Below are 72,089 nucleotides of genomic sequence, written 5' to 3' on the forward strand. Positions count from 1 at the left end.
CTTTATCCAGGGAAGAGTTCTCTGCAACTATGCTAGATTTCATGGGCCGGCTTACAAATATGATTGCTGACTCTGAATGCAGAGGCAGTAAGCTGCAGTTCTACAGACTTTCTGGTGTTTCTGCAGCTATATCAGCAACTGAGCCTTCTGCTGCAAACTTATTGTCTTAGAGAAAGTCTCACCAATCATTAATGTATCATTTTTTTTCTTGAGGAGCCTGATATACAGTACGTAGCTCCCTGGCAGAAGATATCACACCAAGTCTTGTTGAGGCAGTGCAAGTGCCTTTAAAAGTGGAGCAGCTTGTAGCTTTTATTAGTCCTTTAAAAAGTCTAGGTTCCCTGAAAGGGCCCAAAAACTACCAAAACTTTCCTAGTATACTGCTTACTTCAACTTGTTTTGTACACAGACTGGGACACTCCTGACAAAATATTTACTCCTTCCAAAAGGCAACACTTTTTTTTAGTTTTGTTTAAGATAAAGTGGAGAGGGATTAGAACACCTGTCACACTTAATTGCGGTCTGTGTTCCCATTAGAGAGATTCACCCTATTTGTCCTGGTTATTATTGTCATTGACAGTGAAAGTAAAAGAAAATCCCAAATTTAGGGGTGTCCCCAGAAAAGTAATAGGGGTCAAATCTCCCAATGGGGACATCATGGTGTCCCCAAGAGATTCCCTTAATTTTCAGAAATTTCCTCTGACATCCTGTTTTGGCTATGGGACAGAAAGTAAAGTTAATTCTCCCCAATGGGACAAAGATGGCAAAAATAAACCTTACAGTGGTTATAACCCTCCATTACTCTATCCAAAATGAAAAACGTTTTACTTATTTACTCCCTTGTTATATCTCGCCTTGACTATTGTAACTCGCTCCTCAGTGGCCTACCTAATCGCAGGCTATCCCCTCTGCAGTCTATCATGAATGCTGCTACCAGACTCATCCACCTTACTAACCGTTCTGTATCAGCCACCCCTCTCTGCCAATCCCTCCACTGGCTTCCCATTGCCCAAAGGATAAAATTCAAAACATTAGCAATACCATATAAAGCCATTTATAACTCTGCCCCATATTACATCACCGATCTTGTCTCCAAATATCACCCAAACCGTACTCTCTGCTCCTCGCACGACCTCCTGCTCTCTAGCTCCCTTGTCTCCTCCTCCCATGCTCATCTCCAGGACTTCTCCAGAGCCTCCCCCATCCTCTGGAACGCTCTACCCCAATTGATCAGACTATCGCCTACTCTGCTCACTTTTAGGTGGTCTCTGAAAACCTATTTCTTTAGGGAAGCCTATCCTGCCCTCAGCTAATAATGGAATCTTCTACTCATTCTACCAGTCCATCCCCCATAGTTACTACCTTTTGTACCACTAGCCCCTCCCTCCTAGATTGTAGGCTCCGAGGAGCAGGGCCCTCCTATCCCTCTTGTATTGAAGTGTTTTGTTGCTGTATTGTCTCCCTTTATATTGTAAAGCGCTGAGCAAACTGTTGGCGCTATATAAATCCTGTATAATAATAATAATAGTTCTACTTTAACAAAACATTGACTATACCTATTGAGAATGCTGTAGTGTTGAAGCTCCTTATTGATAAACATTTTGAAGCTCTTTTTGAATCTTAATTATCACTAGCAGATCCTGTCATGCAACCTGCCTTAGCCATAATGTCAGTATATGAGACCTTAGGGGAGTGGATTCAGTTGAAGTCAAATGATCTAGCTACAGTTGTTACTAATCCTTTATTTGTAAAGAACTTTGAGTTTTTGCCTTCAGCCCTACATTTGTGTTTACAGTCTCTATTGAAATTATTCATCCTTTTTCATCCTATTCTGTCTGTCAAAATGTAGCTAAAATGCTGGTTTGCAGAGCATCAATGTAAAAAATGGTTGTTGTGCATGCCTTTTGATGGTAAACATGTTTTTGGTGTAGCTACAAGCTAGTTATGTTCCCCATGTGCTTCATGTTATCCAACCTACTCAAGTCTCCGGAAAGGTTAACAGACCTCTATCTTGCTCCCTCAGACTTTTTGAACAGAAGAATTATTTCAATTATGCCAATGCAAAAGAGGTTTCTGGGGTTTTGTTCCATAACTAAAAGGAAGCATTTGCTCTATGCTAGATCTGAAGAACCTAAATGTCTTCATTCCAGTCCAAAAGTTCTGCATAAAATCTGTCATAGCCTCCCTACACCAGGGAGCCTTTCTGGCTTTGGTGGACATCAGCATATTTGCATATCCCCAAATATCTAGCACTACCAGTACCAGAAGCCTTACCATTTGGACTGTCATCCACACCTCGAATGTACACCAAGGTTTTCATCCATGTGCTAGCCTTACTATGCCTCCAGGATATTCCTAGATGACCTCCTATTGAGGAAACACTCAGCTAAAAGTCCAAGCCATAATTTCCTTCTCCGTTAAAAACCTATGACTCTCTGCTGCCAGCCTATGACTCTACAGTCCAGGAACTGTCTAATTCTGCAATTCTGCATGAGCGCTCCGGGCTTAATGTTAGTCCCCTTTGAATCAATTTAATTTGCTCAGTTATGCTGTAGACCCCTACAACACTACATCATATTATTGTGGAACAAAAAGGTCTAGTCTCTAGTGAAATCTATTCACCTAACACACAAGACCAGGTTATTTCTGGCTTGGTGGCTCAGAAGTTATGCTCTGGAGTTAGGAAAATTCTTCATCTTACTACCTTGAAAGATCACTATTATGATTCCAGCCTGAAGGATTTGTTTTTCAGGTGACTTTTTTGACAAAGGAATCTCAGCTCCTGATCAATATTCTGGAGTTCAGAGTGATTTGGTTGTCCATGCAATGCTGGGCTCCCCAACCATAGGGTCTTCTGATTAGGATCCAGTAATGGCCATGGCATATATTATATGTAGATTAAAACACACCATGATATAGCACAGTGTCATGCCTGTCTCGTTGCTTTTTATTAATGACCTAAATTACTTCAATTCACAGTTCACAGTATACAGCTTAATTGGGAAAGAAAAAAAAACTTGTACTTTACATTGGCACTCTTGATGTATATGCTCCAATAATGACCTAATCTCTAAACCTAAAACCCAAAGAGTGTGAGGGCAGAAAGCAGAGGCCCTGTGGAATACAATGTTAGTTGCAACTTTGTATGTCACATGATATTTGCACAACTGTTTATCAAATTTCTATTTTCAAAAATGAATTTTAGTGTACACACACAACATAATATCCACTTTTTTGGTAAAATATAAAACATGAGGTTGCTTCTAAAATAGATACCAAACATGTCCAACCATAAAATTGTATGTGCCTGAAAAATGGTGAGAAACTACAGCACTCAAAAATGTCCATAGAAAAGTTTTTACAGATCATCAGTTTACAGTTGGCTGTGTATGATGACCTTAAAATAAGTGCTCTCACCGAACATATGAGGTGCAATTTCTGTTTACATACAAATGTGCGCCAAATGTACATATTCGCATTTGGATGTGTGTGGGTTTTTTTAAATAATAAAATGCAGAGAAAGGGTGTGCACTGATTTGCATATTAATGTGAATGAAGTGAACAATGGAGTCTGGATGGAAAACAATAAGCTCACAGCACCTTACCAGCCAGTGGTGTAGCTGGATGGTGTGAGAGAGTCATAATGGATTTTGGAAAAACAGAGTTCCTGCTGATGGATCAGGTGCAGTGCTAAACTGCAGTGCCTTCAGTACTGGAGCAGAGAAACTCCTTCGGGTAGTAGGTGGTTAGTAGGCAATAGTTCAGGGTGAACTCCTTTTTACAAGCCTGCATGAACTATGTGCAAATGCCTATACTGTATTGTCAGGAGTGTGTAACAATCATGGAAGCTGCTGGTCCCATTCCAGCATCCTGGTTTTGGCTGAGCTACAGTCTCACTGTCTGTCTGTCTACTTGCAGGATGATTGATGTAGACAAGGCCTCTGGGTGGAGACCAAACCTGTTTTAAGACTGCCAAGCCCTTAGTATCTTGCTTATGATAGTGTTGCAACATATGCTTCAGCTCCCTCTTTGCCTGCCTTGTTGCAATGCCTTGACCTTTGCCTGATTACCACCCTGCCTACTAGCTTGGATTTCCTTGTTAATGACCTTGGTTTGGATTTTGGACTACTCTCTGAACTCTGTCAGCCTTTTGACCACGTCTTTGACCCTGATTACTCTCTGAACATTTCCTGCCTTGAACTTGGGCTGCCATTGGACCACTCTGGAAGTATCTGTTTGCTGTGCTTAGCTCGTGCTTGCCCCAGCTTGGTAGCCAGGCACTATAGCATTATGCATAAGACCTGCAAGAAACCGGGTACCAGTAGACCTGCTTGCCTTATGGGAAAGGGGGCTGCTATGTGTGAAGAACACAGAGCCAGCTATAGTGCCTGACCACCACTACGGGTAGGAGTGACATATATAGAGAGAAATGGAAAGCAACCAGCATCTGACAGGAGTAATAGAGGCTGAGTGGCTATCAAGACCAACATAAAAATTGGACAGGCTTTTGTACTGTCATTTGGGGTTGTAAAAAAGTAGCCACCTGAGACTGACAGGAGATGAAGTTGTCACATGCCTGATGAAGGGTTCCTGCGTGGCTTTGAAACATTGCAGCTTTGTGATGTGATCTTTCTGCAATAAAAGTTTGGGACAACATTGAAGATCTTTGGTGTGCTGGTGAATATGTGCATTGAGGAGATGACGTTGAACAGCTGCTAGCTGCTGGGATTAACTGAGGAGAAAGTGAACAGGATATAGTAGTAAAAAAACATTAAACTTGTGGAATAATGTTAATTTGTCAAATATTTGTGCTGGCATGAAAATTATTTATAAAAAAAGAATAATAAAAAAAATGTATACTTAGATTTTTTTAAATATGCAATGTGTGCAAGTAAATATGCCCTTTTTAACTTTATTAATATAAAATGTGGATGAGAAAAATATTTATAGAAAATATATGTTGAGTTTTTCACTCTCCAAAGATCAAGTATGGCTTGCTCACACCATTCAGATTCACCACTGGCCACTGGGAGCTGTGAGCTTACTGTTTCTTGGCCAGGCTTCTGTCAGATGGCAATCCTGCAGTCATTACTGTCTGTGCCCTCATTCTTTGCTTTTGCTCAAGTCTTTAATTTATTACATGCAAGTTGGTGCGCCTCTTTTCTCTGCATTTACTGTTTAATTAAACTAAGGACTATCCCATTCCTGTTATATATATTTAAAGTGGTTCTATAGGAAGAAGATTTTTTACCTATATGCATTAAGGTAAAAAACCTTCTGGGTGCAGCTCCCCACCCAGCCCCCCTTATACTTAACTGAGCCCCATCTCATCCATCAATGTGCATGAGAACGGCCACTCTCCTGAGTCTCTCTCTCCTCATTTGCTCACAGAGCAGCAGGAGCAATTGGCTTACACAGCAGCAGGAGCAATTGGCTCCTGCTGCTGTCAATCACAGCCAGTGAGTCACGGAGGAGAGAGTAGGGGTGGGGCCGAACCATGCTTGGTGTGTGCATGGACAATGTACATTCACAGGAACACGCTTCAGGAGTGAGCCTGCTCAAGTGCCCCCATAGCAAGAGACTTGCTATTGGGGGCACTCGGCAGGGGTGAAGAGCCAGGTCTGCTGGCTTGGAACCCAAAAAGAAGAGGATCGAGGCTGCTCTATGCAAAACCATTGCACAAAGCAGGTAAGTATAATTTTTGTTATAAAAAAAAACTTTTAAAATCACTATAAGGTTACAAAGCTTATACCTTAGTTTCATGCATCCCAGGTTTTTTTGTGCAAGACTCAACTGCATTTTTTTTTTAAATTGTTTAGCACTTTTTAAATTGTTTTTTAATTTTACCTTATTGCTACCACAAAGAAGCTAGCAAACCCCCTATGTGATAAGATTGGCAGGTGGGAGGGACTCTCTTTGTGGAGACTTTGAGGTCTATTAGACCCCTAATGTTTCCTCTGCCCTTCACTCAAACTAATAAAAGTTGCGCTTAATCAACTGTTTGTCTGGCATTTTATCCAGGGTTTTGATTGCTTTAAACCCGGAACTGCTCTGAGTTGAGAGCTTTCTGGTTCATTAATCACAGAGGAGATTGGGTAACTGATTGGGTGGCACTTCACCATAAAGTGATCACTTTTACATGAAAGCATGTAGCCTGCTGAAAAAACACCAGCAGCCATGAGCTTGTTTTAGCTCCTTGTATAGCAGGGCATTTATAAACATACCTTGGGGTTAAAAAGTAGGTAGTCATCTGGGTTTGAAACTTTAATATACTGCACTATGCAGAGTTAAATGGAATTACAGTATTGTCATACAGTGTATATTCTTTGTTGTCACTATTATTGTGCTGTAATTTTTTTATTATAACCAGAATTTTAACAATGTACATTTATTTTAAAGTATACCTTTATCAATCTTGATTTTGCCTTTGGAATCTGAAATAGATTTGTTGCTGATACTATTTGTTTAACCACTTGCCCGCCTGAGGATTTACCCCCCTTCCTGACCAGGCCATTTTTTGCGTTACGGCACTGAGTTACTTTAACTGACAATTGCACGGTCATGCAACGCTGCACCAAAATTAAATTTATGACCTATTTTTCCCCACAAATTGAGCTTTCTTTTGGTGGAATTTGATCGCCTGTGCGTTTTCTTTTTTTTTGAGAAAAAAACTATACTTTTTACTTTTTGCTACTAAACATGCCAAGTAAAAAAACTTAAAAAATCAAATTCCATCATAAATTTAGGCCAAAATGTATTCTGCTTCATGACTTTTCTAAAAAAAATCCCAATACGTGTAAATTAATTGGTTTATGTGAAAGTTTTAGTGGTTACAAATGGCGGTATAGATATTTGAATTTTTAATAAAAATGTTTTTTTACTAGTAATGGCGGCGATCAGTGACTTATAGCAGGACTGCAGCAGGCATTCTGACACTGGGGGGAACAGACTTGGTGTCACTGATATCCCCAGTGACACCAATACAGTGATCAGTGCTAAGAAAAAGCACTGTCACCATACTAAGGGCACTGGGCAGGAAGGGGTTAACATGAGGGGCGATCAAAGGGTTAACTGTGTGCTGTTTTACTTGTGTCTGTGTGTCTGTGCTTCACTGTAATCACACTGCGTGCACAGCCATCCGAAATAATGTGCACAAACTGACAGGGAGGATAACTGTATTGTTTACATACAGTTCTCCTCCCCATCGGAGATGCTCGATAATCACTGGGCGCCGGCGAGTAATCACCATCCGGGACCCGGTGATTGACAGCCGCAGCCACGAATGGCGGAGCATTTAGGGCGCCCCCTACCCACAATTGCAAATCATGTATAGTATTAGCTTTCCTGTACAAGATATATGAGCAAGCAGATACATTAACAGTCTAAAGGAGACCTGCTGATCGCTGCTGCAATGCTTTACAGGCTCCTAATGCAAAAAAAAATAATAAATGCACTTTTTTTATCTGCAAAAAAAAATGTGCATTTATTACTTTTTGTAGAAAGGTGAACTTATCCTTTAAAGTGCTTGTAAGCCTATGACAATTGCATATGAACAAAGCACATCCTTCTATACTGTGTACTTGTCTCAATCCAAAGCAATGAATGCAATTTCTCTCTGTTGCCTAGTTCCTCTGCTATCTGCATGAACCACTGATGACATATTTTCTTGAATTCAAGAGATAAAAAGGGGGAGGGAGCTCCAGCACACAGCCTGTGTTCCTGGGTGCTGTGTGGAGAGGGGTGTCCCTTTCTTCCAATCAGCTCTCAGAGCTCTCCTCACTCAGTTGTACAGTGTGTGACTTGAGATCCTTGCCCTCTGCTGCCAGAGTTGAGGAAAAAATAATTTGCTCTCTGTTTTTAGAACAATCTACCGACAAATGACAGCAATAAACAGGTACAACCTAAGTAGGAGGATTTTTTTTCATTTCTGTGTTTCACCTGAAGCCAGACATTTCACTGGGTATATGTAAGAGTTTACAACCACTTTATAGCTCTTTCACTGTGGCAATGCTTACCACCCTCTGAAAAGCAATCCACAGTACATTTTTAATTTGCTGAATGACAATTCTACATTGTGGGAAAGTGCCACAAATGTGAGCCAAGCAATTGGCTCGTGGTTGTGGTTTGGCCCAATAGACCTCTATGGTTTGCTATTCTTCACTGCTCTACTTTAACTGACAATTGCACAGCTATGCAACACTGTACGGAAATAAAATGCATATTACGCAAATAGAACTTCCTTTTGGTGGTATTTGATCTTTTGATTATATAAACAAAAATATTAAAAAAAATATATATACTTTCTACTCTGTTATAAAACATATCCAATAAAATTCTTTATAAATTAGGCCAAAATGTCTTTCGTAAAAATCCCAGTAAGGGTATAATAATTGGTTTGTGTAAAACGCTATAACATCTACAAACTATGGTATATATATTTGTATATATTTGAAAATTGATCAAAGACCCCTTTTTGGAAAGAAGATTGAGGAGTCTGAGGTATTTGGTAAGAAGCATCGTGAGTTTTTTTAAGTTGTAATTTTTTGTCACAATTTTTTGGAAAATGAGGAAATCAAATAAAATTATTTTTTTCCACAATTTTTTTATACATGCGGTCACCAGTGCAGTAGAGTTCCATCATATGACTGGTGTGGCGGTGATCAGGATCACTGACTGGTGTCAGTATGTAAAAAAAAAAAAATGTTTTAATTAATTTTTTACATACATTCATCAGAGTAGTTTAGTATTACCATAATAACACTGTACTACTCTCGGGAGTGATCAGGGATTTTTTTTTACACTTTCAATGCTGCTACAGCTAATCACACAATACAGGGTGCTGTGATTTACGCAGGTACCATGCGATAGCTGTGGGCTAATCACAGGCCAATGGTAAAGGAAGCAGAACTGTTATGAATGAGATTCATTCATAACAGCTTTGTTGACATTGTGATCATGCGATCGTGTAACAATCACATGATCCCCGGGCCACTCCAAGTGGCCCAGTATCGGGAGCCGCAATCTGCTGTGTCAGGTAAACACAGTGGTTACAGGGGTGGGAGGAGCTATGTGTCCCTGCAGGCGCACAATCTGCTCCTAAACCTGTGGAGGCTGGATGACGTACATGTACGTGATCTAGCGTGCACATGCCACCTGCCCAAAAGTAAAGGTAAGGTGGAATCTATATTTTAAATTACATTCCCCTATAATTCTTATTCCGGTATGGCATGGTATGAGTCCAGATATGCCAATACTTGTCAACCACAGAAATATGGCACATATACTTCAGCTAAAATTGCACTATATTTCAGTTTTGTATCAAATCAACTATTATTATTATTATACAGTATTTATAAAGCGCCAACAGTTCGCTCAGCGCTGTACATTACAAAGGGGGACAGAACATGTGACAGAACAATAACAATACAATGCAAAACATGAGGGGATCGAGGGCCCTGCTCTTTCGAGCTTACAATCTAGGAGGGAGGGGATAGTGGTACAGGAGGAGATAGCTGTGGGGGATGAAGTGGTAGGAAGAGTGGAGGAGGTCGGCAAATTAGCAGAGGGTGGGGTAGGCTTCCCTGAAGAGATGGGTTTTCAGGGTGCACCTAAAGGAGAGGAGAGTAGGTGATAATCTGATGGGTTGGGGCAGGGAGTTCCAGAGGATGGGTGACACCCTGGAGAAGTCCTGGAGGTGGGCATGGGAGGAGGAGACCAGGGAACTAGAGAGAAGGAGGTCTTGTGAGGAGCGGAGTGTGCGTGTTGGGTGGTACTTGGATATTAGCTCGGTGATGTAGTTCGGGGCAGTATGGTGGACAGCTTTGTACGTCAGTGTTAGGATTTTCAATTTGATCCGTTGCACAATTGGAAGCTAGTGGAGGGAGTGGCAGAGGGGGTGGCAGAAGCGGAGTGGTTGGTAAGGTAAATGAGTCTGGCAGCCGTATTCAGGATCGACTGAAGCGGGGATAGCCTGTGGCAAGGCAGGCCAGTGAGGAGGGAGTTGCAGTAATCAAGTCGTGATATGATGAGGGAGTGGATAAACTGTTTAGTGGTTTCTGCGGTTAGGAACGTGCGTATTTTGGCGATGTTGCGGAGGTGGAGTCTGCATGAGTTAGTTAATGATTGGACTTGGGGCTGGAAGGATAGGTTGGAGTCCAGAATGACACCAAGTACTCTGGCCTGCGGGGCGGGTTTGATGGTGGCGTTGTTGGACGTGATGGAGAAGTCAGTGCCCCCCATTGCTATCTCCGCCAACTTCTCCTTTACCTCAGCATTTGCCATATACATGGAATACTTGCTTAATTTACCTGGAGGTTTTCTTTAATACACTGCTCAAAAAAATTAAAGGAACTCTTTGAAAATACATCAAATCTCAATGGGGAAATATATCATGCTGGATATCTATAATGATATGGACTGGGTAATGCATTATGCACATAAGGATGCCCAATCATTTAATGGAAATAAAATTATCAATCAACAGAGGACTGAATTCAAGGACACCCCAAAAAACAAAGTGAAAAAATGATGCAGCAGGCTAGTCCATTTTGCTGAAATTTCATTGCAGCAACTCAAAATGGTAGTCTGTAGTTTGTATGACCCCACGTGCTTGTATGCATGCCTGAAAACGTTGGGGCATGCTCCTAATGAAACGATGGATGGTGTCCTGGGGTATTCCCTCCCAGATCTGGACCAGGGCATCACTGAGCTCTTGGACAGTCTGAGGTGCAACCTGGCGGTGGCGGACTGGACCGAAACATGATATCCCAGAGTGGTTCTAATGGATTTAGGTCAGGTGAACGTGGGGGCTATTCAGTGGTATCAATTCCTTCATCCTCCAGGAACTGCCTGCATACTCTCGCCACATGAGGTCGGTGCATTGTCGTGCACCAGGAGGAACCCAGGACAAATAATTCCAGTGTAGGGTCTGACAATGGGTCCAAGGATTTCATTCTGATACCTAATGGCAGTCAGGGTTCCACTGTCTAGCCTGTAGAGGTCTATGCGTCGCTCCATAGATATGCTCCCCAGATCATCACTGACCCACCACTAAAACGGTCATGCTGAATGATGTAACAGGCAACATAATGTTCTCCATGGCTTCTCCAGACCTTTTCATATCTGTCTCAGGGTGAACCTGCTCTCGTCTGTGAAAAGCACAGAGCGCCACGGGTGGACCTGCCAATTCTGCTGTTCAATGACAAATGCCAATCGAGCTCTATGGTGCCGGGAAGTTAGCACAGGGTCCACTAGAGGACATTGGGTCCTCAGGCCACCTTCAAGAAGTCTGTTTCTGATTGTTTGGTCAAAGACATTCACACCAGTGTCCTGCTGGAGGTCATTTTGTAGGGTTCTGGCAGTGCTCATTATGTTCCTCCTTGCACAAAGGAGCAGATACCGGTCCTGCTGATGGGTTAAGGCCCTACTACTGCACTGTTCAGCTCTCCTAGAGTAACTGCCTGTCTCCTGGAATCTCCTCCATGCTTTTGAGACTGTGCTGGGAGACACAGCAAACCTTCTGGCAATGGCATGTATTGATATGCCATCCTGGAGGAGTTGGACTGCCTGTTCAACCTCTGTAGAGTCCAGGTATCGTCTCATGCTACCAGTAGTGACACTGAGCCTAGCCAAATGCAAAACTAGTGAAAAACAGTCAGAAAAAATGAGTAGAGGAAAAAAATTTCAGTGGCCTCCACCCGTAAAACCATTCCTGTTTTGGGAGTCGTCTCATTGTTGCCTATCTAGTGCACCTGTTGTAAAAATTCATTAACATCAAAGCAGCTGAAACAGATTTAAAACCTCCTCTGCTGCTTTATTGACCAGATCAATATCCCAGGAGTTTAATTGACAATCCCAATGTCTTTTAAAAGTACTTGACAGTGGAGATTATTATTTATAATATGAAACTAATTTCAGTTATAGTTGTTAAAACTTGAGATATATTGTTCAAGTTAGTGGAATATTGATTTCAGTGAATTTCCAAACCTTAAAGAACTTAACTCAAGACTTGCCTTTGATGTGTCTCTGATGTTTGGCTATCTCCTGCCGAGGACTGTGGCATTTGCATCTGTCTGACTTTGAACTGTTCCTTGATCACAACTTGTTAAGTGTAAAACTGCGAAAAAGGAAACCTGCTCAAATCTCTTCTTGTTTCCACTATCTCTTTCAATTTCCTTTCTATAACCAAGTGTAAAATGTTTGAAGTCATATGTTTGTTCAGGAGTGAAATATGTAAACATTACATTGCAAATGAAATGTTACTCTCAGCAAACATTTCCACCTAATTTTCTTTCTCTTAAAGGGGTTGTTTATACCTTTTTTCAAGTATAGGTGATAATGTTGAAGCGTTAGACTTTCAATTGCTTGTTTTTGGTGAAGATTAGTCTTGGTTATGTTATATAAACCCTGAAATATAAATGCAAATCTTGTGTTCCATTGGTAAGCAGCCAATATAGATCTCTCAACTGGATATAAAAACTGACAAAGATAAATAGAAGCTGACAAAGATCTCCTTAATGAGATACATTTTACCCAGAAATCTATAAATAGCAGCCTTTCAGGACTGAGGAAGACACCACAAAGTGCATTACGTTTTTTTATTTTTATTTGTATTTTTGACAATACTCATTAAAATGTAAAATACTCATTCCATGTGTGTATACTTGTCTCTCCAATTAAAAGCAAAATTCTTTCAATTAAAATCCTGATGAAATGGCTTCACTAAAAATGTCTGATGTTGGAACATCAATCTAGAGCTAGTTCTATACATAACAATTAGTCTAAATCAAACTTGACACCAGGCAGGCAATCTTTGAAATAGTTGGCCAGGTCTGTATGTTCGAATTATGACCCAAGCATTCCAAATTTGGAGTGTGGGAAAAAAAAGGATAAATTAATAGTTGTAGCAATTGACCTATAGTTTCTCTTTCCATGGATTGTTTCCAGGGGCAAATTTCCAAGCAGACCACCACACATTAGATAGATGTGCCAACAAGGGATCCCCTGCAGTCACTGTATGATCTTATATTTTGGCACTTGTTCTCCTATGAGTGCAGCCAATTTAACTATTTAATGTGGTTGTGCCCAATGTGAATGTTACATAGCAAATCACAACATATTACATTACCAAAGTCAGCAGCATTTTCCATAGGCTGGCCATAGATGGCTTTATAAAAGTGAGCAATGCTCCAGAGTTGGGAACTCTAGTGCATGATAACAAGCACCTAAGGCATTCAGAGATGCTTGTAAACACAAATAGAGATTTTTAAACTTGCTGCAAATCTTCTTTTGTGGGTCCTGATCACTTTATTCTTTTATGCCGAAGGCTGAAAAACCATTGGTATCATTCAGTGTCACTGCCAACGTTGCCAGCAAGTTCAAGTACTCATATGAATCATATGATGTTGGACAGATATATCGCCCAACCTGTATTTTTCAGGAAGAGTCAGATGAATGGGTACTTGAGTAAAGTGGGCATAGAGTTAAGCAAAAACATAGTCTCAAATCAAAAGATCAGAGCAGGCAGAGTACATTCAGGGTCAATACTATCAGGGACAGTAGAGAAGATCAACAAACAAGCTAGCCTATATTTACAATAAAGATTCATGTGCCTGTACCAAAAGCTGCAGGCCAAAGGGGACAGCTATATGTCTCAAACCTTAAAAACTGCAATATAATTTTTCTCTTTTTTCACTGCCTAGCTCTGGGCAGCTTGGATAAAATCAGCAAAAGATGCTAAGGGTAAGGGGACATAGAGAATGTTGAGAGGATACTTTCAGGATGCTAGTTGTTCATAGATTTTTTTTAACAATAAACTATTTTTTCTCTTTGTAGTGGTCTGTACAGTTGAAAAGTGGTTCTCAATATAACATTGTTAGCATGCTGTTATACAGACATAAATGCAATAACAATACTTATATATTATATGTGTTCTGACACTAGGTAGTTGTATAATATTCAATAGTTGTATTCAACACAAACAAAAAAGGAAAGAGGTGGTACTATGCCCTACAGCCAAAACCATTGAGTCACTTGCAGTCAACCAAAACTTTTTATCAGAACCCTCCTTATGTGATTACAAGAAAAAAACTTAAAATTATACACTTACAATTAATCCAGCAAAGGCAAACAACGTACTTTACAATCATAGCAAAAGTTATTTTAATAATCAGTAAGAAAAAATGGTTAAAAACTTATAAATCTACTCCACTCTCCACCTGTGAACTAGGTAATATACAGTATATGTCAATCTACAAATGATATAACTGTATATAAGACCCCCTCAAATACATCTCTAAATATTATAACAAAAATTATGTATACTATCAACTCTAGCAAAAAAAATGCTGTATGTCACGTTGTGACTTTAAACCTCAGGGATTGCATAACTAAATGAATCAGTTATATTAACATTTTGCTGTTTTGTATCCAAAAGAGCTTTTTACAGATCAGCACATTCATTAAAGAAACTGCCCTGTGGGAAACACTGAGATTTCCATTACTGTTCTCTCTTGAAGTTGCCTGGCTGTCACGCTGACCCTCTTGCTTCAATACTTTTTGCTTCTGACAAGTGTCTAGATGATCACTTTTTCAATTACTTTTATGATCTGCATTCTTTTTCCAGATCATTCAGTCCAAAAGTACAGATGCCAGTGGGACATAACGGCTGGTAATTAGCATTTTGTATGCAGATGTAAGCAAATTCACCCCCATTTTTTTCTCATGATGATTCTACTCTAAAGCGCAGTTGATGTTTCTTCTTTTCCTCTTCATATTAATGTAAATCCATTATGTAATCTGTTTCCTGCCATTCCACTCAAGAGTTATGTGCTGCCAGAGATGAGTAACAGTCATAACTCTCATGACAGACACCCCCACAAGAGATGAGCCAATTGTACCCAGTTGACAGCTGAATAAATGAATGGAGTTGACTCACTGGTTGTTAGGATGCCAGCAGCAACTGGCTCTCTAACAGCCAGCCTGAATGGGAAGCTGTTAGATTTAGTCATGGTAACTTGGCTATTAACCTATCGCAAAACTCAAACTAAATTCGGGTTCAGATCAAACCCAAAGCTCATCCTTAGTCCTCTCACCCTTGTACTGCAATTCTGCAATATAAGGTAGCTTACTCAGAACATTGACAGTTACATAACATATGATTTCTATCACTTAAAGTGGTTCTAAAGTCATTTTAATGTTTGTTTATCTCTTTTCTTCCCCTAAATACTCACCTGTGTCCTGTATCGATCCAGCGCTGTGCTTATCTGCAGGTCTTCTCTCTTCTCTCCTCTCTTTTCCAGGATTGACTGAGAGAAGCAGGAGTCATTGATTCCTGCTGCTGTCAGTCAAATTCTGTGAGGATGGAGTGGGGGGTGGGGCTGAGTCGAGCTATGTGTGTCAATAGGTGCACACAGCCTAGATTGGAAGCGAGCCCGCACGTGTGCCACCATAGGAGGTGGTTTCCTATGGTGGCACATGCAGAAGAGGAGGAGCCAAGATTGCCGGAAGAGGATTGCAGAATTGGAGGTTTGTGACTGCTGTTAGCAATACCATTGCATAGAACAGGTAAGTATATAGTATTTTTTTATTTTAGGAAAAAATAAATAAACAGAATTAGCATGTTGAAAGATAACAGTTTTTTTCTGTTTACAATGTAAATCATCTTTTAGCTGATAGCTAAGCTTATACTTGATCATCCAAGAGGGTTAAGATTAGAATAAGATGTAGATAGTGCTTTATAAAAATGAAACCAACAACAGCTGTATTAAAAGTAACATATATGTCTTTCTGTGTTTATGGGGTTAATTTATTAAATGCAAATAGGCTTTCACTTTGCAAGGGAATTTGCATCTGCTAACTACCTTCATCCAATTGTGTACAGGCAAAAATACATTTTTTTTTTTTTTAAATCTGCTTTGCACAAAATTGAATATTCTTTGCAAAGTGAATGTTCATCACATTCACTAAGCTAACAAATTCCTTTGGAAACTGAACAGCCTATTTCTCTTTAATAAATCAAACTTAATGCATCATGTAACCTTTTCATGCAATGCATATATCTTCAGGAACAATTTTCTGGTTCATAAAAACGTATTTGTCTTTAAACAAGTTCAGAGAGAAATAAATAAAATAAAATAAATATTGAATCTAATTGCAAGTTGGAAAAAAACACAAGGTTGTTGACCTGGCAAAACAATATCAAGTCACTTATAATAGAAATCTTCAGTATTTGACATTTTAACTACAAGACATATTATGAGGCCTGTATCACAGAACAACACATTTTGACAAACTATTACAGTTATTTATGTAGCAGCAGTGTAAACATTTAGCAAATGAAGCATATTAATACCAGTCAAGTGCATCACGACTGTAATTGTACAGTTCAATTATTTTAATATCAAAATGTAATATAGCTAAAAATAACAAAGCAAATCACATAATCTTATCTCCAGCTGATACAGTTGTGTACATACACTTACCTTCGCTGTTATGATCCTGGACATATAAAAAGATAATGACAAAAAATAATCCAATCCTACAGTTCATTTTGGGTTTCGGGTGCTAAGAATTATTGATGTGTAGGTGAAAATGTCTTCGAGTCTTGCAATTAAAAATGAATGCTGCCTGTCTCTGTAGCCGCATCAAAAAGACGGTGACTAGAAATTTGGTTTGTCATGCCAATTTATGAATTGTTAAAGTATTTGTGGTGGTTCTTCTTTAATTGTTCAGTTGTAATAGCAGCTAGAGTGACAACTTTACAAAATAGCGTGTCTTGCATAATCTATTTATCTACTGCTCAGACATAATCCTCCTTGTGGGACAGCTGGAAGGGTTGTCTGCATCTAATTAACCTGATGCACTGACATGTGTTATTCGTAATCAAAAAACACAAGTTAATGGTTAAAGGCCACACTGAGCTTTCATGTACCTTTTGTCAATTGCTCCATACAGGATGTACAGTTGTCTAAGTGTATGACCATAGCAGAATAACATTCACTAATGACATTATATTAGAATATGATTACAGTCAAGTATTAACTCCATGTCTATTCCCAGAGATGACAGGTTGCCCTAACCAAGAACTTATGTTGCTTAACTACTTAGATTAAATCTAATTTGAGAAAATGTAATCAGGTTTAACAATCCTGTGTTGCTGGTAATAAGGTTTAGGAGTCTTTAGGTAAACAACATTTTATTTAAAAATGAATTTCTGTGAATTGGCTTATGATGCAACACGGCAGGGGTCAATAGGCTAACTTTAACTAATTCAAATACCTACAGGCGTTGTTCATCTGTGCTATGTGGCTTACTTTAGTCATTGCTTCCTCAATGAAAGATTTGTTGTCCACAATGGATCACTTAAAAAAGATGACTAACTATACTTATCATGGATATACTATTTACCACAATGAGGATAGGGATATGTTGTAATAGTCTCTTAATACAAGCAGTATATTGCTGTTAAATTTTGATCCCTGATATGCACCATTATTGATAAAAATTGGTGTGTCTCTGATAACACAATAAAAGGTGGTCTATCCTCTCTTTTATGATATCACTTTTGAAGAAGGAATGGACAATATGTGCTTGATCTCTTTCTTTAGGAAAATTTGAACACAAGATCCCCAGTTCTTGTTTATAAAAATCCTAATGATCAAATTAGGTTAACTCATTAGGTCCCATTGGCTTTGGTGTGTAGGCATGCATATCCCAGTTCATTGAGGAAGCTAGTTTTACGCCAGGAGAGGGAGCCTCATAAATAGTTTGATATAGCAGGCGTAGAAGTGTTTATAGTTACTTTAGTCATTTCAAATCTACAACTGAACTTTAGGTTATTCAAGTGATCAAATAAATTTGTGTTGTTAAGTTTAACATAAATAAAACTATTATAAAATAGTTAACCAAAATCTTAAAAGCGCAAGAAGCCATTTTTTGCTGCTTTTGAGAGTGATGAATTCTTTATGGCTTTTCTTCATATGATGCTAAAATAAGGAAAAATTATAAATTATTATAGCTGCACAAGTTAGAGGCATTTTTATGTCTGGGAAATCAAGGCACGGTCACCACCCTGGATTCTTTGTGAACTATTTTACTTGGCAAAAGATTTGTAATTCTTTAAAATCACTCTTGACATCAAAACGCTCCTGACAAACAACATAGCCAGGGTTCTGACCTCACTTTTTCACACCACAGTTAAAAGCAGAGGAGGAGCAGCACAACAAATAAGTCTCTGCTTTGCTTTCTTACCTGAAAGCTTTATGTGCTGTGTACAGCCCATGTAATGCAGTAGTTCCCAATTCTAGTTTACATACATAGTTTATTACATATACATTTGTGAATTTAATGGATGCATACATGATTAATATATATATATATATATATATATATATATATATACAGTGAAGGAAATAAGTATTGGATCCCCTGTTGATTTTGATTGTTTGCCCACTCACAAAGAAATGATCAGTCTAAAAATCGAATGGTAGGTGTATTGTAACACAGAGACAGAATCGCAACAAAAATTCAAAAGAAATGCATGTCTAACAAATGATGCACTGATTTGCATATTCATGAGGGAAATAAGTATTTGCTCCCCTATCATTCAGCAGGATTTCTGGCTATCAGGTGTCTTTCATACAGGTAACAAGCTGAGATTAGAAGCAGTCTCTTAAAGGGAGTGCTGTTAATCTGATTTTGTTACCTGTATAAAAGACACCTCTCCACAGGAGCAATCAAACAATTAGATTCCAAACTCTCCACCATGGCAAAGACCAAAGAGCTGTCCAAGGATGTCAGGGACAAGATTGTAGACCTACACAAGGCTGGACTGGGCTACCAAACTACCGCCAAGCAGCTTGGTGAGAAGGTGACAACATTTGGTGCAATCATTCGTAAATGGAAGAAACACAAAACAACTGTCAGTCTCCCTAGGTCTGGTGCACCATGCAAGATCTCACCTCATGGAGTGTCAATGATCATGAGAACAGTGAGGAATCATCCCAGAACTACACGTGAGTATCTTGTCAATTATCTCCAGGCAGCTGGGACCACAGTCACCAAGAAAACAATTGGTAACACTCTACGCCAACAAGGATTGAAATCCTGCAGTGCCCGTAAGGTCCCTCTGCACAAGAAAGCACATGTCCAGGCCCGTCTGAAGTTTGCCACTGAACATCTGAATGATGCAGAGGAAGACTGGTTGAAAGTGTTGTGGTCAGATGAGACCAAAATCGAGCTCATTGGCATCAACTCAACTCAACGTGTTTGGAGGAGGAGGAATGCTGCCTATGACCCCAAGAACACACCCCAACTGTCAAACATGGTGGTGGAAACATTCTGCGTTGGGGGTGTTTTTCTGCTAAGAGGGCAGGACAACTGCACCACATCCAAGGGATGATGGATGGGGCAATTTACCGTCAAATCTTGGGTGAGAACCTTCTTCCCTCAGCCAGGGCATTGAAAATGGGTCGTGGGTGTTCCAGCATGACAATGACCCAAAACACATGGCCAAGGCAACAAAGGAGTGGCTCAAGAAGAAGCACATTAAGGTCCTGGAGTGGCCTAGCCAGTCTCCAGACCTTAATCCGATTGAAAATCTGTGGAGGGAGCTGAAAGTTCGAGTTGCCAAACATCAGCCACCAAACCTTAATGACTTGGAGAGGATCTGCCAAGAGGAGTGGTCCAAAATCCCTCCTAAGATGTGTGCAAACATGGTGGCCAACTACAGGAAACATCTGACCTCTGTGATTGCCAACAAGGGATTTGCCACAAAGTCATGTTTTGTGAAGAGGATCAAATACTTATTTCCCTCATGAACATGCAAATCAGTGCAGAATTTGTTAGACATGCATTTCTTTTGAATTTTTTGTTGCTATTCTGTCTGTCAGTATTACAATACACCCACCATTCGATTTTTAGACTGATCATTTCTTTATGAGTGGGTAAACATGCAAAATCAGCAGGGGATCAAATACTTATTTCCTGCACTGTGTATATATATATAAATATATATATATATATATACATATATATATACAGAGAGAGAGAGAGAGAGAGAGAGAGAGTAATATTGTATGAAGTACAATGCAGATATTATTTTAATACTGCCTCTATATTACATCATATTTCTAAGCCAAGGAAAAAAAGCCCTATCCATCTGTAGATTTATTAGTTATAACTAGAGATGAGCGAATCGAACCAGGCGAAGTGGAATTCGTTTCGAATATCGGGAAAAATTCGATTCGCATCGAATCCGAATTTTAGCCAACTTCGGGTGCACGAATCGAATTTTTCCCGATCAGCCGGCAAAAGTGTCACTGCAGAGAGCTCCGCTATTTCTGACAGTTCTGACAGTTCATTTACAGCGGTTGAAACATTGTATCTATTTGTTTCCATTTAGGATACAGATGTTTTTATTCGGAAATAAATAGATACAATGTTTCAACCGCTGTAAATGTGAAGGAACTGTCAGAGAACTGTCATAAATAGCGGAGCTCTCTGCAGATACACTTTTTGCTGTACTGGAATACTTCTTCTTTTCATTGTTCTTCTTCTTTTCATTCTTCTTCTTCTTCTTCTTCTTTTCATTCTTCTTTTCATTCTTCTTCTTTTCATTCTTCTTCTTCTTCTTTTCATTCTTCTTTTCATTCTTCTTCTTCTTCTTTTCATTCTTCTTCTTCTTCTTTTCATTCTTCTTCTTCTTTTCATTCTTCTTCTTCTTCTTTTCATTCTTCTTTTCAATCTTCTTCTTCTTCTTTTCATTCTTCTTCTTCTTTTCATTCTTCTTTTCATTCTTCTTCTTTTCATTCTTCTTCTTCTTCTTTTCATTCTTCTTTTCATTCTTCTTCTTCTTCTTTTCATTCTTCTTCTTTTTCTTTTCATTCTTCTTCTTCTTCTTTTCATTCTTCTTCTTCTTCTTCTTTTCATTCTTCTTTTCATTCTTCTTCTTCTTCTTTTCATTCTTCTTTTTTTCATTCTTCTTTTCATTCTTCTTCTTCTTTTCATTCTTCTTCTTTTCATTCTTCTTCTTTTCATTCTTCTTCTTTTCATTCTTCTTTTCATTCTTCTTTTCATTCTTCTTCTTCTTTTCATTCTTCTTCTTCTTCTTTTCATTCTTCTTTTCATTCTTCTTCTTCTTTTCATTCTTCTTCTTCTTCTTCTTCTTTTCATTCTTCTTTTCATTCTTCTCATTCTTCTTTTCATTCTTCTTCTTCTTTTCATTCTTCTTTTCATTCTTCTTCTTCTTCTTTTCATTCTTCTTTTCATTCTTCTTCTTTTCATTCTTCTTCTTCTTCTTTTCATTCTTCTTTTCATTCTTCTTTTCATTCTTCTTCTTCTTCTTTTCATTCTTCTTCTTCTTTTCATTCTTCTTCTTTTCATTCTTCTTCTTCTTTTCATTCTTCTTTTCATTCTTCTTCTTCTTCTTTTCATTCTTCTTTTCATTCTTCTTCTTTTCATTCTTCTTCTTTTCATTCTTCTTTTCATTCTTCTTCTTCTTCTTTTCATTCTTCTTCTTCTTCTTTTCATTCTTCTTTTCATTCTTCTTCTTCTTTTCATTCTTCTTCTTCTTCTTTTCATTCTTCTTCTTCTTCTTTTCATTCTTCTTTTCATTCTTCTTCTTATTCTTTTAATTCTTCTTTTCATTCTTCTTCTTCTTTTCATTCTTCTTCTTCTTCTTTTCATTCTTCTTCTTCTTCTTTTCATTCTTCTTTTCATTCTTCTTCTTTTCATTCTTCTTCTTCTTCTTTTCACTCTTCTTCTTTTCATTCTTCTTCTTTTCATTCTTCTTCTTCTTCTTTTCATTCTTCTTTTCATTCTTCTTCTTCTTCTTCTTTTCATTCTTCTTCTTCTTCTTTTCATTCTTCTTTTCATTCTTCTTCTTCTTCTTTTCATTCTTCTTTTCATTCTTCTTCTTCTTCTTCTTTTCATTCTTCTTCTTCTTCTTTTCAATCTTCTTCTTTTCATTCTTCTTTTCATTCTTCTTCTTCTTCTTTTCATTCTTCTTTTCATTCTTCTTTTCATTCTTCATCTTTTCATTCTTCTTCTTTTCATTCTTCTTTTCATTCTTCTTCTTTTCATTCTTCTTCTTCTTCTTTTCATTCTTCTTTTCATTCTTCTTCTTCTTCTTTTCATTCTTCTTCTTCTTTTCATTCTTCTTCTTCTTCTTTTCATTCTTCTTTTCATTCTTCTTCTTTTCATTCTTCTTCTTTTCATTCTTCTTTTCGTTCTTCTTCGTCTTCTTTTCATTCTTCTTTTCATTCTTCTTCTTCTTCTTTTCATTCTTCTTCTTTTTCTTTTCATTCTTCTTCTTCTTCTTTTCATTCTTCTTCTTCTTCTTTTCATTCTTCTTCTTCTTCTTCTTTTCATTCTTCTTTTCATTCTTCTTCTTCTTCTTTTCATTCTTCTTTTTTTCATTCTTCTTTTCATTCTTCTTCTTCTTTTCATTCTTCTTCTTCTTCTTTTCATTCTTCTTCTTTTCATTCTTCTTTTCATTCTTCTTTTCATTCTTCTTCTTCTTTTCATTCTTCTTCTTCTTCTTTTCATTCTTCTTTTCATTCTTCTTCTTCTTTTCATTCTTCTTCTTCTTCTTTTCATTCTTCTTTTCATTCTTCTCATTCTTCTTTTCATTCTTCTTCTTCTTCTTTTCATTCTTCTTTTCATTCTTCTTCTTTTCATTCTTCTTTTCATTCTTCTTCTTTTCATTCTTCTTCTTCTTCTTTTCATTCTTCTTTTCATTCTTCTTTTCATTCTTCTTCTTCTTCTTTTCATTCTTCTTTTTCATTCTTCTTCTTCTTCTTCTTTTCATTCTTCTTCTTCTTCTTTTCATTCTTCTTTTCATTCTTCTTCTTCTTCTTTTCATTCTTCTTTTCATTCTTCTTCTTCTTTTCATTCTTCTTCTTTTCATTCTTCTTTTCATTCTTTTTCTTCTTCTTTTCTTTCTTCTTCTTCTTTTCATTCTTCTTTTCATTCTTCTTCTTCTTTTCATTCTTCTTCTTCTTCTTTTCATTCTTCTTCTTCTTCTTTTTATTCTTCTTTTCATTCTTCTTCTTCTTCTTTTCATTCTTCTTCTTTTCATTCTTCTTTTCATTCTTCTTCTTCTTCTTTTCATTCTTCTTTTCATTCTTCTTCTTTTCATTCTTCTTTTCATTCTTCTTCTTTTCATTCTTCTTCTTCTTCTTTTCATTCTTCTTTTCATTCTTCTTCTTCTTTTTTTCATTCTTCTCCTTCTTCTTTTCATTCTTCTTTTCATTCTTCTTCTTCTTCTTTTCATTCTTCTTCTTCTTTTCATTCTTCTTCTTCTTCTTTTCATTCTTCTTTTCATTCTTCTTCTTCTTCTTCTTTTCATTCTTCTTCTTTTCATTCTTCTTCTTCTTCTTTTCATTCTTCTTCTTCTTCTTTTCATTCTTCTTCTTCTTCTTTTCATTCTTCTTTTCATTCTTCTTCTTTTCATTCTTCTTCTTCTTCTTTTCATTCTTCTTTTCATTCTTCTTCTTTTCATTCTTCTTTTCATTCTTCTTCTTCTTCTTCTTTTCATTCTTCTTCTTTTCATTCTTCTTTTCAATAGATACAATGTTTCAACCGCTGTAAATGTGAAGGAACTGTCAGAGAACTGTCAGAAATAGCGGGGCTCTCTGCAGATACACTTTTTGCTGTACTGGAATACTTCTTCTTTTCATTCTTCTTCTTCTTTTCATTCTTCTTTTCATTCTTCTTCTTTTCATTCTTCTTTTCATTCTTCTTCTTTTCATTCTTCTTCTTCTTCTTTTCATTCTTCTTCTGCTTCTTTTCATTCTTCTTCTTCTTTTCATTCTTCTTCTTCTTCTTTTCATTCTTCTTTTCATTCTTTTTCTTCTTCTTTTCATTCTTCTTCTTCTTTTCATTCTTCTTTTCATTCTTCTTCTTTTCATTCTTCTTCTTCTTCTTTTCATTCTTCTTTTCATTCTTCTTCTTCTTCTTTTCATTCTTCTTCTTCTTCTTTTCATTCTTCTTTTCATTCTTCTTCTTCTTCTTTTCATTCTTCTTCTTCTTCTTTTCATTCTTCTTTTCATTATTCTTCTTCTTCTTTTCATTCTTCTTCTTCTTTTCATTCTTCTTCTTTTCATTCTTCTTCTTCTTTTCATTCTTCTTTTCATTCTTCTTCTTCTTCTTTTCATTCTTCTTTTCATTCTTCTTCTTTTCATTCTTCTTCTTCTTTTCATTCTTCTTTTCATTCTTCTTCTTTTCATTCTTCTTCTTCTTCTTTTCATTCTTCTTTTCATTCTTCTTCTTCTTTTCATTCTTCTTCTTCTTCTTTTCATTCTTCTTCTTCTTCTTTTCATTCTTCTTTTCATTCTTCTTCTTCTTCTTTTCATTCTTCTTTTCATTCTTCTTCTTCTTTTCATTCTTCTTCTTTTCATTCTTCTTCTTCTTCTTTTCATTCTTCTTCTTCTTTTCATTCTTCTTTTCATTCATCTTCTTCTTCTTTTCATTCTTCTTTTCATTCTTCTTCTTCTTCTTTTCATTCTTCTTCTTTTCATTCTTCTTCTTCTTCTTTTCATTCTTCTTCTTCTTCTTTTCATTCTTCTTCTTCTTCTTCTTCTTTTCATTCTTCTTCTTCTTCTTTTCATTCTTCTTTTCATTCTTCTTCTTCTTCTTCTTTTCATTCTTCTTTTCATTCTTCTTCTTCTTCTTCTTTTCATTCTTCTTCTTCTTCTTTTCATTCTTCTTCTTTTCATTCTTCTTTTCATTCCTCTTCTTCTTTTCATTCTTCTTTTCATTCTTCTTTTCATTCTTCTTCTTTTCATTCTTCTTCTTTTCATTCTTCTTTTCATTCTTCTTCTTTTCATTCTTCTTCTTCTTTTCATTCTTCTTTTCATTCTTCTTTTCATTCTTCTTCTTCTTCTTTTCATTCTTCTTCTTCTTTTCATTCTTCTTCTTCTTCTTTTCATTCTTCTTTTCATTCTTCTTCTTTTCATTCTTCTTCTTTTCATTCTTCTTTTCGTTCTTCTTCTTCTTTTCATTCTTCTTTTCATTCTTCTTCTTCTTCTTTTCATTCTTCTTCTTTTTCTTTTCATTCTTCTTCTTCTTTTCATTCTTCTTCTTCTTCTTCTTTTCATTCTTCTTTTCATTCTTCTTCTTCTTCTTTTCATTCTTCTTTTCATTCTTCTTCTTCTTTTCATTCTTCTTCTTCTTCTTTTCATTCTTCTTTTCATTCTTCTCATTCTTCTTTTCATTCTTCTTCTTCTTCTTTTCATTCTTCTTTTCATTCTTCTTCTTTTCATTCTTCTTTTCATTCTTCTTCTTTTCATTCTTCTTCTTCTTCTTTTCATTCTTCTTTTCATTCTTCTTTTCATTCTTCTTCTTCTTCTTTTCATTCTTCTTTTTCATTCTTCTTCTTCTTCTTCTTTTCATTCTTCTTCTTCTTCTTTTCATTCTTCTTTTCATTCTTCTTCTTCTTCTTTTCATTCTTCTTTTCATTCTTCTTCTTCTTTTCATTCTTCTTCTTTTCATTCTTCTTTTCATTCTTTTTCTTCTTCTTTTCTTTCTTCTTCTTCTTTTCATTCTTCTTTTCATTCTTCTTCTTCTTTTCATTCTTCTTCTTCTTCTTTTCATTCTTCTTCTTCTTCTTTTTATTCTTCTTTTCATTCTTCTTCTTCTTCTTTTCATTCTTCTTCTTTTCATTCTTCTTTTCATTCTTCTTCTTCTTCTTTTCATTCTTCTTTTCATTCTTCTTCTTTTCATTCTTCTTTTCATTCTTCTTCTTTTCATTCTTCTTCTTCTTCTTTTCATTCTTCTTTTCATTCTTCTTCTTCTTTTTTTCATTCTTCTCCTTCTTCTTTTCATTCTTCTTTTCATTCTTCTTCTTCTTCTTTTCATTCTTCTTCTTCTTTTCATTCTTCTTCTTCTTCTTTTCATTATTCTTTTCATTCTTCTTCTTCTTCTTCTTTTCATTCTTCTTCTTTTCATTCTTCTTCTTCTTCTTTTCATTCTTCTTCTTCTTCTTTTCATTCTTCTTCTTCTTCTTTTCATTCTTCTTCTTCTTCTTTTCATTCTTCTTTTCATTCTTCTTCTTTTCATTCTTCTTCTTCTTCTTTTCATTCTTCTTTTCATTCTTCTTCTTTTCATTCTTCTTTTCATTCTTCTTCTTCTTCTTCTTTTCATTCTTCTTCTTTTCATTCTTCTTTTCAATAGATACAATGTTTCAACCGCTGTAAATGTGAAGGAACTGTCAGAGAACTGTCAGAAATAGCGGGGCTCTCTGCAGATACACTTTTTGCTGTACTGGAATACTTCTTCTTTTCATTCTTCTTCTTCTTTTCATTCTTCTTTTCATTCTTCTTCTTTTCATTCTTCTTTTCATTCTTCTTCTTTTCATTCTTCTTCTTCTTCTTTTCATTCTTCTTCTGCTTCTTTTCATTCTTCTTCTTCTTTTCATTCTTCTTCTTCTTCTTTTCATTCTTCTTTTCATTCTTTTTCTTCTTCTTTTCATTCTTCTTCTTCTTTTCATTCTTCTTTTCATTCTTCTTCTTTTCATTCTTCTTCTTCTTCTTTTCATTCTTCTTTTCATTCTTCTTCTTCTTCTTTTCATTCTTCTTCTTCTTCTTTTCATTCTTCTTTTCATTCTTCTTCTTCTTCTTTTCATTCTTCTTCTTCTTCTTTTCATTCTTCTTTTCATTATTCTTCTTCTTCTTTTCATTCTTCTTCTTCTTTTCATTCTTCTTCTTTTCATTCTTCTTCTTCTTTTCATTCTTCTTTTCATTCTTCTTCTTCTTCTTTTCATTCTTCTTTTCATTCTTCTTCTTTTCATTCTTCTTCTTCTTTTCATTCTTCTTTTCATTCTTCTTCTTTTCATTCTTCTTCTTCTTCTTTTCATTCTTCTTTTCATTCTTCTTCTTCTTTTCATTCTTCTTCTTCTTCTTTTCATTCTTCTTCTTCTTCTTTTCATTCTTCTTTTCATTCTTCTTCTTCTTCTTTTCATTCTTCTTTTCATTCTTCTTCTTCTTTTCATTCTTCTTCTTTTCATTCTTCTTCTTCTTCTTTTCATTCTTCTTCTTCTTTTCATTCTTCTTTTCATTCATCTTCTTCTTCTTTTCATTCTTCTTTTCATTCTTCTTCTTCTTCTTTTCATTCTTCTTCTTTTCATTCTTCTTCTTCTTCTTTTCATTCTTCTTCTTCTTCTTTTCATTCTTCTTTTCATTCTTCTTCTTCTTCTTCTTCTTTTCATTCTTCTTCTTCTTCTTTTCATTCTTCTTTTCATTCTTCTTCTTCTTCTTCTTTTCATTCTTCTTTTCATTCTTCTTCTTCTTCTTCTTTTCATTCTTCTTCTTCTTCTTTTCATTCTTCTTCTTTTCATTCTTCTTTTCATTCCTCTTCTTCTTTTCATTCTTCTTTTCATTCTTCTTTTCATTCTTCTTCTTTTCATTCTTCTTCTTTTCATTCTTCTTTTCATTCTTCTTCTTTTCATTCTTCTTTTCATTCTTCTTCTTTTCATTCTTCTTCTTCTTTTCATTCTTCTTTTCATTCTTCTTTTCATTCTTCTTCTTCTTCTTTTCATTCTTCTTCTTCTTTTCATTCTTCTTCTTCTTCTTTTCATTCTTCTTTTCATTCTTCTTCTTTTCATTCTTCTTCTTTTCATTCTTCTTTTCGTTCTTCTTCTTCTTTTCATTCTTCTTTTCATTCTTCTTCTTCTTCTTTTCATTCTTCTTCTTTTTCTTTTCATTCTTCTTCTTCTTTTCATTCTTCTTCTTCTTCTTCTTTTCATTCTTCTTTTCATTCTTCTTCTTCTTCTTTTCATTCTTCTTTTCATTCTTCTTCTTCTTTTCATTCTTCTTCTTCTTCTTTTCATTCTTCTTCTTTTCATTCTTCTTTTCATTCTTCTTCTTCTTCTTTTCATTCTTCTTTTCATTCTTCTTCTTCTTTTCATTCTTCTTCTTCTTCTTCTTCTTCTTCTTTTCATTCTTCTTTTCATTCTTCTCATTCTTCTTTTCATTCTTCTTCTTCTTCTTTTCATTCTTCTTTTCATTCTTCTTCTTTTCATTCTTCTTTTCATTCTTCTTCTTTTCATTCTTCTTCTTCTTCTTTTCATTCTTCTTTTCATTCTTCTTCTTCTTCTTCTTCGTCGTGCCCCGTGACTGCCCAAATGAGTGAAGTGTGCGGTGATTCTAAGATCGACGGCACTCATCTGCATGTCATACTGACTGACAGTATTATTTCTCTTCCCCAGCAGACTCCAAGGGCATTTAAATTAAAGGTACAGTGTTCTGCACTAATATAAAGGCTCTCTGAAGCCTAGAAACCCTTTAAATAAGTTAAATTCGCGGCGAATAAATTCGCATCGAATCGAATTTCTCCCGCAAATTCGGCGAATCAGCCGAATCGAATTTTTGAATAATTCGCTCATCTCTAGTTATAACTGATAATACTAGTACAATTTATAGTATGTCTGTGTGTGTGTATTTTATTTTACAATATGTTATATATTGAGTAGCAAATTGATGTTTTGTATATAACTGCCTGTTTGAATATTGACAAAGTTAACATGAGTGACTAATATAAATTCTACATGTGAATGTAATTTTTTATCTTTGCTTGGGTTATTCAAAATAAACAACTTGGTTGATCGGTTCGGGGTCCTGCCACGCCCCTCTGCCTGGCCCTTTAAGGTGGTGATTTATGACCATTAAAGTGATATTGGACCCAAAACCAAAAATGTAATATATCGCAGCTTACCAATTATTAATCCTATTAATGCTATCTCCCAAGGGCCCTTTAAATTGTTTTCAATGTCTGGGAGGCTTCTTTATCATGTAATCACTGTGAATAAGTGTCACAGTGGTCACATGATAAGGAACCTGTCCTGCTGGCACCTGATCAGAAGCCTTGATTTGATTTTAGTTGATTCGACTGGATTTGGTAATTTTTTTCTTTATTTTTACCTGGTAATCTGGCCAGTAACACACTTCCTGTCTTAGGTTGTCTCCAATTTACTCACTTTACTGGAGGAGCATTGGAGCACCTTTGGACAGCAGCATTGTCAGTCTGGGAGAGGGTAGTATTAGATGCACTAGCAGATTTAGATGGGCTTGACTAACATTTTAAAGCTGAACTCAAGCTAACACTTTTTAAGCAGTTACAGCAACTTTTTTGAGGGCTAAAGACTTTACATAAACATATGAAAGTTCATCATTGTACGCACCCCTGTCAGTGTTAAATGGTTTGTTTCAACTCTCTAACTGCCACTTTTACTAGACTGCTTGGTCTGTTGAAATAATTTAAAAAATAGCAGATTTACGTGGCTGTATCAAAAGGTGAAAACAAAGTCAAAAGAACCGATAAAATGGAAACTAATGTAGTCACCACATCTAAGAATTGGTAAAGTGCAATGTATGTTTTGGGTTTAATGCCACTTTAAGGTTCATCAGTGGTTTGGAGGGTAACTTCCAGTCATACAGGTGACTGTATTCTGCTAAGCTTAACCTCCTTAGCGGTATTCCCGAGTGTAGCTCGGGGTAAAATTTCTATACCAAGAGCGGTAACCCCGAGCTACACTCGGGCTTACCATGCGGCGTTGCTCTGGGGGTCCCTGCAGCACTTACCTTGTCCTTCGCTCCCGCGATGTGTCCCCTGCAGCGTCCCCGGCCATCTCCTCCGGCCAATGCCGGCATCCGGCTTCTGTGTTCCGGTCCCTGTGACGTCGGGACGTACGGGCGCCGGAACCGGCGGGAAATTTGAAGTTTTTAAAAAATGTCATTTTTGCTGTCATTGCTGTTTCAATGCATTTCAGATATATTTTGTCCCTACTGCTTTGTCCGGCGCCCTGCCTGCATTTTGAATGTTCTTTCTGCCTGGAAACTTAGAAAAGTCCATGGCGTCCAAAAAGCGTTCCTTTACGTCAAAAGCGGTTTTAGAGCGGCGATAGTAAATCAGACCCACTTGCAGAATTGAGTGATAATGATTTGTGGGGGAAATTCGTCATCAGACACTGAAAACGATTTTGCGACTTTGCTCAGCGATGTGCGAATTTGCCTCTGTATTTCAAATTTCAGTGTTTTTGGTTTGATTATATTATTGAATTAAATTTATTATTATTATATTATTATTTTTTATGATTATTTATTAAATTATAATTTATGATTTCGTGTTTCAAATTTTATCATATCCGGAATGTTTAATAGACTCTTGTACGTACAGATTTCAGGGAGTTATTCCTAAAAATTACAGCCTACAATAAAAAACTACATATTTCCATGCAAAAAAATGGTACCGCTTTCAGCACAAAAAATCGGAAAGAATCATACCGCTAGGGAGGTTAATAAACACTGTTTTCTTACATTTCTATCATATTTTATTTGCAAAGTGCTATCATATGTTTTGTAATACTCTTTGTTAGCACCAGCAGCAAGGACTTATATAGCTTAAAGGCCAAATATGGTCATACATCTCCTTCCTCGCAGAAGACTGGTACGTTCTTGCTCTTCTACAAATGACCATATGGCTGGTATGATGTATTGCATACAGACAGATGCATATATATTGGTGATCAATCTTCTCTGTTGCTAGATGTAATGTAACATTGGTATATGTGCTCGATCCTAAATAATGCCTCCTATACTTTCAAAAGTAATGTATTTCTTTTGAATACATTTTTATGTATGTGTTCCTATAGGCAGAGCAAATGACTGACTGTCATTGTGCTCATACACTTTTCTAGCATAGAGAGTAAATTGTAAACATGCACTGCCTTTAGCATTGCTTTGCGTGTTTAACCCTGGAGAAAACTCAGTCATCCTTAATTTCTGTCACATGTGGTAAATACATATCAGTGTGAGCAGCAACAAAGTGAATTCTTTTTTCAGTATATTTTTCTTTTTTCTTTGGGAGAATTGATTGGAATAATTTTATAGTTGTTTTGTCCAGAGAATTATTTATAGATACTGTAACTAATACATTCTTAAAACAACAAAAACATATGAGAGCTTACAGTGCCTTTAATGCACACCTGTCATGAACGAAACATGGGAATGCAATTGCTGATCTCCTTTTGAAAATACTAGTTATCAAGCCAAGCATGAGGTGTCTAACCTCAATACTTACAATTCACTGACCCAAAATGAGCATGCAACAAATGAAAGCCCGTGAAAAGAATTCCCTATTTATTTACTCGCTCCAGGTCAGTGATTCTGAAATTAATAAAGCCTACAAATCAAAATAACAACATGGCATTAAGCATTTATAGTAGAGGAGGGAAGTTGCAGTCTCTTTAGATTTCCATTTCAACAAGTTTCCTTTGACTAAATTAAAATAAAAATATAACAAGCAATATCCATGCCATCATATTGTTTATTATTTATTTGTTTATTTATTTATTTTGTGACTTTTTCCAAAAATCTCAATAAAGAAATATTGAACAAAAAAGTCCTCTGTAGATATTAGAAACTGACTGGTGAATCAGCCAGGCAGCATTTCTTCAATACCTTCAGTTTTTGGCCATCTGTCCCATGTAACATATCATGTTTGATATTTAGGGAATGCTCGACATGTTAAATAACAAATAACAATATATACACAGCAACAAACAAGCAAATAGTTAGTTGTAAAGTGCATGGTCCTCAGTATTTTGAGATGGAGATTCATAGGGGGTAGATTTACTAAAACTGGAGCACCCAAAATCTTGTACAGCTGTACATGGTAGCCAATCAGACTCTAACTTCACCTTGTTCAATTAGGTTTTACAATAAAACCTTGAAGCTGTTTTGTTTCTATGCAGAGCAACACCAGATTTTGCGCTCTCCAGTTTTAGTAAATGTCCCCCACGGTATATCTGTCATATGTAGGTTTTATATTGGGCTTCATGTACACAAAGGGGTTGATTTACTAAAGGCAAATAGACTGTGCACTTTGCAAGTTCAATTGCTCCACAGCTTAGTAAAGCAGCCCATACACCTAGCAAATTTATTTTTCTGCGTTCCCTCCAGGGGAAGACAGTGAGCCACTAGTGATTATTGTATGTAAAATCCCTCAGCCTGGTTGTACCCAAGTAGATTGATTGATCAAGTTGGTACATTCAGCCTGCCCATACAAATGCAGAGATTCGAACCATCTATGGTCGGCCTTAAAGAGGTGAAGCTTCACTTTGCAAAGTATACCCAATCACATGCAAGCAAAATAAAAAAAAATTGCTTGCACATGATTGGAGGATGGAAGTCAGCAGAACTTCCCCTCATTTACTAGTCTCTTGAACAACTGCACTTGCATAGTGCCCAGTCTATTTGGCGTTAGTAAATTAACACCGCGGTATTATGTATGCTCTGCATACTTATGTGCCACAGAAAGTTCTGTTTTGAATCTCCACATATGAATACAAGGCAGAGAGCGGCACACTATAAGATACGTGTTTCTGTTCATGTTCAAACCAAAAGATATTGTACCTCCATTCCATGAATCTTGTATTAAACATTTTTCTTCACTGCATGGGGCATTAAAATTGTATTGTGTGCTATCATGTTTTTCTTGTAATATAGCAAAATCTAGAAACTATTTGGAAGCATTATTAGTCACAAAAGCCTATGAAAAGGCTTCAGCGGGGCGCTCACATGTTCCAGGCAATCTTTAAAGTCATGAATAATTTAAAATGATTATTCTCTCCCAAGATAAATTCATTCTAAACGTTGCTTTCTTATTCTCTCTCTACTTTCCTACCAACTTTGATATAAAGATAGTGGAAACTATTAATCATAAACATTCGCTCTGGTCAACAGAGAATTATCTAGAGACGGTGCCTTTCCCAGTGTTGTTTGATTTAATTATAGGTCACATTTAATTAATCTGAGAGAGCGCTGCTGCCATAAACAATTATATAGCCTGAAAATATTAATTTGTGGGCTAAAAATGAAAAGATCTTGCCTATTTCTTCACTATTCTTTAAAATGAAGACATTGAAAACACTACAGAACAGGGTTTTCATTTTATGTGGGTTTTAGATCTTGAAAGAGAGAAAATGAAGGCAAGTTTAAAAGAAAATCTTTACGTTTTTACTAGCAATTGGTGGGCAGGGAGGAAATGTCTATGGGGAAAGCATTAACACTTAGCAAAATTGTGACAGTGGTCAAAGTTCTCAAAGGTCACTTAGACTGTGACTGTTGACAAATGAAGCAGAGAATTGTAGATGCTAATATGAATACAGCATACTGTGCTTCTTTTACCCACATCCACTGATCCCTGCTTAAGCCTAGGTTCACACTTTCGCAGTTTGTGCAGGTCGAGTTTGCGTGGGCACTGCATCCCATTCATTTGAATGGGCTGCCCTGCTTTGCAATACACAATGTGGTTCCTAGTGTGGGTGCGTTTTCCAATGTTGGCAGTGTGTCATTAGAATTAATGGCTCCTTCCTGCAGGCCCCACGTTTTGTGTGTGGATGGTTGCAGCTGAGGGAGGAAGTGCAGGTCCCGCAGTGACTTCCATCTGCACAAGTGTGAACCGAGCCTAAAACTTTAAAATGGTGTTGAATACAATCTAAGAATGCAATTCCTTTTCCTCTTTATTTCATTTGTAGTGAAGAGTTGAGAGGAGATTTTCAACTCCTTTAGCAAATCAACCTCTAAATCTCTGCATATTGTTTAATCAGATACCGCTACCTGCTATTTTGATGATCTGTTTGGTTGATCCCAATAAACCAGGCACAGTACAAAATCTCAGAGCTATGGGGATTGAACAGGTCAGGAAACCACATGGAGTGGTAATTGGGATATGAATTTATTCAGAAGTGAGGCTTTTTGAATATATATTTTAGATACCACTTTTCCTAGAGTCCTTGGCACTGCCTTCTAGTTATAATGTTTCTCGATGACAAGTAGCCAGCACTCCCTCACCTATTCTGTGGAATCCAGTAGATTTTTTTGTGTATGTTTTTTACATGGGCTGTTTTTTTTCCAATCATTTTTTTCTGATTGTTCTTCTGTGATATGCCATATCACGTCATTCATGCTTCACATGCTGTTATATTATGGTACAATGCATTTATCCTCTTGTGTGTGTCTCTTTCTACTATTGAAAATTCATTGTGCTTATAATGCCTAAAACACCTATGTACAGTACTGTAAAATGTGCTTTGTATTGGGTGTCTTGATTCCAATGAAGGACTACTAACTCTTAAAATAAGGAATGGGTTTATTTATAAATAGGGATATAAATAGATTATAGTTACAAATAAGGAAATGGAGTAAAACAATGGGGAGGGAGATAAACTGGTGAAGGAAGGGGGTCCGTATGCTGACACACACAAGGGTTAATTTACTAAAGCTAGAGAGTGCAAAATCAGATGCACTTAGGCATTAAAACTAATCACTTTCCAGGTTTTATTGTCAAAGCTTAGTTGAACAAGCTGAGGTTAGAAGCTGATTGGCTGTCATGTACAGGTACACCAAATTCTGAGTGAAACAGTTTTAGTAAACCTCCCCCACATTCTTACTGACTCTTTCACACACACCAAGGCCTTTCGTCCATTCTTGACCACCCTTGGTCCCAACAAATTATGTCCTGGATCCTTTGTGGAAGATATCTTGAACTAAAGGTCACAAAAGTTCATTCCTCTCCCAGGCTCAAGTTTGAGTTTCCTTCGAGTAGATGATCACACAGGATGTCCATCCAATCCATCACCCTTCAGGCATCATGCTGGCCAGGTGTGGGGGGCAGTTGAATAGCCTCAGGAGTCCTACTGGTCAGATGATCACGAGTATCTAGCCCTGTTCACTGCAGGCTGGCTATGAAAATTGCCATCTGCCTCAAATCAAAGTCCTTTCAAAGTCATATTGTCAAAGCCCCATTGTTCTCATGTCCCATCTGCTTTAATACACATTTTTCCAATATTACAAATATGTACTTTATTTTGTGTTTGGTTTGCTTTTGTCATTTTCCCTCCTTTTGATTCCCACTGATTTTATGTCATATGTTCTATATGTGAAAAACACCTACACGTAGTGGCAGTTGTTATTAATTTTAAGCAGAACCCATTGATAAGACGATTTGGCTATTTTTTGGCACATGCACGTACAGTATGTGCATGGATTTGATTGAGCATGCGCCAACTTTTCGGCACATTTGTGGGATTTCTTGTGCTGCTCCCACTGATAGGTGGGTCCTGATCCACATGAGGTTACTATGCAATGACGATGCCACTGCTGAATTCTTTCTGCACCTTGACACCACATGATATTTCTAGGCTTTGAGATACGATTTACACTTGTTTTTTTGTTTATATGGAATATTTCTCTGCATATAATAATTATTTTGAACATAGCATTGCAGTGTTATTTTAGGTGGAATTGTGTCACTATTACATCCTTAGGGACGAGTATTTGGTTCTGCATGTTCATATATATATATATGTATGTGTGTGTGTTTCAATACGTTGCAATTGTCACTATAAAAAAATCCTTGAAGAAGGGACCCTGCGTGGCCCTGAAATATTGGTTTATTTTGGTGATGTGACACTGCCCTACTAAATGAGTTTATAGGTTTGCATTGTAGTGCTGGTAATGTCTCACCGGTTTGCTGTGATTTGAGCCGTGCTATCCCCTACAGTTACTACAAGCACCCAGCTATTACTGAGGTCAAACACTGAAAGAAGTGTGGTCCTCATTCTTTGATTCCTGGGTATTCTGGCAGGTACTGTGACTGTCATAATACAATAGCCGCAGCTAGAGATTCCTCCATCTGTGCTTTATAGCAAATAATCTATCAGCGTAAACCCAGCTTTAGCTTGTACTAAAATAATTGCATGATATGGGGGGATGGGAGGAGGAAACTGTGCACAGGAGCATTATTATTCAGAAGTGCCTAGAGCAGCATGATGTCTATAAACAGCTCCTACAGTGGAATCAAGAGTTTTGTTTTAGTTGTAGTTATTAGATGCCCTCCTTCATTCAAAGAAGTGCTGCACAAAGGAGTTTTATTTTTACACAATGCTGTACAACATCATTAAACCAGACACTGCAGATATACAGAGAATACATTCACAAGCATGTACACAGGATGATGTGAGAAATCTTTTGATTATTCTTTATTTAAGCAATGTACAAGAGTAATCAAAATAGTTTTATCAAGATGTAGAAAATATTAGAACTGTTACCATTTTTATTGGTGATGTTGAGCATATTAACCACTTCACGTCTGGCCCATGTACATAAACGGCCGGAGTGGAGCAGTGCAGGAGCGGGTTGCCGTTCATAAACCTTTTCAGGTTGTGAATGCTCCCTGGGAGCGTGCGGCACCGCGATCCAGCGCCCGCTGTGTCCCCCGGACACAGCAGAACACCGATCGCTGTACGGGACCTCTGTGTGAGGCCCTGACATGTGATCACTGATTGGCCAATCAGTGATCACATGAATAGTAATAAGCAAGATGTCACTTCCTGACATCATTGATTACTACTAGTGAAATCTGTGAATGATCACAGAGGTCACATGGTACAAGGCTATTCACAACAGCCTTGTACCATGTGACAAGATGTGACCAATTACAGCTCTCACAGTATTTTTCAATGGCTGTAAGAATGCAGCCAGAGAGGAGAAATTATTGCTTTTACAGCCTTTATCGGTGTAAAAGCAACAACTGTACTGCTAGGGTGATGGTATAAAATTATAATTTTTGGTTATAAACTAATTTGGGTTATTTTTTTTTTTACTAAAAAGATAACTGAATACATTTTGGCCAAGATTTATGAAGAAAGATTTATTTGCAAAATGTTATAGGAAAAACACTTTTTTTCAAAATTTTTGGATATTTTATTTATATAGCAAAAAAAAATAAAAATTCCAGAGGTGAATAAATACCACCAAAATAAAGTTTTATCTGTCTAAATAAAATGCTAAAAAACTCATATGGGTACAGTGTTGCATGACCGCACAGTTGTCATTCAAAGTGTGATAGCACTGAAAGCTGAAAATTGGCCTGGACTGGAAGGGCGTAAAAGTGTCCGGACTTGAAGTGGTAAAAGTGAAACTCCAAACTAACCTTTTTTTTTTGTTTCAAACAAAAAAAATAGGATTGCATCCTCAGTGCGGCAGTTTTCTTGTTGCTCATTGTTCCAGTGACAGTGGTGACCAAGATGGGGAGTTAAAGGAAATGTCTTTTATGTGGACACATGCCTCAGTTAAAACACTCTTTTAGTGGGGAAGGACAGTGGTCACTAAGTCAGGAATTGGGTTAAGCAAATGGGGTAGAGGCAGCAATAAAAATTTTGAAAGGTATGAAAGATAAGAAACTTTGCTAGGCTTCTATAACTGTTTATATGCTTCAGTTCTGTTCCCCAAACAGTTTTGGATTTAACGTACTACTTGTTTTATTATGTACATGTATTTTTTGCACTAAATAAGACCCCTTCTAAGTTCCTGATAACTTTTACTATATTTTATATAGCCAAAGAGGAATAGCAGAACCTTGATATTTTTTTTTTGTTTGAGAAACTGTTCTCATGTATATTGTGGTTTGGGAAGCCAGGTGGCCTCAAAGAAGAAGCCATCCTAAGCCCTACCTTTTCTTTTTTAAATTTGTTTTTCAGTCTTGCTCAGTAGTTGTGTAATAATGAAGGAGAAATACACACAAATCACAATTACAATTTAGTGCAGCACAGTTTGGTTTAGTTAACAATAATAAATACAAATAGATGGTGGAATTAATACAAAAATAATGAAGAATACATTTGCACTGCGTGATATGCACAGACAAGCAAGAGAGTGAAGGTGAAAATCAGGAATCCAATATACAATAATGGATCTGTGTGACACTGCAAAGTTCATTGTGTTGACTGGTGACTGTAAAGAGTTTAGATCAATATATAACAGGGACTGTCTGTTGAGTGAACCATAACAGGGGACACATCAGTGTTTATCCAATTATTTGCTAAGATTTTATTTTATGTTACCAAACTGTTCTGACTTTGTTCAGAAAGTCATACTTAAAGGTCAAATAATCTAAACTACTCTAGAAAAACAAGTTATTTATAGAGTTTATAGAGTAATGACAAATAAACTGACACAAGATTTTTTAAATAACTTTTCCTTTCTGGATTTTGCCCAGCTGTCTAATATAACTATGAAGGAAATGTTATACTCTACAAAGTGACAGATTGGCTTGTGACAATGTAAAAGTAAGTTAGTAAGATTTAATTGGAGGTACACCTGCATCATGTGCATCCAAAAGCAAATATGCAGAGAGGTGACAGGCCTTCTACAAGTACTGTATATGTGAGAAACAAATCTAGGAAAACTCATTTATATAGCGGAACTCATCTCAGTGCAATATTGTGTAACCCATTGAAATGTTATTACTCACAATACATTAAAACGGACATTAGATAGCAGTGGCCTGCTATTCAGGATTATTCACATTGATAGAACAGTTCTCTCAAACTTGTATTAATGAACAGCTTGGGACTACATTTCGCAGCAGAGGTAGCGTGTGGGTGGGGGGATATATAAATATGAGAGCCCAGGAGATTGGCCAGGAGAGTGCGGAGAGAGATTGAAGGAGAAGGAGGTGCTGAAGAGCTGAACCAGGCCATGGAGCCAGAATTGGAGAAAGAGAGAGAGCAGAAAGAACTCACTGACTGCCCAGTTTGCCACTCTGCCAAGCAGGCCACTCTGACAGCAGGAGACAAAGCGGGATGCCAAGTCTGAACCAGAGGGCCTGTGGACTGTCTCTATCATCAGGAAAGATGGATCGCGGCAATCCACCGAACCACATTGATTGGGTGAGAGAGACCCATGCATCCACTAACAAAGTGAACATTGATAGCTTGTTACCTCAGTTATCTGCTTGCACATAGTTGTGAACATTTCATACAGTTGCCCCAGTTGTGGCCTAATTATACCAGCACCCTTGTCGGAACACACATGCAGTACAGTTATCATCCAAGTTGACCGCAGGACATACAGTTATAGACAAAGATTCAGCAGGGTCAACTCAATCCACAAACCCCCCTTTCTTTCTACAGAGCAGGATTCCTACTACTGTTCATCTTTTGCCTTTGACATCTAGAGGGAGTTATCTTTGTCTGTAGACATTTATGCTAATTGTTGCTATTTACCACTACAAGCTCAATTCATTGCTGGGCTCTTAAAGGGAACCTTGAACTAATTCTTGCTAACTTGACTTCTTTTTGGAATCAGTCATTTATGGTTGGTTGGTTGGTTGTGGGGGATCAGCTGTGTTTCAAGTGTGCAATGTGATTTTTAAAATATTACAAACAAGAAATGTTTTAAAGTGACATGTTAATAAAGCAAAATTGGTTTTATCTTTTGTGTACCGAGTTTTTGTGCCTAGAAAGTCCATTCGAAATGTTTGTTTTCATTATCTATTAATAGGGAGGTGACACTATGGTATGGGTTGGGATATGACCTTCTACCACCCGATGGTCCCCCCATTTTTCTCTTTCAGTATAATTCTTGCCATCAATTAAAGGAGTTTTAGCTTTTCTCCTTTTCCCTCATTATCTTTGATGTGACTACCCTGAGGAACTATCATCCACACCAGAACGCAACTTCACATCAATTGGACCCCAACAAGCGCACAGAAGATATTACAGAGCTCTTAAAGGGGACACTGCCAATTATAACTGAGAATTCTCTTTGTTTCACATATAATCCTTTGTGATCTAGTTCTGCGGACCCACAGTGAGCTCATCTGTTATTGCTAGTCATCCCTGCTCACTGGGGATTCAATAGTCCCCTCAGACTGGAGGCAGTGGATTATTTCTGAAAGCAGGCCTGCTAACAGATACTGTTGTTTTATTGTGAATGTTGTTACTTTTGCTCACAATTGCCAAAAGTGATCAGATTTGCTGTCAATACCAGTGTTATTTTGTTATTCTTCAGTTACCTCCAAATCCAATATAAACTTAATTTTGATTCATAACTACTCTGTGTGTGAGTTCATTCTACATGTGTGATTTATCTGGGTCACTAGAGTACGGTGATGACAGCACAGGTTGGGCTTTCAACAAGAGGTCCAGATTGACAGGGAACCCAAAAATTACTCAGCAATCCCTTTTAGAGGTAAGAAGACCACTGACTGGGAAGGAATATTGGCATCGATGAACACAACACAGAAATGGGAGTTCTTCAAAAAGACTGTATGTGAACACTCTGCAAAATATATTCCCATGGGCAACAAGTTTAAAAGGCTAAAAATCAAATCTATGTGGCTTACGGCCAAAGTTAAAAAAGCTATCGATAATAAGAAAAAAGCTTTTATTAAATATAAATATGAAGGGACACTATCATCGTTTAAACATTATAAAGAATATAACAAAATATGCAAAAAAGGAATTAAAGGCCGTAAAAATATAAAACATATGACAGATTGCAAAATATAACAGGACAAACCCCCCAAATTCTTCAAATATATCAATAGTAAAAAGGTCAGGTCTGAGCATGTAGGCCAGGAGCCTTTAAACTACAGCCTGTGGGCCAGATATGGCCTGCCAAATACATTAATCTGGCCTGCAGGGCCAGCTAAAAAAAAAAACTGCGCTAGCCGGCAAATAGCTAGGCTGCTTGCCATGAGGACCAAGCAAGAGGAATCCTGGATGCCCTGGATTTCACCTGCTGCAGACAGAGGGGCAACAGGAGAGGAGGAGAGCACACCAGGTACCAGGTACAGTGCATTGTGGTGTCAAGTGTATCAGTGTACAGTGCGTTACAGTGTACAGTGTATGGCAGTGTCCTGTGTATCAGAGTACAGTGTGTTAGAGTACAGTGCATTGCGGTGTCTAGTGCCTTACAGTGTACAGTGCATGGTGGTGTCCAGTATATCAGAGTACAGTGCATTGCGGTGTCCAGTGTATCAGAGTACAATGCGTTACAGTGTACAGTGCATTGTGGTGTCCATTGTATCAGAGTGCAGAGCGTTACAGTGTACAGTGCATGGCGGTGTCCAGTGTATCAGAGTACAGTACGTTACAGTGTACAGTGCATTGCGGTGTCCAGTGTATCAGTGTACAGTGTATCAGAGTACAGTACGTTACAGTGTACAGTGCATTGCGGTGTCCAGTGTATCAGTGTACAGTGTATCAGAGTACAGTACGTTACAGTGTACAGTGCATTGCGGTGTCCATTGTATCAGAGTGCACAGCGTTACAGTGTACAGTGCATGGCGGTGTCCAGTGTATCAGAGTACAGTACGTTACAGTGTACAGTGCATTGCGGTGTCCAGTGTATCAGTGTACAGTGTATCAGAGTACAGTACGTTACAGTGTACAGTGCATTGCGGTGTCCAGTGTATCAGTGTACAGTGTATCAGAGTACAGTACGTTACAGTGTACAGTGCATTGCGGTGTCCAGTGTATCAGTGTACAGTGTATCAGAGTAGAGTGCGTTACAGTGTACAGTGCATTGCGGTGTCCAGTGTATCAGTGTACAGTGTATCAGAGTACAATACGTTACAGTGTACAGTGCATTGCGGTGTCCAGTGTATCAATGTACAGTGTATCAGAGTAGAGTGCGTTACAGTGTACAGTGCATTGCGGTGTCCAGTGTATCAGTGTACAGTGTATCAGAGTAGAGTGCGTTACAGTGTACAGTGCATTGCGGTGTCCAGTGTATCAGTGTACAGTGTATCAGAGTACAGTACGTTACAGTGTACAGTGCATTGCGGTGTCCAGTGTATCAGTGTACAGTGTATCAGAGTACAATACGTTACAGTGTACAGTGCATTGCGGTGTCCAGTGTATCAATGTACAGTGTATCAGAGTAGAGTGCGTTACAGTGTACAGTGCATTGCGGTGTCCAGTGTATCAGTGTACAGTGTATCAGAGTAGAGTGCGTTACAGTGTACAGTGCATTGCGGTGTCCAGTGTATCAGTGTACAGTGTATCAGAGTACAGTACGTTACAGTGTACAGTGCATTGCGGTGTCCAGTGTATCAGTGTACAGTGTATCAGAGTACAGTACGTTACAGTGTACAGTGCATTGCGGTGTCCAGTGTATCAGTGTACAGTGTATCAGAGTAGAGTGCGTTACAGTGTACAGTGCATTGTGGTGTCCAGTGTGTTACAGAGTACAGTACATTGTGGTGCCAAGTGAGTTACAGAGTACAGTGCATTGCGGTATCCAGTGCGTTAGTGTACAGTGCATTGCGGTGTCCAGTGTCTTACAGTGTACAGTGCATTTTAAATATTGTATTGGTTTTTCATGTTTTTTTCACTACAAATAAGATATGTGCGGTGTGCATAGGAATTTTTTCATATTTTTTTCAAACTCTAGTCCGGCCCCCCAACAGTGTGAAGGTCCGTGAACTAGCCCCCTGTTTAAAAAGTTTGAGGACCCCTGATGTAAGCCCTTTACAAAATAATCTAGAGTGGGTGACTGGGGACAAAGAAGGCAAATTTATTAAATACCTTCTTCAGCTCTGTGTATACAAAGGAGCATGGGGGAGCTCTTGTCCATAATGGGCATGGTATTGACACAGCTCCAGATGGTCCACATTGGCTCACAATTGATATGATCCAGAAATATTTAGACAAAATAAGGTGAATAAAGCACCTCGACCAGATGGCATACACCCACGGGTCCTTAAATAATTGAGCTCTGACATTTCAAAGCTATTTCTAATTTTTAGGGATACTTTAATGACTGGCATACTAGATTGGCATAAGGCCAATGTGGTGCCAATATTTAAAAAGGGGTCAAAATCTTTACTAAGTAGTTATAGACCTGTTAGATCAACATCTATAGTTGGGAAATTACTGAAGAGTTTAATAAAAGACCACATAGACATCCTAACAGGATGTCTCCAACTTACAAGCCAACCTCATAACTGTTTAAATACTTTAAGCAAGAGACAGCATGGATTCATGAAAGACAAAAATTGTCAAACAAATCTGATTTCTTTTTATGAGGAGGTGAGCAAAGCCTTGGACAGAGAGGTGGCTGTGGACGTGGTATACTTGGATTTAGCAAAAGCGTTTGACATGGTTCCCTGCACGCGGCTAGTGTAGGGAACAGTCTTCAGGCTTTGAAAAATCCTTATGTAAATGGATAGAAAACTGGCTAAAAGATCGTATTCACAGAGTAGTGGTTAATGATTCATACTCTGAATGGTCTAGGGTTGTCAGTGGTGTACCCCAAGGTTAAGTGTTGGGACCCTTACTTTTTAATATATTTATAAATGATATAGGGTCTGGGATTATAAATACCATTTCAGTCTTTGCAGATGACACCAAGCTGTGCAGTGGAATAAGGTCCTTACAAGATGTCTCCAATTTACAAGCCGACCTCAATGCACTATTTAATTGGACAACTATGTGGCAAATGAGGTTTAATATTGATAAATGTAAAGTTATGCACTTGGGGGCTAAGAATATGCATGCATCATACATACTAGGGGAGGTACAACTGGGGGAATCAATGGTGGAGAAGGATCTGGGAGTTCTGGTAGATTATAAGCTTAATAATGGTATGCAATACCAAGCTGCAGTTTCTAAAGCGAGCAAAATCCTCTTGTATTAAAAGAGGTATAGACTCCAGAGAGAGAGATATCATATTACCCCTGTACAGATCATTAGTAAGACCTCATCTGGAATTTGCAGTTAAATTTTGGGCATCAAGTCACAAAAAGAACATTGGGGAACTGGAGAAAGTGCAGAGAAGGGCAACCAAACTGATAAGAGGCATGGAGGAGATCAGCTTTGAGGAAAGATTAGAGGAACTGAATTTATTCTCTCTTGAGAAGAGGAGATTAAGGGGGGATATGATCAACATGTATAAATACATCAGTGGTTCACATAGTGAACTTGGTGTAGAGTTATTTACCTTGAGGTCATCACAGAGGACAAGGGGGCACTCTTTACATATCGAGGAAAATAAATTTAATCTCCAGACACGGAAAGGTTTCTTCACAGTAAGAGCTGTGAAAAGGTGGAATAGACTCCCTCAAGAGCTGGTTCTGGCCAGCTCAGTGGATTGCTTTAAAAATGTCCTGGATTCTTTCCTAGATACACAGAATATAACTGGATACTAACATTTATAGGTAAAGTTGATCCAGGGAATATCCAATTGCCTCTCGGGGGATCAGGAAGGAATTTTTTCCCCATGCAGGAGCAAATTGGATCATGCTTTGCTAGGTTTTTTGCCTTCCTCTGGATCAACTGTGGGTATAGAATTATAAGTTGTTTTTTTTTTTAATGGTTGAACTGGATGGATTTTTGTCTTTTTTTCAGCCAGACTAACTATGTAACTATATGATTGAATTGATTTGCTAAAACTGAAGAGTGCAAATTATGGTGCAGTTGTGCATGGTAGACAATCAGCTTCTAACTTCAGCTTGATCAATTAAGATTTGACAAAAAAAAATGGAAGCTGATTGTTTTTTTGTACCAAACTGCATCATATTTTGCACTGCTCAGTTTTAGTAAATCAGCCCTCATGTCATTACCTGTGTGTTCTGTGTGAGTGTAAAACTTACAATACCTTCTTACAACCTACCATATTATTATTATTATACAGTATTTATATAGCGCCAAAACGTTTGCTCAGCGCTGTAACCTGCCTTTGTTGGCAGTGGCCCCTTGTTCAGAAAGAAATGTCAGAAGGCCCACTGCTTTCATAAATATGTTCAGGAAGAGAGTGGTGACAACAGAAATAAAGAGATTAAGTGCAGGTATGGAGACGTACTGAAAGAAACAGCAGAGGGTTCACAGAAGAGACATTTGAGATACCTTTGGAGAGAAAGAGAAAATAAACATAGGAAAAGAGATAACTGATAGTGATATAAGGTGCTAAGGGACAGATGGAAATTAGGGCTGAAAAATTACAGCTATAGCAGAGGAGAAGATGGGGAGAGAAGAAGTGCTGAATAATAGCTCTGAGAATAGGAACAAAGAAGGAGAGTAGAGTATTGAGAAGAAGCGTGATAATAAATCTTTCAGGGATGAATGGCACAGAATAGCATACCAGACAAGCAGGAGAAGAGATCTGGAGGACAACAAAGTAGACCACAGCAAAGGTGAGTGCACTGAGGATTACAGAGGATGGAAAAGGGGAGGAGCCATGTAGGAGTACAGTTTAATATTTAAAAGGAGAGCAAAAACAGGAAACAGAAGCAGAATGCTGAAGAGAAGGGAAGAGAGAGGGGGTAAGAAATTCTCCCCAAGGGTATAACTCTGAATGTGTTTTCTCCACTGACACTTACAGGAATTGCCTTTTTCTGTTTATTACATGGGATAATCTTGCATGAGAACAATGTTCTTTTAACTATTACAAGGTTAACCCTCAGTGACCTTGTAACATTATCATTGTTTGATAGGATTTTAAAGTTGTATATTGTGTATGGACCAAATACCTCCCAAATTTTGAAAAAGATCAAACCAGCTATGCCATTAGAAGCCCAAATTATAGACTTACGACTGTCCTATTTTGGTCATTGGAGAGGGAAATAATGTTTGGCAAAATAGAAGGCACCAGGCGAAAAGGGAGACCAGCTACTAGGTGGTTGGACACATTGACTAGCTATGGGGATGACAGTGGAAGATCTCACCAGACTAGCACAAAACCGATGTCTTTTTAGAACTCTCATTCATCAAGTTGCTAGAACTCTGACCCAAGTTGACAACAAAAAAACAAAGCATTGTGGATAAATACATTCTAGTTTTAGAAAGTACTTTGAAATTGGTTCTGCTATTTCACTTTTTCCATAAAAAATTATGCACGTAGAATACTCCTAGATACACATAGGGGTTGATTTACTAAAACTGGAGAGTGCCTAATCTGGTGCAGCTGTGCATGGTAGCCAATCAGCTTCTAGCTTCAGCCTGTTCAATTAAGCTTTGACAAAAAACTGGAAGCTGATTGGTTTCAATGCAGAGCTGCACCATATTTTGCACTCTTCAGTTTTACTAAATCAATAAGATCTACATACCATGGTAAAATTCATTTTTCCATCTATAGGAAATGACAATTCTGATATATTATATAGTTTCAGACTGAAAACATTTATGGCAGATTGATTACGCTCAGCATTATTTATATTGGTGCTCTGATATTTATTACACAGATGAAGAACTTCCATCTCCTAGGAGACTTACACATAAAAATCACCACCCTATTCAGGTACACATGAGAGGTTATTTCAGTCATTTTCTTGATTTATCTTGCTAATTTTCTTTGTTTTTATTTGTAAGTGAGACCTCAAAGAAAAAAAGTGTACTTATAATCCCTTTTTATTTTACACTTTGACTATGCATTTGTTGTAATTATTTAATTATTTTAGGGATATTTAATGAGGAATTTTATTAAAAATTAGAAAGACTTTTTCTAATTTGTTTAGATCATTTAAATTAATTTCTTGTATTTGTATTTGTATGCTTGCTCTGATTATTTCATGCATTATAAGCTAAACATCTAGGCTGTCAGTAAACAAACTACTAAGAGACTGCAAAATATGTGTGTACAGTATTTATAGCATAAAATATTTATTTTATCTATCTTTATCTTATTTCAGTAGCCAATAAACATGCACCCACTCTTATTCTAATCAGAAATTACAGACAGTGTGTAAAGCATGACTGCAATTTATATAATGTTTTACAGATAATTACACATACTGTATAAGTGTTTGCAGTTTGAGATAGCCCATTATTAAATAAAATGCATGAACCTGGCTTTTTTAACTTTGTGTGGTATATTCTTTGGATATAATGCATGTGTCACTCATATTATTATTATTATACAGGACTTATATAGCGCTGACAGTTTGCTCAGCGCTTTACATTATGGAGGGAGACAGTACAGTAACAATACAGTTCAATACAAGAGGGATTGGAGGGCCCTGCTCCTTGGAGCTTACAATCTAGGAGGGAGGGGATAGTGGTACAAGAGGAAATTAGCTGTGGGGGATGGAGTGTTAGGAAGGGTAGGGGATTCCAGTATTAGCTGGGGTCGGGGTAGGCTTCCCTGAAGAGATGGGTTTTCAGAGTGCGCCTAAAAGAGAGCAGAGTAGGTGATAGCCTCATAGATTGCGGTAAGGAGTTCCAGAGGATGGGTGAAGCTCTTGAGAAATCCTGGAGATGAGCATGGGAGGAGGATACAAGGGAGCTAGAGAGTAGGAGGTCCTGTGAGGAGCGGAGAGTACGGTTTGGTGGTATTTAGAGACAAGGTGGGTGATGTATTTAGAGGCAGTGTTATGAACGGCTTTATACATCAGTGTTAGTGTTTTGAATTTTATCCGCTGGGCAATTGGAAGTCAGTGGAGGGATTGGCAGAGATGGGTGGCAGATACAGAACGGTTAGTAAGGTGAATGAGTCTGGCAGCAGCATTCATGATGGACTGGAGTGGGGATAGCCTGCGATGTGGTAGGCCAGTGAGGAGGGAGTTGCAGTAGTCGAGGCATGATATAATAAGGGAGTGAATGAGTTGCTTAGTGGTTTGCGAGGTTAGGAACGGTCGTATCTTGGAGATGTTGCAGAGGTGAAGTCTACGTGGGTTTGTCAGTGATTGGACCTGGGGCTGAAAGAACAGATTGGAGTCTAGGATTACACCTAGTACCCTGGCGAGAGGGATGGGACTGATGATAGTGTTGTTGATCTTGATGGAGAAGTCAGGGGGGGGCACGGGCCAGGGGAAATACTAGAAGCTCAGTTTTGGAGAGGTTGAGTTTGAGGAAGTGAAGTGACATCAAGTCCGATGTGTCACTTAGTAGGCTGGTGATGCGATTGGAGACTGAGGGGGTGAGGTGAGGGGTAGAGAGATAGATTTGTGTGTCGTCAGCATAGAGATAGTAGTTGAAGCCGTGGGAGTTTATCAATTGGCCAAGGGAGGAGGTATAGATGGAGAAGAGGAGGGGTCTGAGGACAGAACCTTGAGGGACCCGACAGAGAGAGGGAGTGAAGGGGAGGTGGCAGAGTTATAGGAAACACTGAAGGAGCGCTGCGATAGATAGGAGGAGAACCAGGAGAGAGCAGAGTCTCTGAGGCCAAGAGAGTGCAGTTTTTTGAGGAAGAGGGGGTGGTCAACCGTGTCAAAAGCCACAGAGAGGTCAAGTAATAAGAGTATAGTATAGTGGCCATTGGTTTTGGTGGTTAGTAGGTCGTTGGTGAGTTTGAGTAGGGCAGTTTCGGTGGAGTGTAAAGGGCGGAAGCCAGACTGCAATGCGTCGAGAAGGTTGTTGTCAGTGAGATGGGAGCTCAGCCGATTGTAGACTTAGCGTTCTAGGAGTTCAGAGGTAAATGGCAGTAGGGAGATGGGTCTTAGGTTGTTCAGGTCAGTGGGGTCCAGGGAGGGTTTTGAGTATGGGAGTGATGAGCGCGTGCTTTAGAGGGGAGGGGAAGGTACCGGTGGAGAGGGAAAGATTGAAGATATGCATGAGGGAGCATAGGATGGAAGAGGATGGGGATCGCAGGAGTTGTGAGGGGACACGGTCCAGGGGGCAGGTGGTGAGGCGGGCTTCGGAGAAAATCTTAGTGACCTCTTTAGTGGTAGTGAGGTCAAGGGAGCAAAGTGTTGAGGGGGTTATTGTGTGAGGAGTGCTAAGTGGGGTGGGTGTCTAAGCAGTGGCAAAGTCCCTACGAATTGCGTCAATCTTGTTTTTGAATTGGTTGGCAATCTCGTGGACAGTGAGTGAGGTACTGGGTGGAGGTGGAGGCGGAGAAAGTAGAGAGTTAAAAGTGGAGAAGAGCCGGCGAGAACTGGAGGAGAAGGTATTAATGAGGGTAACAAAGTAGGCTTGTTTGGCAGAGTGAAGGGAGGAAGTGTACATTAAGAAGGCAGATTTATAGCGGGTGAACGCTTGTTGGGATTTGGTTTTATGTTATAGTCGTTCCAGCGCACGACTATGTCGTTTGAGGTTTCTGGTGTGGTCGGTCTGCCAGGGTTGTAGCAGTCGGGGCCTAATGCTTCGTGTTGTGGGGGTGCGAGCGAGTCTAGAGCGGCTGAAAGCTAGTTGTTGTAAGCAGTAGTAGCCAGGTCAGGGCAGGATATGGGATAGATGCTGTCGTAAAGTTGGTCAGTTGCAGAGTGGAAGGGAGCAGGGTTCCAGTTTTCTGCTGCTAATTGTTTGCCATTTGGAGGGATAGGTGTTTGAGGACGAGGAGACAGAGAAGGTGATGAGGTTGTGATCGGAGAGAGGAAAGGGGGTGTTTGTGAGGATGCACGGAGTGCAAAGGTGAGAGAAGACAAGGTCAAGGGTGTTTCGTCAGAGTGAGTGGAGGACTGTATGCACTGTGCTAGTGCAAACGAAGAGGTTATGTGGAAGAGTTGGGATGTAGCCGGGTTGTTGATGTTGATAGGGAAGTCTCCAAGAATGATAGTGGGTAGCTCAGAGGAGAGAAAGAATATCATAGCATTATTAGTTTGACATTGTCAAAATTAGATATAATTCTGATTATGCTTCTGCATTCCCATTGTGGATTAGGTGTATACAGTGGATTCCTGCGGCAAGAATCAGTGGACTCTTGGGGCTGGGATCACAGGTGTATGCAAACAGCTATAGCCAAGGATCCTGTACAAAGTAATAACTGTTTGCATATATCTGTACATGCAACTGTTACCTGCAGTTAGTCACTAATGTCTGACCCTAGAAACAGCTAGTTGTGCAGATACATAAAAGCAGCTGTGGCTCTTGTCAGCCTGTCATTGCTTTGTTGAAGAAAAACAAACATTGTCATTTGTCATTGCTTTGTACAGGCTTCCGAGCCACAGCTGTACACCTGTGATCCCAGCATTAGACATGTGAGTTTCATTTCGTTACGATTAATTTTTCAGATGAAAATGTAATTTTCGGAGATTTGGATGTATAAGAATCTCCAAATTGACTTAGTAACAAATGCCAATGAATATGGACAAAAAAATCACAAAGAAATTAACAAATGGATTAATTTAATTTGTTTCATTCAGATGACGTCACATGATGCAATAATAGTTCGGACCCATGGGGAAATGAATACAATTTTTGAATTTGTTTGATAACCGAGATTCAGATAATGAATGGATCCGAATTTCATTCCAGTTGTTAATCTGGATGCACATGATGCCTGTCGATATTGTCCAATCAGCTCATGCCATTTCTCTTGTTGGGCTGGACTATCTTCTGAAAATATCGAATCCTTTCAATTCAAATCAGTTCAATTTGATAATATATCAAATATACTGTATAATCTTCAGGGAAAACTTCAACATTTTTTGAATCCACCCAGACCAATGAATCTACGAAACAAATGCCGAAGATAGAAAAAAGAATTCTGAAATTAATTGGTTCAACATAACGAGTATGATGAAATGAAATTCTTCCATGAACGAATGCATCCAAAATAAAACAAAAATGTATTTACATTCTTTCCTTAGGAAACCATTGTATGCTCTGATTTGCCTGTATGAATGAAGGCCTAATTAATAAGTGCAAGCATCAAACAAATGAAAAGGTATAAAGTCTTGATAAGAGCATGCTGGTTGCCATAGACAGCAAACATTAGTATAGCTGGACATTAACTTGTTCTAAAATCTTTCTGCTTCTTACGGATGTTATAAAGAACTATAAACAAAATCTAAATGTCTTCATTCTCAGTTTCCAATAAATGTAAGATAATTCAACGCAGTACTTGAATACATGATTGAAAGCTTATATGTAATAACAGAGTGAAGCTTTTTGTACAAATTAGCGCTGTATGTGTAAATATAGATAGGAAAGTTTTACAAAAATGTGCAGCAGCTTAACATGAAAGAATACATATTTTCAGGCTAACTAAAGTGATTGTTAGATGTACTTTTTTAACTCACTGAGCCAGATTAGGGATAACCCTGTTGGCTTTTTGGCAGCGTCCAAACGCTGATCATTTAAGGCATTCAGTGTGGGTGAACGTGACAACCTCTGGCTGTCTATGGTTGCTAAGGAAGCAGTGGATGCTTGCACCTGCATTGTCATTACCAACCACTGAAATCACCAGTCCCATTGACTTACAAGCCTGGGAATCCCTGACATTTAAGAAAATAATGGGCGGGCATCAGAGGCAGTTGCATCATTGTCTAAATAAAGCCACAGGCCATAGGTATGTTACTTAAAGGAACTGGGCATGTTTACTGTTTCAATTTAAGTATTTAAATACCACTGTTCCCAGCTGGATGGAATTTCAAAACGTTTTAAATGCTTAATTTCATAGATTTGGTTCCAATTGTTTCCAATGAAGTTCATGTTCAAGCATCCAAACTTCTTTGAAGTTTGCCAAGTCCAGCTTGCAACTGAACTCAAGGCAGTTTGGCTCATCCGTAGGCTAAGATTGGCAATTGGTGAGTAATGGGAATTGTTGCACATGATATCCTATTTTTTTGCATCGCATGTCAAATAAGTTATATTGTTTATTTGAGGCATAGCTGAATGTTTAACTGTCTTGTGCCATAACTTTTTGCACCAGTATTTGGTGCAGATTATGAGACTTTTTGTTTGAAAATTTGCATTTGAAATTTTTTTTTGCAATTGCTGCACTAGTCTCATTTTCATTACAAACACTTCAAACTGATCTATTATTTGGCACATTCAAAAAACAGGTTTCAATGTACCACATATTTGGCATAACCAACAATAGTTTATTTGGCCTAGTTAGTGCACCCTCTCCACAGAATTGCATTGTATGAAGGGATAAGCTTCCAGTCGGGTTCACAACCTATTTGCATTTAGCAGACGTGGGAAACTAAGTGCAAAGGAACAGTGTAGTGAAGGGCTTGGAGGCATTGGCATCTTAAAGTAGATGTAAACCCCGAATTACCCTTCACTGAATGTCCTTTAGGTAGCAAAATACTGTTTATGTTTGGGCTGAGCAGAGAAAAAGAGTCTTAATTCTGCCAAGTTCTGATTTGTGTCCTGCGGCTTCTTTATAGCCTCTCCATATGCACTAACATCATAAAATTTTGAACGTATGTTTTTCATTGGGCATATTTTCTATTTTTGCTGGCTGCTATTTAATTTTTTTTACTTGTATTTCATTGATAACCAGTTGCATTTCCACATGTCATATTTCCTAAATGTTGCTGGCTGCTATTTTTTTAAAGACCTTTTTTATTGAAAGACATTGTAATATTCCTGAGCAATGTGCATCTTCGCAAAAGCTTTTTTTCTTTGGGAAAGTAGGTGTCAAGGTGATTTTCAGGCAGAAGATGGTGACAAACAGGGGTATAATGTTGTCACCCTATAACACAAAGTGCCGAAATGAACCTTTATATTTATATCACCTACTAAAGCCTTTGAGACATTTAGCCATTGGGATTACACACACAGTATTTTAACAAAGTATGACTGAGTTTTTTTAATTGCAGCGCTGGAGTAAATTTTCTTATGTACCCTACCTTTGCGCACAGATCTGTGCAGCCAAAAATCCTTAAAAGGACAATAATCTGCCCTAACTAACCAACTAATAGCTAGCTCTACAAATTTTAACACCTGAGCTACTCTTTTCCATTAATTGAGGTCTTTTCCCCTCTTTAATAATAGCTTTAAGCACATTGGACAATTGTCACTAGCAATCAACAAAGATATCAAAGCAGTACAGCACATGAACCATATATTCCATATAAATATATATGTAAGTGTGCAATAGCCAGAATCAATAAATAAATAAAATATTATAAATCAATGGTAATACATGAATAGTGCTCTTTAAAGTGCTGAGTATAATAGTATAACATAAGACCTTTTGGTGACAACAAGTTAATATTAATACATAAATAGTGCTCTTCAAAGTGCCAAGTGAACTAATATAGCTGAAGTCCTTCTGGTGACAATCTTATGAAAAATCTCTCCAGTGAAACAATTCCAAACAGTGCTGGATCCTACAAATGTGCTCCTCTCCTGTGCAAAGTCCTCCACTACCATGTACCCACCAGAAAGCCCCCTGGCCAACAACCTGCAATTCAATCAATAGGGAACTCCTACCTCCCACTCCCCAATGCCACCACCAACACAACAAGGAGCCCAGAAGAAAACGCTTCTCATTACATCAAAAGCAACAAGAGCAATTTCCCACACAGAAAACAAACAACCATGACCAGACACACCAAGAAGGCTGCCAATCCGAATCTCAGAAATGGTAGTGTGATGTCAGCATGCATGCTCCACCCTACACATTTCATGCACATGCACGTCCTCAGGGATACGTGAGTGTTTGACCTGGTGGCCATTTCTTGCAAGGAGCCCATTTCTTTAATTTTGCACAATGACAATGTGTGGTTTAATTCAAATTTTAAATTAAAATGCGCATTGCTCCAAAAACAACTAACTGCTCAAATGAATGCATGCCAAATTATGCACGAACCAATTATAAAACAAACTATATGTGCATTTTATATAGTATAAAATACATATGTGAAACAATTCACTGATGAAATCCCAAAACCAATTCACTCTTTTGTATATTTATGTGAATCAGCAACAGTATAATCTCAAACACATACTTGCAATGAATAAAAATACAATATGTCCTTCTATGCTGGGGCATATTGGGCAATCTCTGTGTTTGTCACAGTAGATCTTCCAGATTTGCACTTGCATTGGGCAAGGTCAAAATGTTCTCATTGAAGCTTGCCAATTTCCTCCTTCACATCACCACCAGCACCCCAACCCTTTTGCTCCTTACTGCCAGAACCTCAACACTCCTTCTCACTGCCAGTACCCCAACCCTCCCTCTGGCTCACTGCTAGCACCACTCCTCCTTGCAAGCCCAGCAGCTAACCCTCCTCCTCACCTCCAGCACCGCAACTAGCCTCCTTTTCATGTACCTCTTCTGTCTCTGGCTGCCTCATGCCATTCCACATTAAGGTGGATGTCAGGGATGGCCTTTTGTACAAAGTAACCATAGCTGGTGTATGGCCTTTTGGACACTGTGGTAAAGCTCAAACCTCAAACCCACACAATCAGGATGTTTGCAAAACCTGGCATATAGACCCAGGGCAGTGAGAATGATTTGGGAAATGTTTTTCTTTTACTCCTGCAGAAGTACTGTAGAGGTCTGTTAACTGGCCTTCGGGATAGCAGGTAAAGAAGAAAATCCATGGACTCCTTATAGCAAGTTTGCAGGGATTTGGTGGGATTAACTAAAGAGGAGGAAATGGGTGCATCAGTAGTATTAAAAAAGGCAAGTGGTTAATTTTTAACCTTGAGGGAAAAAAAGGAAGCATGAGTAATACTGTAAAAAAGTGACTGCTTTGTGTCCTTTAGGAGGAAGTAAAAAAATGCTGTCCCTTGTCCCACCTCCACAATGACCCATCGCCCAATGATGCCTCATCACTACAAAAACCCTATGCCCAACTGCCCACATATTCTGGGTGGCCATCACTAACCAAACATGGTCATGACCTTATTTGGTTAGTCACTTAAAACCAGGACCCTGGTTGGTTTATTTACAACACCAGCCGGCTGGGGATCTGTCATTTTGTGGTGGAAATGCTACAATGACAGATTCCCAGTCTGTTGTTTTTCAACATCAGCCAGGGATTTGCACATGATATGCCCATTTTGGCCAGCAGTTCACTGAACTAGGAACAGAATGTATTTGGATTTAACTCACATTTGACTAGAACCCAAAGCTCATTGACAGTGGTATAAAGCATCTCCACTTTGAGCTCACACTATGACATTCCTGTACAAAAGAGTTGAATGGTCTCCCTGTGGATATCAGGGAATAATTAATAAAGAATCAATGCACTCCACTCAAGAAGGGGAAATCCCCTTTGAAATATAAATTGTAAAGGTGACCTTAGTGAGCACAAATAGAAAGAAGAAGGTGTATAAATAGCCAATGTCTCCTGACGATTGCATATAAAAGCTTCATAATTTTACAGGCAATAACATATCACTGATACATAACCTCTAAAAACCGAGATCAACCATAAGTTGTCATCATAAGGAGAACAATCAGCTTATATTTTTAAAATTTCCAGAGAAGTGAAATATATGGATAAACATTGTCTAACTGTCACTCAGATCTGACAATAAGATAAAGTGGTCAGGATATGTATGGACACAATCAGCAGACACAATGGTCTTCAGAGAAAGCCTCTGAGTTTTGTTGGCTTTTCTAGTGTAAAAGGTATTTTTTTAATGAATGTGACCATATATTTTGTATTCTTTAGAAAAAAATATGTGGACATTCAATGGTACACAGGCATAGCATTATGAAACAAAATATCACCTAGTTATCTGCAATTGATAAGCACTTCATATATATTTTCTGCATTATAGTCAACACTAAACATTTTTTAATATATTTTTTAATTGGGTAATATGCGATATTTCATACAAATATTTTTTTTTTCTTATCTATAGCCGGCAGTTGGAACCCTAGGCTAGCAATGATATCATCATGATTCTGTACATCCCTTGTGCAGAGAGCAAAGCTGAGGGAGGGACCTAGCAGCCCCACCCACTACAGCCTGCCTGCAGGAAAGTACAAGAGGGGCGGAGACAAGACCAGCAGTCACCCTGCACAAGGAGAAAGGGCAGCAGTGACTGGTCTTTATTGCAGGAAGCTCCTATACAGAGGCAATGTTTCACACTGGATTATTGATCACATCTGGAAGAAATACGCAAAGCACACCAAGATTCCAGAAGAATACATATGACTGTATTTAGACAATATTTGCTTATCCTGGAGTTTAGTTTTATGGTAGTTGTATTAATGCACTTGAAACACAATACTGAGTGTGATGTTTTTTATTTGCAGTAATAGTTACATTTTCAGGACCAGCTTTCCAACGTCTACCCACTTCTTCTTAAGTCCAAACTGCACTCTTTATGTAAAAAAAGGTATCACTGACATTATTCAACCATGTATTTCCTGCAGTATTCATTTATTTGTCTTCTCAAGATCAGAAGGGGAATTTCCCTATCTAGAGGATATCATGCTGGTATGAGTTTCACTATAGTCCACTTCTGAAGTGGAGGTTAAAGCAGAACTTCATTCAGAAGGAGAAGTTCTTTTTTGCCTCCTTGCCCCCTCCCCCCAACCATTTTTGGACACATTCATTTTTTTGGGGGAGTGGGTACCTGGTTTTTACCGGTTCCTACTTCTACTTCCCGTTCAGTCGCCTAGGCAAATGGAGTAGAAGTTCACCCCCCCCTGCCCGCAGCCATCGGGACACGTCACAGGTCCAAAAAGCCTGTGGGACCATTCACAAAGTGCAGTACAGCTCATGTAGTGAGAAACTGGCTGTGAAAAAGTCACTGATGGCTTCCCTTAGGAAACATGTTGACGCCGGGGACCCAAAGTACAGAAAAGGTGAGAACAGCACTTTTCTGGACTTTGGCTCCCTGGCACTGCTGACTTTTAATATCTTTGGGGGGGGACTAAATATACTCTTTAGGTATCTTTACATAAGCCTGTAAGAAAATGTGCTCACATAAGACTAGGGATAAATGATTAGTGGGGGTCCTGGCCAAAAATTTGGCTTGTGGTATTGGCAAGGCCAATCTACACCAGGGGCAAAAGGGTATTTTTGGCATCCATTTTCAAAACCTGTTAGGCTTCAGAAAGTTATAGCAGGCTCCAAGTTTTTAGATTTGCATGGCTGTTTGTAGAAGCATATGGTAGTTTAAAAAATGCCATCTGAATTTAAACCAAATTATCGAGTTCTGAAATTCTCTATTCATTTGTCTGCCTTTGACTACAACAGGGAAAGTGGCAAACACCACTGAGTCTAAAGTTGAGAAACCTTTAAATACTGAGGCAAACAATAACACACTCTTTCCATTTATTTTTCCACTAGGCACTACTAAAGAGCTGCCATGTTGTCTCTTTTAGAGTCTTGTATCCTATATCAAATGCAATGATTTCTGCATGGCTCTTTAAATATTCTCCATATATTGCAACATTACAATTGCCTATTTTTATGATAAGACGTGCTTTCATAGCTTGCAAAACCTTACATCATTGTTCTTCACTACAATTTCACAAAAAGATTTTTACAGCATGCTTTCTTTTTATTTCTCCTATTTTGGAGGTTGATTTCTTCCAAGAAGCAAGTCTTAGGTGGTTGAATAAGAGGTCTCTGTCATTTTAAATGTGAGTACAACTGTGCCTTTACCATAAAATAACATTGACTAAAGGTGGGAATACACGATTAGAAAATCGACCGATCAGTCATCTGATGACCGAGAAGCGTTCATTCGTTGGTCGAAATTGTGGCCCACATTAACCAATCTAAAAAAATCTTTCGTCTGGCAATACGTAGTGTTGGCATCTTCCATACAAGTGGAAGTGATGCAGTGTGCGTGTGACCTTCGTACGACTGTCATGCCACCGCATAGAAAATCAGTCGTTCGTATGCGAAACGACAGAATTTTTGTTCAACCGGATTTTTTCATTCACAATATTGTTATTGGTTAAAACATCCTGCTCATCAATGAAGAGAAAACCGTTCAATCAGTGATTCTGCGAAATTTTTCGTATGATTTTCTTATTGTGTGTACAGGGCATGTGATGTTATATATTAAACCTTGGGGATTAGCACAATGGAGTTGATTTACTAAAAGTAAACAGGTTGTTTATTTTGCAAGAGAATTTCCCTTAGCTTAGAGAAGTCGTGGAAACTTCACTTTGCAAAGAATAGCCAGTCATGGACAAAGAAAAAAAAAACAATGTTTGCTTGCACATGATTGCATGATGGAAGTCAGCATTGCGTCACCTCATTCACTAAAGTAAGTAAAAATCCCCTTGTAAAGTGAACAGCCTGTTTGCCTTTAGTAAATCAATCCCTATATGTCCATTTTGAGATTACCTACATATTCACAATATAATCCTCTCTATCAAGAATAGACCCCATATGCATTTAACTCTGTTGGGCAGTTTTTTTTTGTTTGTTTTTCTCATTTCCTGCAATGCTGAAAAGGGCTGCTGCTGCTAAATCCTCTGGTTTCATATAGGGAATGTATCAGACTACACCACCCCTGCTGACTGGTTACCGTTTAGAGTGGGAAAAACCTGCTGGAGGCTTGAAACGTATATGAAGTGTTTTAAACAGCCTGACAGCAGGTGAAAAAAGGCATGGGTGGCAGTAAAAAGGCATGAATCATTTTGATGCAAAGCACCAAAACTTAAGACATTTCTGCATTGAGTGAACTGGCATAATCTGTCACAAATAATAAGCATATTTAAAAATATACACAGAAAAGTAAGCATATTATAAAGAAACGGTTTTATTTCTACTTCAGGAGGTAACATTTGAATTCTTTATGAACTATATGCAAAATATAATGCATTTCTGAGCTCTTGAGCTATTCCCAGAAGAGTACTTCAGACGTTCACAGATGGATATGTTGTGTGAAGAGCTTTACTTTGCGACTATTCTTTTACCAGCTCATTTAGAGTTATACATGGTGAATATCAAAGAGTAATAGCATGATTTTCCTTTTCCAGGCTAATACAGTCTGTTTCATTTTTTTTTAGTAGTAACTCACAAGCAGATGACTTGCCAGATTTTGTAAATGTGAAAAAATACACGATGCTATTAATTGTATATAGGAAATAATATTTTTTAAAGTGTTTTGAAGCTGCTCAGACACTAAGAGCTTTTGTTTTCAAACAATATGAATTTAAAACTAATTGCTGTAATACTAAAATATGTGAAACGTGGCTGCGTTTCCAGCAGCTGCTAGACACAGCCTATTATTTTCGCTAGTGCTTATCATCACCTCTAATGTAGCGTTTCTGTCATCTTTCCAAACTAGTAACACTGTTTAGCTGCAACATATGCCTTTTACTGTGAAATGGAGACATCTATTAACATGTTCTGCTTGTTCATTGATTTTTTTATTTTTGTTATTTTTATAGTGTTAGTTCTATAATTACAATTCTGCAGAAAACCCTATGGTCTGGAGGACACATGGGAAATACAAGACTGGGACATTTTTATTACCTTGTAGTTCTTATTATGACACATAAAATTCTAACATTTGTTTGGAAATGTTTGTTAAGTGGTATATTTGCTAAATGAAGGGAAGCCAGCCAAGTATCTGACCACAAAGCTTTCTCAGTCTCTAAATTGCTCTGTTTGCTTGCTTTTAAGTGCTTAGTGAAAATAATATTTACTGATGGTTGTGAACAGCTAATTCAGTTAAATTGCTCATTGAGGAAATACTGAGCAGTCACTCTGGTTGTACAATTTGAATATCTATAACTGGGGTTTGGCCAAATCTGAAAGTTATGGGCAGGGGCGGACTGACAACTCATGGGGCCCCTGGGCAATAGGGGATCATGGGGCACCTGTGTCCTTGCCCAAACTCAAAAAAGCCTATGAAAAGGGTACCAGGGGCATCTCATGGGACCCCCTACTGACCCCGGGCCCTCGGGCAGTGCCCAAGTTTCCAAATGGTCAGTCCACCCCTGGTTATGGGTATTCTAGTCTCAATTTAACATGACATTTTCATGGGCAGAAGAGGTCTAAATGGACAGTTGTGGAACAATATACCAGAGTGGTTTACTGTGTGGCCACTAACCCTTGCAGCTGCAGTGATGTGATTGTAGAAGGTGGTTTGATGCTCGTTTCAGCATATCAGACAGCTCCCTTTTTGTTGTACAAACTTTATTTGAGCTGTACAAAAGTGACACTTCATTCATGTCACTGTACAGCAGTGCAGTTGGCTGCACTGCTGTACAGTGGCATGCGATTCCGCCCTTTTGATGCTCATTTCAGCATATCATACAGCTCCCTTTTTTTTGTACAAACTTTATTTGGAGTGTACAAAAGTGACACATCATTTATGTCACTGTACAGAATTGCGGTGGGCTGCACTGCTGTACAGTGGCATGCAATTCCGCCCTTTTGATGCTTGTTTCAACATATCATACAGCTCCCTTTTTTTGTACAAACTTTTTTGAAGTGTACAAAAGTAACACATCATTCATGTCACTGTACAGCTTTGCAGTGCGCTGCACTGCTGTACAGTGGCATGCAATTCCACCCTGAAATCTGTGATAAAATACAGCATTTCTGCATTTTATCACAACTCACTGTACAGAACCCACAGAGCTTGTGGCAATGTGAATAGATCACAGTATAGAAAAACTAGTATTACCTGTTTGAAAAACAAAAAGGGAGCATCCCCTGACACATTGTCACCCTCAGTCTAATTCCTGAGGGTGAAGCCATCAGGTCAGGAAAGGTGCTCCTTTTGCTTTCTGCTTTGTTATTTCAGGTTTTGCTCACCTTTTTGCTCTGGTAACAACTCAAAACTTTGGGTTTCCAGTCCTTTTCTATCATGGCGATCATTGTCACCAAGACAGCTAGAGGGGTGGATACTCCCAACACAGACAGCAATGAAAATTGAAAGGATCTAATGCAGCTCCCCCCATCATATACAACACAAATATAGCTTTGCTATTACATGCACTTTAAAAAAAGGATAGCTTTAATACAATACATCAAATGAGAGAAGTATTCGAGAACACACAGAAAGCATATTTTACTTAACATATACCGTGGTAGTGGTTTATTAAAGAAGCCAGTTTTATAAAACTGCAGTAAATTATTTTGCACTTTGAGTGATTGGATTAACAAAACCATTTAATAACTCAAACCCAATGTATTAAAGCAAAGGAAGAAAATCCAATGAATCGATGATTCGGGGCCAATTCACTCATTTGTCTGCTCTGAATGAATGTACCAGTATGTCGCCTGAAATGGATAAAGTACATCTTTGATGATGAGACTTACACGTTGTTATACTTTGTTCCACATTGCAACTTTCTACTTTTAATTCCCCTCTTCCCCTTTTTAATTTATCCCTGGTTCCTTTTACGCTTTCCTGCATTTTCTTTTTGTCATTAGCTGAATAAACTTTGTCCTCACAGGTGTATAGTAGAGCTCAATGTCAAGCATTATAACAACTGGTGGGCAGCACAGTGGCTAAATGGTTAGTACTTCTGTCTAGCAGCAGTAGATTCGTCAGTTCAATCCCTGTGCCTGTGTGGATTTCCTCCGGTTACCCTGGTTTCCTCCCACACTCCAAAGACATGCTAGTAAATTGATTGACTCCTGTCTAAATTGTCCCTATTATGTGTATGTGTGAATGTGAGTTGAGGGCAGGGACTGATGTGAATGTATAATATATGTGTATAAGTGCTGTGTAAATTGACAGCACTATATAAGTACCTGAAATAATCATAACAACTGATAAATACTAGTAATTTAGCTCTCTAAAGTGAACTATGACCACTGCGCTCTATATTTCATTCTGATCTGTTACAGCTGTAGCTTTTTGTTTTTGGTACAAAATTGTAAATAGAAAAGAAAGGGCAGCAGTCTTAAAAGTTGCATGTTTATCAAGTACATTTTTTAACATAGCATCTTTTAAGAAAAAATACTTGCCCCTTGAGTTGTGCTTTAAATCCAACCATTTACAGATGAAAATAGATAAGCATTTGCTTTTCATGTAATGATAAAATAGAAGCAAATATTCCCTTGTTTTATTAAGTGAAGAGAGGTATGGGGTTTAAAATAAATGTAATGGCCACCTAGGTGGATGCAGCATCAGTCTGATGATGCATCTTTCCCTCGCTGGCTTTGCACAGAGAACTGAGTGACGAAAGACTGCTGAACTCTCAGTTCTCCACTCTGAGCAGAGAGTGGTGACTGTCAGTCTGTGGCTTTCTGCCCCTCCAACTCTTACTGAAGCACTGGGCTGTGGAGGGGCAAGAGGGGCTGGCTCAGACTCTCTGCGGCTCACTGAAAGGCTGAGCCATGTACTGGCCCAGGGTTCTGAGTGGTTTTCAGATCCTGGACTGGCTCTGTGATGTCAGCTGACAGCAGGCTTTAGCCAGCTGTCAGCTGAAAACGGGTCAGAGGAGTGCAGAACAAACTGCACTCCTGTGATCCATAGGACAAGTATAGCCAAAAGAGCTTTGTCTATACTTCTTGGTAAACCAGATTCTGCTCATTAACACTATTTAGCTGTAGGTAGCTAAAAAAAGTAAGATCTTCATTCTTGGGCATGACAGTTATGTTTATAATTTAAGCACTTGCCCTCCAGAGGATTTACCCCCCTTCCTGATCAGGCCATTTTCTGCGTTACGGCGCTGCGTTACTTTCACTGACAATTGCGCACCCATGCAAATCTGCACCCAAATGAAATGTATGTCCTTTTTTTCCCACGAATAGAGCTTTCTGTTGGTGGTACTTAATCGCCGGTGCGTTTTTAATTTTTTTTGCTGTAAAAAAAAGACCGATAATTTTGAGGAAAAAAAACAATATTTCTGACTTTTTGCAATTAAACTTATCCAGTAAAAAACATTTTAAAAATCTAAATTTGTCATAAATTTAGGCCAAAATGTATTCTGCTACATATATTTTCTTAAAAAAATCCCAATACGTGTAAATTAATTTACATGAAAGTTATAGAGTTTATATATATACTGGGATTTTTTATTTTATATTTTTACTAGTAATGGTGGCGATCAGCGACTTATAGCGGGATTGTGGGACTGAGGCGGGCATTCTGACACTGGGGGGAACTAACTTGGTGTCACCGACATCCCCAGTGACACCAATACAGTGATCAGTGTAATAAAAAGAGCTGACACTGTACTTAGGGCACTGGGCAGGAAGGGGTTAACATGTGGGACGATCAAAGGGTTATCTGTGTGCTGTGTGCTTTTTTACTTGGTGCTGTGTCTTTGTGCTTCACTGTAAGCACGCTGCTTTGCATGGCTGCGCTGTGCACAACCATGCAAAGTAGTGTGCCGGAGCTGACAGTGAGGAAAACTGTTTTGTTTACCAACAGTTCTGCCCCCGTTGAAGATGCTCGGTAATCACCAGGCGCTAACGAGTAATCACCGGCCGGGGCCCGGTGATTGACAGCCATGGCTGCAAATGGTGACGTGGGTCGGGCGCATGCGCACCTCACACGCGAACCCCATCCGGAAATGCAAAATTACATATATATATATATGTGATTTTGCGCACCCGTGCCGCCCTGTAGCAGTATTTTTGCTATAGTGCAGACGGGAAGCAGATAAAGAAGGTAGAAGGGTGGGTTGTGAGAATTTGTGTAAAATTGCAAATATTCTTTAACTCCATACTCTATTATAGGACTGAAATAAAACTCATGGAGGTCCGACCAGTAAAATGTTCTTCAAACAGAGGTCCAACCCTTATTTTTATTTCCAGCCCTCTCCTATGCGTCACAGTTCCCAACTTCACATCAGTTTCACCTTCACCTTCCTGTTCTCAGGCCCCCTACACATCACCACCACGCACTCCTTTACATTAGATCTCCATTATATTCAGCAGTCCTCAACCACCTTCAAATCATCACCCCCACCCACACTACTGTCCTCTGCCCCATTCACATCTCTCCCCCACACTACTGTCCTCTTCCCCTTCACATAACGCCCAGCAGAACTGTGCCCCTTCACATCCCACAACACTTCCCCATTCAATATTTCTGTATGGAAAATATTATTTTAAAGAATTAATGAAGACTTTACACTAGATCAAGTAAGCTAAACATAAAATGGAATCTCTACTTTTAGTAGGCTCCAATTGTGCAATAATGCTGTAGCTACAGACCACATGCTGACTAAACCATAAAATGGCAGTAAAATAAATTGCACTATTAAATCAGGTATATTTATAAATACATGCTGAAATATTTGGTCAAATTTAGCTGTACAATACATTTTTGTGCCCACATAAAATGTTAAACCCTCAATTAAATAAATGCTCACTATTTCCTGGAAAGTCACATTTCATCAGCTTCTTGACAGGTCATTATAGTGAACAATTGTGTATGCAAAACATTAAAGTCCATCATACAGCTACCAAATATCCAATATTTGATTAGAGATGAAGGCATTGGTTTCACAGAAATACATTCAGAAGTGGCATTTTATTATAAATGTAATGTCCTCTCTTGCATACGTAGAAAAAGCACAACTGTTTTGCCATCTTTAAAGCTTTGGTACAGCATTATTCCACAATCTGGTATAAATTTATTGGAAGTAGGAGAGGATTATAAGTAACAAACTGTATTTTATATTGGAATCACTGAGGAACATGAAATAAATATCCTGCAAAAAAATATGCAGATAAAAACGTTGGCATCACTCTAAGGCAGCTTTCTATATAAATCCAATTTTACATTACATTAGTGCTTATCGGTCCCTCTAGGAAATGTCTTGCAAATTAGTGAAATTTCTGTTACATTATTATAAATATCTGCCGTAGGTAAATGTATATTCAGTGATAAATAAAACATATATACAAACAACATTTCTATTTTCATCTTTGCCATTTTTTAAAAATACATACCACTCTAAATTAAAGCATAAAACCGTAACATACATGGATCATAGCTAAGTACTTTCATTTTTCCTTCACGTTTTGCTATAGAACATCAGTCCAGACAGATTCACTCTCTTTCTTCTGCCGATTCTGCCTCTTACATACAGCAAACTATCAGTAAAACAAAATACCAGTTTTAAAAAGTTTCTCAAAGCTACCAATCAGATTCAGACAAGCTATGGAAGTTAGCATGTTAAAGGTGATGCAGAAAATTACAGTGCACAGATTTCAGGAAATGTACTTTTCATCTCTTGATAGGTTGTTTGGGAAAAAGTTTGAAAATGTTTCTTTTGTATAAGTGCCTAGTTAGGTATCTCTACTTCTACATCTCCAGCCTCTGGTCAGAACCCCCCCCCCCCCAAGAAAAAACTAAAGCCATTGTTTTCCAGGTTTTAATTATTAAAGTCTAAGTGCTGGTTCACCTACTGTATATGTGGATTGGATGTGGTTTAAACCGCATCCATTTCGCATGACATGTGAAATAATATTGTTTCCTATGGTGCCTGTTCATATATGTCCAGTGCAGTGGCAGTGTCAATTCAGTGCGGATTCAGTGTGGTTTGAAAAAGAGTCATGTCCGATTTCTGAGCAGTGCCATCAGGTTCAGGTGTGGATTACAGGCTATTGACTTCTATGGGAATGGCTTCTAAATCGCATACAGTATGTGTGAACAGGATAAAATCCTGACCTATCCTGTCCTGAACCTCATGTAAACCTGACATGAACCGCTTAACCACGCAAGACCACAGATATTGCCAAAGAAGAAAATAAAACCAGCACTTTCAAGTGGACTGTCTCTTTATAGCTTTTATCTCTTTATAGCTTACTTTCATAGAACAGAAGTACAGATACTGTTGAACTCTTAATCTACAAGCCTGTAGTTTGCCCAAGCATGGAAGTAAGATCTATTTGATTTTTTTATGATGCATGATCTAATAAAGTTAAATTGTATGTAGAATAAAACTGTGTCCTGAATGAATGTCTTTTAAAGCACATTTCACTGCAAACAATTTCAAATCCAGACAGTCTTTCAAAAATACCCCAAGTAAATCTCAATAAAATGCATAGAGTTAGTGTTAAAATTAATCATACATGCAACTGCAATCTGTGTAAAACTGTAGCTGACAGTAACACATAAAAGATGAAGAAAATTCATTGAATATAATTGGATAACTGAAAGGTGCCTTTAGATTGATTAACTATGGGTTATTCAAATTTGTACGTTATCGATGCCTTTGGATGATACATTTTCTAAGTGCTTAAGTTTATTTTTTTTTATTTACGCTTTTTCACTTAACTTTATTGCTATTACATAGGGAACCAATAGCCCCCCTATGTGATAGCATGTTTACTTGGGTTCTCTTTTTTTGGTATATCAGGGGTTCCTTAGACCCCTGATATCTGCCTTGCACTCCACTAAACCTATTGGAGCACAGATCATGCTACATTAGCTTATTCCCAGGCCACAGCAGCTGGGAACAGTGACATAAAGACAGCAATAAGTAATAAAATCAGTGGAACAGCGAAACCTGAGAAATATGGCAGGGGATGGTGAGAGGGAACAAAGGTACTTCAGTTCCATGGAAGTGATCTAGTGGCTTCTTTCCACAGTCAACAGTCGGCCTGTACTGTATGTAAAAATCCCTGCCACCACCAACAAATAACATACAGTACATAGCAGGCAGTATAAGGGATGAAGGCTTTGACAAAACTGCTGGAAGCTTTCCAAAAGCTGTACTAATGCTTTGCCAAATCTTGCTCTACACACTGATCTTTGCATGGATGAAGATCCCGTTTCATTCATAGAAGTCGTATTTACGGTACTTATGAATAGGGAACCTGAGAAGAAAAGGTGGGCATAGTCAGGTACCCTTGACGAGTGCCTTTCACAGCTTTGTTAACATCAATAACCCCTGCAATACTAGAAAATTATGGCAGCAAAGGGGGGATCAACAGAGGAGGATTTCTACTAAGGAAGAGATAGCAGGACAAGTAATATGTGGTATTGATTATAAGTAATGTTCATTGTGCTGATTTTTTATTGAGTAAACCTAGAGCTGATTCACAAATGTGTGGTGCGGATTGAAGCTCAGGTTTCACAGCTAATTGATACAGTGTATTTCAATAGGACTGTATCCTACTGACACCCCATTAGGCTCCATGCACACTGGGTTAAAACTATAATTTTACATTACAAACTCAGGTTTGATCACATCTTGAGGGTGCTGTCCAGTTTAATCACCAATTCTCACGAAGGATGTGCTAGAACTGGAGAGAATCCAGAGAATGACAATAAAGCTAGTAAGGGGGCTGGAGGACCACAGTTATGAGGAAAGAATATACACATTAAATGTTTTGTCCCTGGAGATGAGGCACTTAAGAGAGGATATGATTACAATATACAAATCTTTGAATGGTGACATGACACTAGAATTGGGAGGAAACTATTTAATCTAAGGTCTCTAAAAAAGACACACGGCCACACAATGAAGTTGGATGAGAAGTGGTTTAGTCTTAAACTGTGTAAGAGGTTCTTTACTGTTAGAACAGTAAGGGTGTGGAACTCCCTTCCACAACTGGAGGTGTCAGCAGGGAGTGTAGATCAATTAAAAAACCTAAGATGTGATTGCTATCAAATATAATGTACAAGAATATGTAAAATGGTAGTTTCATAAACACATCCACACACACTCAGGTTAAACTGGATGGACTGGTGTCTTTATTCAACCTTACCAACTATGTATGTAGCTATGTAACACCCTTTCTCTCTTGGGCTCTCTCCTTCCCAAGACTATTTTCTCCTCCCCCCAGGTCCTTTTACAGTATCATCTACTAGCAAGCATGGTTTAAAGACATAAAGGCTACCAATAAAGCCATGGGCAGGCCTACCCATTAAAAAAAAACCTCACATAACTTCACAAGGGCCAAACCAGGGTCCAATAGACATTCTCACAGAGGTCTACTATATGGTTCTAACACCCTGTTACACTCTGTATTGCCTGTGCTATATATGCTTTGTTCTGTGAACATTCCCTACTGCATTTTCAGTGTTGTGTATGCTATGTGCCATGTATGTTCTCTTCTCTGTACATTGTATGAGCATTTTGTTGTTTATGCTGTATGAGATATTTATTTTCATGCTATGTGTGTTCTGCACAATGTGCTATCTGTATGCTCTGTGTTTATTCTGTGTTAAGCCGTGTATGATGTGTGTGAGTTGTGTTGAGGGTGTTTTGTATGCTGTATGTTTACTGTGTTCTTTGTTTTCTACACTGTGTGTATATGTTCTATTTTGCTTTGTAGCATGTACTCTGTACACTTCCCATATGCAGTATGTATTTCAGCTATGTACATATGTACTTATTTATTAGCCTGAGTTTAGATTTAAGGCTGTTTTATTACATGTTCTCTGTTAGGCTAAAATATAATGGAAGATAGTTGAAAATATCGTATACAACAGTCCATATATGCTCATAATCTGCTATGCAGGCACCCCATAACACTAACATTAAGGATGGTCTAGTAAAGCAGTTGATAATATCCACAGAATAAGACTAGGTTAATACCTTTGCATTTCCGTTCTCATATTCACTCATACAGACAGCAAATGTTCATTCACTTATTTTCTCTGCATTTAATTGGATAATTGAAGTGAATATTCACAACAACCCTCTGTCTTTTGTACCTTTACAAATCATCTTTATTGGAAAATAGGCATTGAATAAATATGAACACTTTAGCAATCAAAAAAGACAAATGAGTAAACTAAAAAAAAGTCTATGAAAAAATGTTCTACAATGAGATAATGCAATTCATCTAGAGACATATAACCAAAGCAAACAATTGGAATGTAGCAACATAACAAAATAGACCTTTTTGATTTATTTAGTTAATTTAAGCTGGGAGGTCACTAAGGTAAATTTAGCTATATATAAATATATTTATATGTTGTGTTATCTTGCTACAGCCAGTGACTTCTGATGAGAAAAAACGTAGGGAATTAAATTGTTTCTTCTCTGGCAGTTTAAAAGTTGTGCCAGTGATATGAATAAAATATATATGAAATATAGCCTGCAATGTAAGTGGCATAATAAGGTTGCAGATTTTATTACAGAATCACGTAGAACAGTAAATAAAAATATGGAAAACATGAAACTGGGAGCTTCTTTTGATGTTTTGGAATGCTGCTTCAAACTGAATCAGAAATGTAATATAATGCAAAGAGCTAGAGGACTAAACTGGATGATATTGCTGATTATAATGTATGTGGCAGTTAGTTTTCAAATCACATTCCCTTAACTTTTTAATGACTAAAAGGCGTGCGTATTTGGCATACTATTGTATGCTTGTTAAAATGATAGGATGGATCCAAATTGAATTTCTTGTTTCCTTAACTTACAATATTAGATTTATTCCCAGTGAATTGAAAAAAAAATTATCAATCCAACTGAAAGTTGTATTCCGGTTATAGGTGAAGTAGGTTGCATGGACACAAGTTCTGTTTTATTGTGTTAACTGATGGCAAAGTCTCCCAAGTATAGTCTTAAGCCTAGTACACATAGTGTACACAACTTTTTTTTTTTTTTTCAACCCAGCAGGCTGAACAATATAATACTAACTATCCTGCTGTGCTATTGTGTTCTGACAGGGGGGAAAACACTCCAGTCACACTCTCAACCATTGGCTGAGAGTGCTGATTGGGAGCTGATCGTTAGACCTTTTTCAGTCAAGCCCCTATGACAGAAAGCGGTTGAACAGCTAGCCTCTGTCGGACTGGCTGCCCTACACATGGGCCGAATGTCAGCTGGTTTCTATTGAACCAGTAGACGCTGCCCAACATTTTGGCCTGTGTGTACTAGGCTTTAGGGCTGTTCTCCCCACCTTGCTATTTCATTTTTTTTGTTTTTCTTTGCCCCTGTAATGCAAGGCTGGACGTAAAAACCAAGAGCAAGTCACACACACTGCACAGGTACAATCCAAACCAGCACTCACACCATAGTTTCTAAGCTTCTGAGGGACACACTACCAAGTGTAAAACTGCCCTGGCACATCATGCAGCATTCACTCAGCACCCCAAGAAATAACAGAATCCAACTGCAGTGTTCTTACACTGTCAAAACCTTCATTTTAATTATCACACAACACACAGGAGGATATTTCTTATAGTCATCACAATCTGCATAATAACACACATCAATAGTAATATAAGTAATACAGCATGAAATAACCACATCTTTTGACAGTGTCAGAACATAGAATGAATACATTACCAAAGCTACGGAAGAAGGGTAGGAAGAGACCTCATCAAACCACAATGCACCGGAGATCGTGGAGAAGCCCGGAGCACGACCAACCGATGAGTCCATGCAGCGTCAGCAAAAATCCCAGTGTCAGAGCATCCCCTCACACATGGAATGGCTTCTGATCCCATCGTCTCCAGGATTCTCCTAAATATCCCTGCTCAGTGCCTCTGGCCACAATCCCAGATTGGGCAGTGCCTCACCCACTCCAAGATGCTCTTTTTCAGATAACACTGAAAAGTTCTGTGAGGTAGCAGAGTCACACCCAGTCACTTATCACTATCATGCCATCTAGCAGGCCTAATAAACACATGCTCAAACTCTTATCTACATACTGCTATCTAAGTTTTCTCTAAGTTCAAGATGTTTAAACCTTATGGCAATAAGCCCGTCAGCCGGGGGCTAGATAAAGTAACAGACTTTTTTAAACATTTATAACTGTGCAAACAACTGTTATCTAATAGAAGCAGCCTAATTCTAGCTATATCTTGTGACTCTGTAAGTTTCCCTTAGCCTAGGGAATGATGTTATGTCATTCCCCGTGCTTCTGGTATATGGGCAGTGATGCTTTACTGTAAAAATCCCCGAGGAGTCCAAGGGCCCAAGACCAGCACATTTCATAGACAATACAGTCCCTTTACCATATTTTTCATAATATTAAACTTATTAAAAATACAAGGACAATGGTATCCTTTGTATTCCTTTGTTATTACCTACAGAGTCACCAAGAACTTTAGGAAACCAATAGTTGGTTTAATTGTCCAACATCTACCAAAAACTTAAGTCTCAGTTTTGAGTTCATTTATTCTCTGATGAGTATATTAACCACTGCAGATACTTTTCTAGCAATGGCTGGCCATAGACGATTTGAATCTCAGCTGGTTCAGCAGGAACTGGCTGAGCTTCGAACCATGCATGCATGCATGTTCGATCGATCAACTTGGGTACAACCAGCCTGTTGGATTTTACATGTGATTATTGCTAGTGGTTTATATAGCCACTAGCAATAATCACTCACTGGGAAAATACAATGGCTCAGCAGGAGGGATTCTCCCCTCAACACAGTCTGTGGTTGCAGGAAATAAATGTATGGCCTGCTTTACAGTAAACTTTTTTTACATCTTGCACCCTACATGCCTAAGCAGTCTCTACCTGATGTTCAATTGATGTTAATTTAACCCCTATATAGAGCCATATTTGTGCCCTATTTATGAGCCTGATAAACAAAAGTAAAATGATAAGTTAGTTGATATTTCATGAAGGTATTTGCCAGCAATTTTCTTGTAATGACCATCTTTTGCATTATTGGTACATGTGTTCTTGTACATTGATGGTTCACATTGAATGCTAATTTGCTTTGGAGATACCTACTGTATCTGTCTTTGACAAATACAAATTTTTGAAAGAAGTAGTAGACCAATGAATGTATTATGTTTAAAATTTTGACAATTTGATCAACAGTGGTATGTTTTTTTTTAAATCAGGTAATTTTTATTAACCAGAATATTAGAAAGATACAAAGACAATTGGGCAGCACAGTGGCTAAATGGTTAGCACTTCCACCTGGCAGTACTAGGGTCACTGGTTCGAATCCCAACCCTGGCACCACCTGCCTGGAGTTTGCATGTTCTCCCTGTGACTGTGTGGGTTTCCTCCGGGTACTCCGGTTTCCTTCCACACTTCAAAGACATGCTGGTAGGTTAATTGGCTCCTGTCTAAATTGTCCCTAGTATGTGCATGTATGAATGAGAGTTAGGGACTTTAGAGTGTACACTCCTTGAGGGTTAGGAACTGATGTGACTGTACAATATATGTATGTAAAGCGCTGCTTAAATTGTGTAAAACTGCGAAAAGTTCAAAAATACAAAAACTATACGGATTTGTTTTTTAAAAGGAACAGTACACTTCACATTGCAAATGCGAAACATAGAATCTAGACAGATATGCAGGACAGGTACATAACACCATTTCTATCATATCGTGCAATGCATATGAGACATTCAGCAGTCATTAAAAGAAAGGTAGAGTTTAACCATAGACAGTATCCAATTAGAATATATCATAAGTACTAAGATTATCTTGCTAATTTCACCCTCCACCCCTATTTTATGTTGACTAAGCATGTAACACATTAGTTCTATCTTTACTGTCAACAATCCACCTTGTTGCCCTGAGAACCAGAGATGCGGGAGGTATTATTGGAATCCAGCCATGCGGACCTTATTTTTATACTTTTTAGGGCATCCCCTGAGTTTATAAGCAAGCTCCTCTCTGTATAAAGAGAAGATGATGGTATCACGTCATTGGGTGTGTGTAGGGGGTATGTGTGAGACCCATTTCTGCAGTATAAGTTCACGGGCCAAATAAAGAGACCTTGTCCACATTAAATGCATTTTATCAGGTTGTACACCCTCTGCAATAATACCTAATAAGGCTAGTTTGGGGTCCATGAGTACCTGAGTGGAGCACAAGGAGTTCACGGTATCAAAACTGTGTAATTTG

The sequence above is a fragment of the Staurois parvus genome, unplaced genomic scaffold (assembly GCF_062004578.1).
Source record: "Staurois parvus isolate SC_StPar_1 unplaced genomic scaffold, SC_StPar_1.0 ptg000264l, whole genome shotgun sequence".
NCBI lineage: Eukaryota > Metazoa > Chordata > Amphibia > Anura > Ranidae > Staurois > Staurois parvus.